This window comes from Triticum aestivum, chromosome 4D (assembly GCF_018294505.1).
Source record: "Triticum aestivum cultivar Chinese Spring chromosome 4D, IWGSC CS RefSeq v2.1, whole genome shotgun sequence".
Classification (NCBI taxonomy): domain Eukaryota; kingdom Viridiplantae; phylum Streptophyta; class Magnoliopsida; order Poales; family Poaceae; genus Triticum; species Triticum aestivum.
Genome location: NC_057805.1, coordinates 441,668,061 through 441,729,786, shown reverse-complemented (window position 1 = coordinate 441,729,786; position 61,726 = coordinate 441,668,061). Strand labels below are relative to the sequence as shown.

At 45.5% G+C, this 61,726-nt stretch overlaps 2 protein-coding genes across 4 annotated transcripts; one reads left to right on the top strand and one right to left on the bottom strand.

Moving 5' to 3' along the window:
* The first annotated feature begins 15,047 nt into the window (after positions 1-15,047).
* On the top strand, positions 15,048-18,867 carry LOC123098458 (uncharacterized). Its single transcript, XM_044520445.1, has 5 exons — positions 15,048-16,081; positions 16,281-16,436; positions 16,525-16,720; positions 17,588-17,622; positions 18,657-18,867. The coding sequence occupies exons 1-5, from the start codon at positions 15,458-15,460 to the stop codon at positions 18,660-18,662; spliced, it is 1,017 nt and encodes a 338-aa protein (XP_044376380.1). The 5' UTR covers positions 15,048-15,457; the 3' UTR covers positions 18,663-18,867.
* A 1,736-nt stretch (positions 18,868-20,603) lies between these two features.
* LOC123098457 (la-related protein 1B) lies at positions 20,604-28,076 on the bottom strand. Of its 3 annotated transcripts, none has more exons than XM_044520444.1 (7): positions 27,532-28,076; positions 27,315-27,386; positions 26,602-27,142; positions 26,364-26,466; positions 26,192-26,282; positions 22,313-22,414; positions 20,604-21,276 (listed from the first exon to the last, which is right to left on the bottom strand). In XM_044520444.1, exons 1-7 carry the CDS (start codon positions 27,778-27,780, stop codon positions 20,989-20,991), a joined length of 1,446 nt encoding a protein of 481 aa, XP_044376379.1. In that variant the 5' UTR covers positions 27,781-28,076; the 3' UTR covers positions 20,604-20,988. The 3 variants fall into 3 exon arrangements, with proteins under 3 accessions (XP_044376379.1, XP_044376377.1, XP_044376378.1); XM_044520442.1 differs by having other exon boundaries at positions 26,364-26,523; positions 27,532-28,075; XM_044520443.1 differs by having other exon boundaries at positions 26,364-26,520; positions 27,532-28,075.
* Between the last annotated feature and the right edge of the window lie 33,650 nt (positions 28,077-61,726).

The following is a 61,726-nucleotide window of genomic DNA, read 5'->3' as shown; positions in this document are numbered from 1 at the left end:
GCAGCAGCTCCCGCCGGCGCCCTGGCAGGCCGGCCAGAACCCCTCGACGGGGGTCGTTCACGCGTACTCTATGCCTATACCGCACGCCCCCCGTCCCCGGCTTCTTTGGCGCCCGCCCGGCATCTCATCAGGCTCTGTACGCGGCTCCTCAGTCGTATCCGCCAGCGCCGCTCTACGGCCCCTCTGCGGCCTATGGGCTGCCTTCGGCCGGTGGGTTCGCGGCGCCGCCGCCACAGCCGCTGCCGTCGGCCCCGGCCCTCCCGCCGGCGCCTTGGGACCCCGCGCTGCTAGCGGTCCACACCGTCCCCATGCCACAGCAGTACACTGGCGGTGGCGACTGGTATATGGACACCGAAGCCACGGCTCACATGGCCGCCAACCCCGGTAACCTTCTTACCGCTCACCCCGTTCACACCGCTTCTCGCATTACCGTGGGCGACGGTTCCTCCATACCTATTACTCATGTCGGCCATGCTGCTTTTCCTTCTAACTCCATGCCATTATATATTTCAAATGTACTTGTCTCACCCGACATCATTAAAAATCTTGTTTCGTTCATTCTCTTACACGTGAAAATCCTGTCACCGTTGAATTTGACATGTTTGGCTTTTCTGTTAAGGATGCCCGTACCCGGATGGTGCTCCACCGATGTGACAGCCCCGACGAGCTCTACCCGGTCCACTCTGTTGGAAATATGCCCTAGAGGCAATAATAAATTGGTTATTATTATATTTCCTTGTTCACGATAATCGTTTATTATCCATGCTAGAATTGTATTGATAGGAAACTCAGATACATGTGTGGATACATAGACAACACCATGTCCCTAGTAAGCCTCTAGGAGACTAGCTCGTTGATCAATAGATGGTTACGGTTTCTTGACCATGGACATTGGATGTCGTTGATAACGGGATCACATCATTAGGAGAATGATGTGATGGACAAGACCCAATCCTAAGCCTAGCACAAGATCGTGTAGTTCGTTTGCTCAGAGCTTTTCTAATGTCAAGTATCAGTTCCTTAGACCATGAGATTGTGCAACTCCCGGATACCGTAGGAATGCTTTGGGTGTACCAAACGTCACAACGTAACTGGGTGGCTATAAAGGTGCACTACAGGTATCTCCGAAAGTGTCTGTTGGATTGGCACGAATCGAGACTGGGATTTGTCACTCCGCGTAAACGGAGAGGTATCTCTGGGCCCACTCGGTAGGACATCATCATAATGTGCACAGTGTGACCAAGGAGTTGATCACGGGATGATGTGAGTTACGGAACGAGTAAAGAGACTTGCCGGTAACGAGATTGAACAAGGTATCGGGATACCGACGATCGAATCTCGGGCAAGTAACATATCGATAGACAAAGGGAATTGCATACGGGATTGATTGAATCCCCGACATCGTGGTTCATCTGATGAGATCATCGTGGAACATGTGGGAGCCAACATGGGTATCCAGATCCCGCTATTGGTTATTGACCGGAGAACGTCTCGGTCATGTCTGCATGGTTCCCGAACCCGTAGGGTCTACACACTTAAGGTTCGGTGACGCTAGGGTTATAGAGATATTAGTATGCGGTAACCCGAAAGTTGTTCGGAGTCCCGGATGAGATCCCGGACGTCACGAGGAGTTCCGGAATGGTCCGGAGGTAAAGATTTATATATGGGAAGTCTTATTTTGGTCGCCGAAAAAGTTTCGCACTTTATCGGTATTGTACCGGGAGTGCCGAAAGGGGTCGGGGGGTCCACCAGCCCCGGGGGGCCACATGGGCTGTAGGGGGTGCGCCTTGGCCTATATGGGCAAAGGGCACCAGCCCCAAGAGGCCCATGCGCCAAGAGATAAGGAAAAGAGAGAGTCCTAAAGGGGGAAGGCACCTCCGAGGTGCCTTGGGGGGGAAGGACTCCTCCCTGGCCGCACCCTTCCTTGGAGGAAGGGCCAAGGCTGCGCCCCCCCCTCTCCCTTGGCCCTATATATAGTGGGGGGAAGGGATGGCAGCAATATCTAAGCCCTGGCGCCTCCCTCTCCCTCCCGTGACACACCTCCCTCCTCCCGCAGCGCTTGGCGAAGCCCTGTTGGAATCCCGCTACTTCCACCACCACGCCGTCGTGCTGCTGGATCTCCATCAACCTCTCCTCCCCCCTTGCTGGATCAAGAAGGAGGAGACGTCGCTGCTCCGTACGTGTGTTGAACGCGGAGGTGCCGTCCGTTCGGCGCTAGGATCATCGGTGATTTGGATCACGACGAGTACGACTCCATCAACCCCGTTCTCTTGAACGCTTCCGCTCGCGATCTACAAGGGTATGTAGATGCACTCCCCTTCCCCTCGTTTCTAGATTACTCCATAGATTGATCTTGGTGATGCGTAGAAAATTTTGAATTTCTGCTACGTTCCCCAACAGTGGCATCATGAGCTAGGTCTATGCGTAGTTTCTATGCACGAGTAGAACACAAAGTAGTTGTGGGCGTAGATGTTGCCAATTCTTCTTGCCGTTACTAGTCTTATCTTGTTTCGGCGGCATTGTGGGATGAAGCGGCCCGGACCGACCTTACACGTACACTTACGTGAGACAGGTTCCACCGACTGACATGCACTAGTTGCATAAGGTGGCTAGCGGGTGTCTGTCTCTCCCACTTTAGTTGGAACGGATTCGATGAAAAGGGTCCTTATGAAGGGTAAATAGAAATTGGCATATCACGTTGTGGTTTTACGTAGGTAAGAAACGTTCTTCTAGAAACCTATACAAGCCACGTAAAAACTTGCAACAACAATTAGAGGACGTCTAACTTGTTTTTGCAGCATGTGCTATGTGATGTGATATGGCCAGAAGATGTGATGAATGATATATGTGATGTATGAGATTGATCATATTCTTGTAATAGGAATCACGACTTGCATGTCGATGAATATGACAACCGGCAGGAGCCATAGGAGTTGTCTTTATTTTTTGTATGACCTGCGTGTCATTGAATAACGCCATGTAAATTACTTTACTTTATTGCTAAGCGCGTTAGCCATAGAAGTAGAAGTAATCGTTGGCGTGACAACTTCATGAAGACACAATGATGGAGATCATGATGATGGAGATCATGGTGTCATGCCGGTGACAAAGATGATCATGGTGCCCCGAAGATGGAGATCAAAGGAGCAAAATGATATTGGCCATATCATGTCACTATTTGATTGCATGTGATGTTTATCATGTTATGCATCTTATTTGCTTAGAACGACGGTAGCATAAATAAGATGATCCCTCACTAAAATTTCAAGAGAAGTGTTCCCCCTAACTGTGCACCGTTGCGAAGGTTCGTTGTTTCGAAGCACCACGTGATGATCGGGTGTGATAGATTCTAACGTTCGAATACAACGGGTGTTGACGAGCCTAGCATGTACAGACATGGCCTCGGAACACATGCGAAACACTTAGGTTGACTTGACGAGCCTAGCATGTACAGACATGGCCTCGGAACACAAGAGACCGAAAGGTCGAACATGAGTTGTATAGTAGATACGATCAACATGGTGATGTTCACCGATGATGACTAGTCCGTCTCACGTGATGATCGGACACGGCCTAGTTTGACTCGGATCATGTATCACTTAGATGACTAGAGGGATGTCTATCTGAGTGGGAGTTCAATAATCAGATGAACTTCATTATCATGAACATAGTCAAAAAATCTTTGCAAATTATGTCATACGCTTTAGTTCTACTGTTTAAGATACGTTCCTAGAGAAAATTTAGTTGAAAGTTGGTAGTAGCAATTATGCGGACTGGGTCCGTAAACTGAGGATTGTCCTCATTGCTGCACAGAAGGCTTATGTGCTTAATGCACCGCTCGGTGTGCTGAACCTCAGCGTCGTCTGTAGATGTTGCGGAACATCTGACATACACGTTTTGATAACTACGTGATAGTTCAGTGCGTAATGCTAACGGTTTAGAATTGTGGCACCAAAGACGGTTTTGAAACGTCGCAGAACATATGAGATGTTCTGAAGACTGAAATTGGGATTTCAGACTAGTGCCCACGTCGAGAGGTATGAGACCTCTGACAAGTTTCTTAAGCCTGCAAACTAAGGGAGAAAAGCTCAATCGTTGAGCATGTGCTCAGATTGTCTGAGTACTACAATCACTTGAATCGAGTGGGAGTTAATCTTCCAGATGAGATAGTGATGGTTCTCCATAATCACTGCCACCAAGCTGTTAGAGCTTCGTGATGAACTATAAACATATCAAGGATAGATGATGATCCTTGAGCAACTCGCGATGTTTGACACCGCGAAAGTAGAAATCAAGAAGGAGCATCAATTGTTGATGGTTAGTAAAACCACTAGTTTCTAGAAGGGCAAGGGCAAGAAGGGATACTTCATGAAACGGCAAATCAGTTGCTGCTCTAGTAAAGAAACCCAAGGTTGAACCCAAACCCGAGACTAAGTGCTTCTGTAATGAGGGGAACGGTCACTGAAGCGGAACTACCCTAGATACTTGGTAGATGAGAAGGCAGGCAAGGTCGACAGAAGTATATTGGATATACATTATGTGAATGTGTACTTTACTAGTACTCCTAACAGCACCAGGGTATTAGATACCGGTTCGGTTGCTAGGTGTTAGTAACTCAAAATAAAAGCTGCGGAATAAATGGAGACTAGCTAAAGGTGAGATGACGATATGTGTTGGAAGTGTTTCCAAGGTTGATGTGATCAAGCATCGCATGCTCCCTCTACCATCGAGATTGGTGTTAAACCTAAATAATTGTTATTTGGTGTTTGCGTTGAGCATAAACATGATTGAATTATGTTTATCGCAATACGGTTATTCATTTAAGGAGAATAATGGTTACTCTGTTTATTTGAATAATACCTTCAATGGTCTTGCACCTAAAATGAATCTCGATCGTAGTGATACACATGTTCATGCCAAAAGATATAAGATAGTAATGATAGTACCACATACTTGTGGCACTGCCACTTGAGTCATATTGGTATAAAACGCATGAAGAAGCTCCATGTAGATGGATCTTTGGACTCACTCATTTTTGAAAGGATTGAGACATGCAAACCATGTCTATTGGTATATATGCATGAAGAAACTCCATGCAGATGGATCGTTTGGACTCACTTGATTTTGAATCACTTGAGACATGCAAATCATACCACATGGGCAAGATGACTGAAAGGCCTCGTTTTCAGTAAGATGGAACAAGAGAGCAACTTGTTGGAAGTAATACATTTGATATGTGCAATCCAATGAGTGCTGAGGCATGCAGTGGATATCGTTATGTTCTTACTTGACAGATGATTTGAGTGGATGCTGAGTGTATTTACTTGATGAAACACAAGTCTGAATTATTGAAAGGTTCAAGTAATTTCAGAGTGAAGTTGAAGATCGTCGTGACAAGAGGATAAAATGTCTATGATATGATCATAGAGATATCTGAGTTACGAGTTTGGCACACAATTAAGACATTGTGGAAAGTGTTTCACAATTAATACCGCCTGGAACACCACAGTGTGATGGTGTGTCCGAACATCATAACTGCACCCTATTGGATATGGTGCATACCATGATGTTTCTTATCGAATTACCACTATCGTTTATGGGTTAGGCATTAGAGATAACCGCATTCACTTTAAAAGGGGCACCACGCAATTCCGTTGAGACAACACTGTTTAGAGAAACCTAAGTTGTCGTTTCTTAAAAGTTTGGGGCTGCGAAGCTTATGTGAAAAAGTTTCAGGCTGATAAGCTCGAACCCAAAGCGGATAAATACATCTTCATAAGAATACCCAAAACAGTTGGGTATACCTCCTATTTCAGATCTGGAAGCAAAAGTAATTGCTTCTAGAAACAGGTCCTTTCTCGAGGAAAAGTTTCTCTCGAAAGAATTGAGTGGGAGGATGGTGGAGACTTGATAAGGTTATTGAGCCGTCACTTCAACTAGTGTGTAGCAGGGCACAGGAAGTTGTTCCTGTGGCACCTACACCAATTGAAGTGGAAGCTTATGATAGTGATCATGAAACTTCGGATCAAGTCACTACCAAACCTCGTAGGACGACGAGGATGCGTGCTACTTCAGAGTGGTACGTGATCCTGTCTGAGATATCATGTTGTTGGACAATACTGAACCTACGAGCTATGGAGAAGCGATGGTGGGCCCATATTCCGACAAATGGTTAGAAGCCATGAAATCCGAGATAAATGGATCTTTGAGAAGAAGACGGACATGGACGGTAATGTTACCGTCTATGAAGCTCGACTTGTGGCAAAGAGTATTTTCACAAGTTCAAGGAGTTGACTACGATGAGATTTTCTCATCGGTAGCGATGCTTAAGTCCGTCGGAATCATGTTAGCATTAGCTGCATTTATGAAATCTGGCAGATGGATGTCAAAACAAGTTTCCTTACCAGTTTTCGTAAGGAAAGGTTGTATGTGATACAATCAGAAAGGGTTTTGTCGATCCTAAGGATGCTAAAAGGTATGCTAGCTCCAGCGATCCTTCCAAGGACTAGAGCAAGCATCTCGGAGTCAAAATATACGCTTTGATGGAGTGATCAAAGTTTTTGGGTTTATACAAAGTTTGTTAGAAACTTGTATTTACAAAGAAGTGAGTGGGAGCACTACAACATTTCTGATAAGTATATGTGAATGACATATTGTTGATCTGAAATGATGTAAAAAATTTCTGGAAAGCATAAAGGGTTGTCCGAAAGGAGTTTTTCAAAGGAAGACCTGGATAAAGCTGCTGACATATTGGGCATCAAGATCCATAGAGATAGATCAGGACGCCCGATGATACTTTCAAAGAACGCACACCTTGACATGATTTTGAAAGAGTTCAAAATAGATCAGCAAAGAAGGAGTTCTTGGCTGTGTTACAAGGTGTGAGTATTGAGTAAGACTCATGACCTGACCACAGCAGAAGAAAGAAAGGACGAAGGTCGTCCCCTATGCTTTAGACGTAGGCTCTATAGTATGCTATGCTGTGTACCGCACATGAAGTGTGCCTTGCCATGAGTTGGTCAAGGGGTACAATAGTGATCCGGGAATGGATCACATGACAGCGGTCGAACTTATCCTTAGTATCTAGTAGACTAAGGAATTTTCTCAATTATGGAGGTGAAAAGGAGTTCGTCGTAAAGGGTTACGTCGATGCGAACTTTGACACTAATCCGGATAACTCTGAGTAGTAAACCGGATTCGTATAGTAGAGCAGTTATTTGAAATGGCTCCAAGTAGCGTGTGGTAGCATCCACAAGATGACATAGATATTCGTAAAGCACACACGGATCTGAAAGGTTCAGACCCGTTGACTAAATAACCTCTCTCACAAGCATAACATGATCAAACCAGAACTCATTGAGTGTTAATCACATAGAAATGTGAATTAGATTGTTGACTCTAGTAAACTCTTTGGATGTTGGTCACATGGTGATGTGACCTGTGAGTGTTAATCACATGGTGATGTGGACTAGATTATTGACTCTAGTGCAAGTGGGAGACTGTTGGAAATATGCCCTAGAGGCAATAATAAATTGGTTATTATTATATTTCCTTGTTCACGATAATCGTTTATTATCCATGCTAGAATTGTATTGATAGGAAACTCAGATACATGTGTGGATACATAGACAACACCATGTCCCTAGTAAGCCTCTAGGAGACTAGCTCGTTGATCAATAGATGGTTACGGTTTCTTGACCATGGACATTGGATGTCGTTGATAACGGGATCACATCATTAGGAGAATGATGTGATGGACAAGACCCAATCCTAAGCCTAGCACAAGATCGTGTAGTTCGTTTGCTCAGAGCTTTTCTAATGTCAAGTATCAGTTCCTTAGACCATGAGATTGTGCAACTCCCGGATACCGTAGGAATGCTTTGGGTGTACCAAACGTCACAACGTAACTGGGTGGCTATAAAGGTGCACTACAGGTATCTCCGAAAGTGTCTGTTGGGTTGGCACGAATCGAGACTGGGATTTGTCACTCCGCGTAAACGGAGAGGTATCTCTGGGCCCACTCGGTAGGACATCATCATAATGTGCACAGTGTGACCAAGGAGTTGATCACGGGATGATGTGAGTTACGGAACGAGTAAAGAGACTTGCCGGTAACGAGATTGAACTAGGTATCGGGATACCGACGATCGAATCTCGGGCAAGTAACATATCGATAGACAAAGGGAATTGCATACGGGATTGATTGAATCCCCGACATCGTGGTTCATCTGATGAGATCATCGTGGAACATGTGGGAGCCAACATGGGTATCCAGATCCCGCTGTTGGTTATTGACCGGAGAACGTCTCGGTCATGTCTGCATGGTTCCCGAACCCGTAGGGTCTACACACTTAAGGTTCGGTGACGTTAGGGTTATAGAGATATTAGTATGCGGTAACCCGAAAGTTGTTCGGAGTCCCGGATGAGATCCCGGACGTCACGAGGAGTTCCGGAATGGTCCGGAGGTAAAGATTTATATATGGGAAGTCTTATTTTGGTCGCCGGAAAAGTTTCGCACTTTATCGGTATTGTACCGGGAGTGCCGAAAGGGGTCGGGGGTCCACCAGCCCCGGGGGGCCACATGGGCTGTAGGGGGTGCGCCTTGGCCTATATGGGCAAAGGGCACCAGCCCCAAGAGGCCCATGCGCCAAGAGATAAGGAAAAGGGAGAGTCCTAAAGGGGGAAAGCACCTCCGAGGTGCCTTGGGGGGGGGAAGGACTCCTCCCTGGCCGCACCCTTCCTTGGAGGAAGGGCCAAGGCTGCGCCCCCCCTCTCCCTTGGCCCTATATATAGTGGGGGGAAGGGAGGGCAGCAATATCTAAGCCCTGGCGCCTCCCTCTCCCTCCCGTGACACACCTCCCTCCTCCCGCAGCGCTTGGCGAAGCCCTGTTGGAATCCCGCTACTTCCACCACCACGCCGTCGTGCTGCTGGATCTCCATCAACCTCTCCTCCCCCCTTGCTGGATCAAGAAGGAGGAGACGTCGCTGCTCCGTACGTGTGTTGAACGCGGAGGTGCCGTCCGTTCGGCGCTAGGATCATCGGTGATTTGGATCACGACGAGTACGACTCCATCAACCCCGTTCTCTTGAACGCTTCCGCTCGCGATCTACAAGGGTATGTAGATGCACTCCCCTTCCCCTCGTTGCTAGATTACTCCATAGATTGATCTTGGTGATGCGTAGAAAATTTTGAATTTCTGCTACGTTCCCCAACACACTCATCCACCTCCTCCGTCGCTGCACCCATGGCGCTTTCCGCCGGAGTGGACCTTTGGCATGCTCGTCTTGGTCATCCCAACACCGCCACCCTTTGTCATATTCTTCGGAGATTTTCATTCACGTGTAATAAGATCGACGATCACACTTGTCATGCTTGTCGTCTCGGCAAACATGTTCGTCTTCCCTTTAGCACTTCCTCGCATGTTGCATCATACCCGTTTGAGTTAATTCATAGTGATGTTTGGACCTCTCCTGTTGCAAGTAACACGGGCTATCTTTATTATCTTGTTATACTTGATGATTTTTCGCACTATGTGTGGACCTTCCCGTTGCAGCGAAAGTCGGATTCTGTTGCCACTCTCACCGCATTCTACTCCTATGTCTCCACGCAGTTTGGTCGACCCATTCATGCGTTGCAAACAGACAACGGGAAGGAGTTCGATAATCTTGCGATCTGCAACCTTCTCGCCACACACGGCATGATTTTTTGTCTCACTTGCCCGTACACTTCGCAACAAAATGGTCGCGCTGAGCACGTGCTTCGCACTCTTAATGACTGCATCCGCACCCTCCTCTTTCACGCCAACGTGCCACCACGTTTTTGGCCCGACGCGCTTGCCACCGCATCACTACTCCTCAACATCCGTCCCTGTCGCACTCGCGGGAATTTTGCACCTCATCACCTTTTGTTCGGCACGCCACCTTCCTACGCCGAGCTCCGCATCTTCGGTTGCCTGTGCTACCCTAGCATCGCTTCCACTACTCCTCATAAGCTCGCACCACGGTCCGTGGCATGTATTTTTCTTGGCTATCCCCCCAACACCAAAGGCTACCGCTGCTATGATCCTATCTCACATCGGGTGATCACTTCCCAACACGTTCACCTTGATGAGATGGTTTTTCCGTTTCAGCAGGTACCTTCGGATGTTGCGGCTTTGCCCGCTCCCGGTGACGGCCGCTCGCGAGCTTCTCTTGGGCCGCCTCCCGGCTTTGAGGGTGCCCCATGCGCCACAGGTCGAGTTCCTCCCCGGCTGGTTGCCTTAGGGGCTGCACCCCTCCCGGTGCCCGCGACGCCCACTACGCCCTCGGCCTCCCCGACGGCCACACCGCCATCAGCCTCCCCGGCTGCCGCGCGGGCCTCCTCGGCGCCCCCCGCGCCCTCGTTTGCGGCCTCGTCCGAGGCGGCCTCGCCCGCGACCACACCCGCGGCGGCTTAGCCCGCGGCCTCGCTCACGGCATCGGAGGTGTCGGGCTCTTCTTCGTCTTCGCCCGTCGCCAACCCGGACTCGCTGCCCCGCCCGATGACTCGCTCTCGGGCTGGCACCTTCCGTCCGAGTACGCGGTACACCAGCGATGAGTATCTTCTCGCTGCTTCCGTCTCCGAGCCGTCCCCTCTCCCATCGTCAGCTCGAGCCGCCCTTTGGGATCCTCATTGGCTCGCTGCGATGCAGGAAGAGTTCGACGCGCTCCAACGGAACCGCACCTGGCAGCTTGTCCCTCGGCCGCCTCGTGCCAACATCATCACGGGCAAGTGGGTTTTTCGGCACAAGACTCATCCGGATGGCACTCTCGAGCGCTACAAAGCTCGCTGGGTGGTTCGAGGCTTTCGACAACGTGCGGGCGTGGACTTCACCGACACTTTTGCCCCAGTTGTTAAACCGGGCACGATCCGCACCGTGCTTCAGCTAGCCGTCTCCCGAGCTTGGCCTGTGCATCAGTTGGATGTCTCCAACGCCTTCTTGCACGGCCACCTCGCTGAGCGGGTGTTCTGTGAGAAGCCTACCGACTTCGTCGACGCCACACATCCAGATCATGTGTGCTTGCTCTCCCGTCCCCTTTACGGGTTGAAGCAGGCACCTCGGGCCTGGTACCAGCGCATCGCTGCATTCCTGCAAACGCTTGGATTTACATCGACTCGCTACGATGCGTCCCTCTTCGTGTACCATCACGGGGTTGACACGACCTACTTGTTGCTCTACGTCGACGACATCATCCTGATGGCATCCACTATCGCGCTCCTCCAGCGGCTCACTGCTCATCTTCGCGATGAGTTTGCCCTGAAGGACTTGGGGCCCCTCCACTACTTCCTTGGCATTGAGGTGGTCCGACGGCCAGATGGGTTTTTTCTGCACCAGCAGTGTTACGCCCATGAGCTTCTCAATCGAGCCGGCATGCTTAAGTGCAAGCCCGCTCCCACGCTTGTCGACACCAAGGCCAAGGTTTCCGCTCTGGAGGGTTCTCCCGCATCCGACGCGGCCTTCTATCGCTCCATTGTGGGTGCTTTGTAGTACCTCACTCTGACACGCCCCGACTTGCAGTATGCCGTTCAGCAGGTCTGCCTTCACATGCATGCTCCGCGTGACTCTCACTGGACCTTGGTGAAGCGCATCCTCCGTTACATACGCGGCACCCCGACCATGGGACTTACACTGACGGCCTCCGCCTCCACCGACCTCGTCGCCTACTCTGATGCGGACTGGGCTGGCTGCCCGGACACACGGCGCTCCACTTCGGGGTACTGTGTCTACCTTGGGCCGTCTCTGATCTCTTGGTCCTCCAAGCGACAGCCCACCGTCTCCCGCTCGAGTGCCGAGGCAGAGTATCGGGCAGTGGCTAACGCCGTTGCCGAATGCTCTTGGCTTCGTCAGCTGCTCCAGGAGTTGCTTTCTGATGTTCACAAGGCCACGCTCGTCTACTGCGACAACGTCTCCGCCGTGTACCTCTCCGCCAACCCGGTCCACCATCGACGGACGAAGCATATTGAGCTCGACATACACTTTGTTCGTGAGCAGGTGGCCCTTGGGCGCATCCGGGTCCTCCACGTCCCGACGGCGCAACATTTTGCCGATGTCATGACAAAAGGACTGCCTACTTCTGTTTTCGAGGAGTTCAGGTCCAGTCTTTGCGTCTCCGGCGACACTTCGACTGCGAGGGGGTGTTGAATATATGGTTTGTGCATGTATATTGTATAGCCCGGCCCACCTCCTAGTCATTGTATAGTTGAGGTTGTGGCCCACCTTGTACTCCATATATACGTGCGCTATGCACCGATCAATACATTGTGAAGCATTGCCAAAACATTCGTTTCCAACAATTTACGACCACGGTCTGATGACACAGGGATGTTGTTTACAAAGAGTACATGTGTAGTTTTACCTCTAACTCGCATCACATTCGCGAACCAACCTGTGGTTAGATGGTTAGAGAGACTATGTTATCTCTAGCCCACCAGGGTTCAAATCCTGGTGCTCGCATTTATTCCTGAATTTATTTTAGTATTTCCGGCGATGCGCATTCAGTGGGAGGAGACGTTCCCGTCGACGACGAGGTGCCAACGGTGACTTCGTAAATTTCAAGATGATATGCCGGCTCGCTCTTTCGGAGGTGTTCATGGGGGTAGGGTGTGCGTGTGTAGTACTTCTGCTGATCTTTTCACTCGAGTTCGTAAATTTCAAGATGATATGCCGGCTCAGTCTTTCGGAGGCGCTCATAGGGGTAGGGTGTGCGTGTGTGCGTTCATAGGGGTAAGTGTATGCGCGTGTATATGAGCGGCTTGCGTCTGTACTGTGTTCAAAAATTCCCCACATCACATTCATGCATTTACTGTGAGTTCTTTGTTTCCAGACAAATATGTAGTACTTCTGCTGATGTTTTCACTCTAGATACATGTCCTCTCTGCAGTACAGGATGAATTGCAATGATGAAATGCGGAATTGTACCATAATGCTTATCTAGAGGATTTGGACGTTACGGTCGGAGATGGCACATGGTAAAGATGTTACAAATCGGGCGCTGACGGACGACTACCTCCAAAGCTATATGCGATCATTACACTTGGCTAGAAGATACTCTACAAAAATCATAAAGGGGAAGATGCCAGTACAGCGTGACGAACCGATTAGGCAGCGCGATGCGGCGGTGCTGTTGCCGTGGCCGCGACCGCCCGCTGGTCAAGCCGCGTTATCGATTGACGGGGCGTTCTTTTATGCGGATGGATCAGCGGCTGCAGGTATGGCACCGAGAAGACATGATGGTAGTGTCATCTTTGCGGTCTACAAGTGCATCTTCAACTATAATGATGCGTTGGAGGCGGAACTACATGCAATATTGCAAGGAATGGCATTAGCAATTCAACATTGTAGCCTTCATATCATCGTTCAGTCCGACTCTTCGGAGGCATTGTCGCCTTTGATGGGAGAAAGTCTTACCGTTCGGCATATGGACATTTGGTTGCTGAAATTCGTCATCTTATGTGTGAAAGAGAGTTTATTCCTTCGAAAGTTAAGCAAGAGCAGAATAGGGTAGCAGATCGTCTGGCAGTATATAGTTATATAGAGAGTACTACTGATGTATGGCTAGCGAGGTCCTCCGTGTGTTGAGGAACTTTTACCACTCAATTGTAACACTATGAATATGGAATAGAACTCTTTTACCAGTGCAAAAAAAAAAACCTTGAGACTTCCGCAAATCTACGAACATCACTTTCTCTGCCTATTAGTTATTCAAATAACCGTTGAGATCCTTTCAACATTATTTTCATGTATCAGTTCCCTTGGCAAGTTGGTTTTCGTCAAGTTTTTTCTGGGCTTGCTGAGGATAGAAGCAGCACTCGGTTTCTAAATTAGAAGCACATATTTGCGCTTTTGTGAATGGAAAATGTTTGTTTTAAGCCGGCTGATCTCTCTTTCTCGAAAACCGTCTTCTGTGATTGACACGTGTTTTTTGTTGGACCCGCCCGCGACCCACCGCATCCACTCCCAGCTACCTTATCCTCTCATACCCCAACCGCTCGTCATCTCTTTTCTCTCGACCCAGCCACAGTGTCTTCTTCCTCTCGTCTCTTCCCCTCTCGCGCTCTCCTTTGACCCATCGCCTATTGAATCCCGTAGCAGCAGCTATTGTTGCTACAAACGAAGCACTCGATGCCAGCCATCCGCATCGCCGCGGGGCTGCGTGATGAAGTTCGTGTACGCGCACCGTCGCGGTGATGCACCCCGTGGATGCAGCACACCATTGTTACAAGTGCGACAGCGTATCCAGCTCGCCACCGGTGCTGGACAAATCGCTGCCAGCCGCAGCCGCCGTTGTAGGAACTTTGGCAGTGCTGCATGGCTGCAATGGCGCGCTCATCGGACACTCCCTACCGGCGCTGCAATGGAGCACTCATCGGCGCTCCCTACCAGCGTTGCAACGGAGCTCGTCGGAGCTGCAACGGAGTGCTCCCTACCGGCGCTGCAATGGTGCGCTTGCCGGCGCTCCCTCCCGGCGCTGCAACGGAGCTCGCCGGAGCTGCAATGGAGCGCTTGTCGGACGCTCCCTACCGGTATTGCAATGGTGCGCTCGTCGCCGCTCCCTCCCGGCGTTGCAATGGAGCACTCGCCGGCGCTGCATTGGAGCTCTGTCCGGTGGTCTCGAAGCTGCGATGCACCTCTCGGCGCAGCAATGGAGCGCTCGCCGGTGTTGCTTTGCAGCATCCAGCGGAGGACGCAGTCTACTGCACCGGCAACCAATGGCACCAGCGCTACCGGCGATGCAATCAGGGCAAGCGGGTGGCCGGCCGCTGATATAGAAGAGAGAGATGATGGGAGGGGGCGTGTGCTACGGGAGCGATGCATGATCCGTGAGAGGGCCAAGCGACGGTCGTGATGGTGCATATCTAACGGTTGTAGAGGCGGCTTATGTTCCCCTATAATCAATCGGATGATTTGTAGCAGCGCCTTTGTGAATTTATACAGGATTGTCCCATTTAATTTCCTTTGTAAAATATCCCGCAAAAAAAATTCCTTTATAAAATACTCCCTTTCTCAGCAGTGCTTATACTCTCGGAAAAAAATAAAATCAGCGCTGCTTTCCTCTCCCTTCTCGTAGCCGTTCTTTTCCTGTGCTCGCCGAGCGGCGGCGCACACCACCTGTTCGACAGAACGCCGCTCCAGAACGGGAAGCTTCGTCCATGGCGAGCGGGGTGGACCGCATCAGCGCCCTCCCGGAGGACGTCCTCCACAGCGTGCTCCGCTTCCTGCCGGCTCAAGAGGTGTTGCGGACGTGCGTACTCGCCCGGCGCTGGCGCGCCGTCTGGAGGTCCGTGCCCACCCTCCTCTTCACCGGCCCCGAGGGATGGGGCAGCGCCGAAAGGTTTGCCTAGTTCGTGGACAACCTGCTCCACCTCAGGTGTGGGGGCGATGGCGGCGCAGGCGCGCCTCTGGATTCCTGCGAATTCAACTTCGTTGACGACGATTTCATGCTATCGCCCGCGAACCAGCGGCGCGCCACCAATTGGATCTGGAAAGCGGTGCACCGTGTCAGGGTGCTCCGGCTTCATGTCGTCCATGAGCAGGAACCCTCGCCACTATCTGATCTGCATCTCGTTTCCCAGCACCTCACCAAGTTACATCTTGATGGTGTCTCTGTCAACGACAGCATTCTTGATTTTTCAGGCTGTCCGGCATTGGTCGAGCTGACTATGGAGTATTGCGATGTTTTTGTTAAACACCTGCTGTCTCCATCCTTGAAACGTCTGCGCTTTGCCAGCTGCGATAGTTCAGAGTATACTCGCATTCTTATTTCTCTACCAAGTCTCGTTTCACTCGATTTGATTGAATGGCAACGAGGAAGGGCCCCATTGCTTGGAAGCTTGCCGTGGTTAGCAAGAGCCGTTGTTGAACTTGGTGATGATGCTGCTGATCGATGCTCTAAAGGTCGATTCGATGATTGTGGTGCTTATATCTGCCATGGTTGTCGTTATTATTATCATCATCATCATGGGGATCCTGAATATGGGCCTGGTTATGACCGCAACGACAGCATCTTTCTCAAAGGTTTGTCGGAAGCCACGGACTTGGAGTTGTCAGCTGAATCTGACGTGGTATGCTTGCAACTATTTCTCTCTCAATTCCTAATAATATACTGTTTTTGTTTCATTACTCTCGTGCAGCAACCACGTCAATGATTAGAAATCACAGTTACATTCCATATGACATACTGCACCCATCAACAGATTGCACTTTGTACTTGAAAGGTCAAAATAATCCTAATTTGATCCAGTTCTTTTGCACTTCCCCTAGATTGTTTTCAACAGGGATTTGAAGTGGTGCCCTACATTTACAAAGTTAAAGACTTTGTTACTCAATGACTGGTGTTTGGCTGCTGACCACAATGCACTGATTTATTTTCTCCAGCACTCACCAGTTTTGGAGAAGCTTACTTTTCAACTTTCTAAGGTATAGATTCTTGAGATGGGTAGCTGGGTGTTATTAAAGTGGCCATCTATGATTACCTGATTTGATCTTCTTCTTTTTTACATGCTAGGCACCTCCAAATGTGATGAAAACAGAAGGAATATACAAACCATTGGGACAGTCAGTTGCATCCAACTGTCTTAAACTTGTTGAAATCAGATGTGCAGAAATCGATAGCCGTGTTTACAAAATTTTGAAGACACTGACTACCTATGGAATAAGCCTTGAGAAAATTAATATCACTAGCAGAATTTCTAGATCTGGATGTGAGTTGGCACTCTTCATGCTACTATTTCTTTTATTTGTTGATATGTTTATGCATTATAAACGACAAGTAAAGAAAATCCCAAACTAAATGGAAGAATGTGATTGTTAAATAATTGCATGTTTCTGGATAAAGAATGTACTGCATGTTTCTAGCTGACTTTCATTATCCTATCAGTTTGGCTTTTGGATTGAACTACGTTGTATGCACAAACTACTCCCTCCGTCTCAAAATTCTTGTCTTAGTTTAGTCTAGATACGGATGTATCTAATATTAAAACATGACTTGATACATCCGTATTTAGACAAATTCAAGACAAGAATTTTGGGACGGAGGGAGTATTTAGTAACTGTTATGTCTCAAGCAGTACCAAGTTGACAATGTATCGGAATTATATAGCGGTCACAGTTTGTTACATACTGCAAATAAATGGTCCCCAATACTATTGGTAGATAGTAGCCATCTAGATCATGTACAAACTAGCATGTGACTATCTTGCTCTTGTTATAAGCTATTCCCCTTGTGGATGTTGCATATTCTTTTGTCCCTTCTTTTTAGCTGACATCTCATAACAAATAATATATCAAAGTTTTGTCAATTTTAAACTCCATAATGTTGCCCTCTGTAAATGTTTGTGGATCCTGTTATTTGCAATGTTATATGCCAGATAACCAGAAAAGAATCCAAAATATTTATCATCTTATTTTGGTAAATTTAGCCACACCTCACGATATTTGGATATAAGGAAGTGTGTTACAAGTGAGGCTCTCACTAAAATAAAATATACAGATTTCCATATAACTTACAAAGTGTTGAACCCATTTGACTATATTTCTGTATTGATTCTATGTTTCTCTTACCTTCGCAGGTTTCAGTTTTGTTTGCACCAGTTTGAAATTAGAGGTATGAAGATCTCAACTATTTTCAGATTTAGGTCTCTTTGTTTTTTCTTTCTTTCAGAAATGCATGACTGGGGCTGTAATTCACCTTGTGGTTATTCAACTTACCATACTATATTCCCCTGCAAAGAAGAAGAAGAAACTATCATATTATATTTTTTAACAAGTGATTCTTTGTCTGCGCTTGCACTTTTTAAATGTCTTGGTTAAGTTAGATTAACTATTACAATCTTCTACGACATCTTACAATCTCTGTTGTTGATGTTCACGCTTTCTGCTTCTTGCATTGACACAGTAAGTGCATATACGATTAAAGGAAAAGATAGAAAAATCTACATGTTGGTTGACTTTTAGATTTATAGCAGTTGAAAATTAATATGTCGTTATTCCTAGATCCAACGATGAAAAGAGGGGGGAAATTGAAATACGCCAGTACAAGACTCTCCCTCAACCGCAAACCTAATTGCCCTCTTTTTTGCAATTATGCTACAATGTGGCAGCATAAATTTTCATTCTGTCGATCTAGTTACACAATGCGAATAATACAATGGAAGGGTCAGGTCGCCTGATGCGCTGAAAATAAGCAGCATTGCCCACCATGTTCTTATGGTTTTCTTGGAATTAACTCAACAAGCTACCAAACAGCTGTTGGATATCACGGTACGATTCCCATTCCAAAAGCACAACCACAAACTGACCAAACGCATGTAGCAACCAGCGAGTCGACAAATCATGCACAGGTGATTGTTGGATTCAGCAGCACTACAAACAGGTGATTGCTACCTTTCTGTCCATTTTAAGCTTATTATCCAACTCACTATTCCCCAAAACAGGCCAAGGAACACGTTACCAGCAGTCAAAATGTGTACATGGTTGCAAATTTAAGTTTCTAGAGCTAGATAAGAGGGATGTACTGGAAGCACACACTTTAGATCCTAACGCTAACTTAGCACATCCTTTTATCACTGTTCTGCCGTTCATTAGAGCTATTTGTCTTCTGATGGATCTCTCGCATGACTTCTATATATGTTTGTCTAGGTATGACATCGTGCTGGGGCCCTACGAGAAGAGGTCAACCACGTTAAGGGGTACTGCAGGACTGCAGCTCATCATCGTTCCCAAGCCCTCGTCGTCACCGTGGCTGCTCGTTATCGTTCCAAAGCCCTATCCCACTGTGGTTATGTACTTCAGACAAGATCATTGTATACTGTATGTCTGCTAAACAATCTTGGTTTGTTTAAACTTTGCATTGAAAGAGTTGTTCTGAATTTCGAATCGATTGGTAAGATAATTATATTGTTCTCATGTGAAAGGATGCATCAGTCTCAACGAAGGTCCGGTGGCATCAGCTTTGTTGCTAAGAACCACATGGCTAAGGGCAACTCCGACGCGGATCACTAAATCACCCCTAAATGTCCGGATCGGACAGTTCGGTCGTTTTTGACATCCAACGTCGGTCACCAAATTTATTCGGACTGGTCTGGATGTCCAAAATTCCACAAACCAGAACTAAACGTAGGGAAGGTTTGTGGGCGTCTGGACCTCCGCCACATATGCATCCGACAGCATGGGCCCATGTTGAAAACCGTCGTGTCGCTCCGTCTAGAACCCTCACTCCGCTCTTCGCGCCACATTCATGCCGGTCAAAGCAGACGATGGGATGTTATCCTATACACATTCATGCCCGCCGACCAGCCAATCGCCTGCCCAGTATTCGCACCGGTACACTGCCGCCTCTCCTCTCCCCAAATTTGCTCCAATGGGAAAGTCGAACGGCTTGAAGTGGTTCTCCGCGACCCCCACTGGCTCCGCGTTCTCCGGGCTTATCTGCATCGACCGCTCCCTCACACGTGAAGCCGAATTCTATCTCCTCGAATGACGAAGAGCAGCAGCAGTCGTCCCTCCTCGTCGAGGCCGTCGCAACGAACAAGGAGTTCGTGCGGCAAATGGAGTTGTTGTTGGAGCGGTCGTGCTACAATCATGATCCAGCGTCACTATCCCCGTCGCTTCCACGCAATAGCGGCGTACAAATAGGATACTGCGTGAAGGAGTCGTCGTCGTCCCTGGTGCGAAGCAGTCTCCACCGCGACAAGGAGGTGATGCCGATGTCCCTGCCCCATTGGCAGTCTGGGAACCAGTGACGCCCGACTGCCGTGAAGAAGGGTTCGTGGTCCTCACTCCATCCGCAGTCCGGGAGCCAGTGGGGCCCGACCGACATGCAGGAGTCGTCGCCCTCCCGGCGATCTCCAAGGCGCGCAGCCGCGTCACCTACTACCTCGGTGGTGATGGCGGCGGCTCCTCCACATTGAAGATGGCCACCCTAGCACCCTTAGAGGCGGAGCGCCTTGAGCGGCGCACTGCACAACGTCGGGCGTTGTTCAAGCGGTTGGACGTCGCACCATCCTGGATCCTGGAGGAACGCCCGCTCGTTGAGGCCTGGGCCATCAAACGGTCCAGGACCACCACGGAGACCTCCATGTGAAACTTTGTTAAGTTCCATCACCATCAGTACCACACATAATTTTTAGTTTTTAAAAGTTTTTTTAGGGGAAATTTTAGAGTTCTAGATTTCATTGTGAAATGAAACTTTGTTAAATTTTGTCCCTTTTGGTTGTAATATATCAAAGTTTAACAAATGTCATCCAGTCTAGCATGAATTTCATCCAATTTTTTTTTTTTGAAAAAATCCGTTAAAAATAGGTCGCCTGCCCTGATTGCTGTCCTCAGACATTTGGTGATGTCCACACACAATTGTTGTCCTCGGACATTTGGTTATGTCGAGACGTGTAAGAGAAGATTTGGTGATCAGCCTTTGAGTTGTCCTAAGTTGCTCCCAAACAAAGGTAGAAATAGGTGGCACGTTGGCTTTAGCAACATGCTGAGACAACTGTGGAGAATTGTCACCGAAACATAATATAATCAACCATCAAATCAGCATAAACACTACACAAGAGGAATAAATTTGCAGAACAAAACATAAAGCACTATTAGAAATGTCTTTTTTTATATATATAATTGTCTGGTCTCAACAGGCCTGAACGGTACCAGTCATGACGTCTGAGATAACAGAGTATACACAGAGAACAAACTGTCCATTAAAGCAGAAACCCGACATAATAACACACATATCCGAAAAAGCAAAAGCTCACCCATGAAATATTCATAAGTCACACATAGCACTAGCTATTCTTTTTTATATATAGTTTTCTGTTTTTTTGGTTTTTTTTGTGTATGTCCCATCTACATTTTTTATTTTTTTGGTGTTTTTATGCTCCCTTTTTCCGAACAAACTGGATCTTCATTCCTCATCCGAAATAGAAGAGTTGAGCATGCCGTAACCAGTGAAAACTCGGCATCTCTTTGTTGTGTATCAAAAGGTATCGCTTCTGAGCAAACTTCTCTCTGTCTGCTGCCCAAAAATGGGTCCACTGCCATTGCTGTGTAGTCCTCTGAAGGTAGGTGCTTGATAGCCTATACTAACTGAAGTTGCTGATCTAGTAAGGAGAGCTTCACGAGGATAGTATGTCCCCTCAAGTCCAACAGATTGATCAAACTGAGACGCCAATGAATCAATGTTGGATGTCACGGGGGCATCAGAATAATTTGGTCTGGGAAGCAACCAAATCTCCCATCTTGCACGCCTCCGTATTTTGTCACCCTAACAAAGCAGAAAAAAGTTAAGCCTTTCAATGGGAACTGTGGTGTGACTGGTAGTACGTCACCTAAGGAATATTTTGATAAAGAGTGGTCATATTCAGGGTTCTTTGTCACCAATGTTAAATACAGAGCAAAATGGAGCATGCGGCATTATACGTGTACGGCTAAGGAAAGCAGCGAGTGACCTAGAATGTGACTGGTTCAAGTGACCTTCATTGCAAGTTTACATAAGAACTGTAGCAATAAGCTGCCAATTGTAGTAGTGTTTAAAAATGCAATCTGACATGACAAATGGCGGCCTAGACTTGTAATTAACATAATTTTTTTGTTAATGAAAGGAACTTTGCAAGTGAAGATGTGGTGTTCTATTCATGTGTGGTGAAATATGAGATCGTGTACTTCCTCCGTTCCTAAATATAAGTCTTTTTAGAGATTCCACTATGGACTACATCCGGATGTTTTAGAGTGTAGATTCACTCATTTTACTCCGTATGTAGTCCGTAGAGGAATCTCTAAAAAGACATATATTTAGGAATGGAGGTAGTAGTAGAATCATAAAAATGCTCTAAGCAATCGCTTCTGACCATCAAGGATACTAATGGAACTCTTCAAATAAACAAGAAGGATAATCTGGACATAAACAGGGCATGCACTCTATAATATTCTTACCTAGTTGTCTGTAACCAGAGGTGGACATACAAGCTATGCCCCACTGGTATTGCATAAAGAGTGACATAGTAGGCCATAATTGAAGGAGGAGATACAAACTTTTTTAAATGGATCTAATACATGGTATCTATATTTGTGATTATAGACCAAACTTAGCATTGTTGAGTTCAGAAAGAGAAGCCATTTTCTTTGGAACACTCCTACAAACGCATACATCTTCAGCATGGCAAGATATGTTAGAATATCATGTTCAACCCTTCTAAAGTTGTGCTTAATCGGTTGTTTATAAGTTATTTATAGCATCAACCAATTAAGTTTAATTTTAGATTAAGTCAAATAATGGCAAATGACGTCAGAAAATTGATTACCTGTACTTCCACCACAGTAGACTGCCTGACTGTATCCAAGATAAACTGCAAACTATTAGTCAAGTTTTTGACTTGTCCAATACGATATAGGAGCCTTTGGACCTGTGCAAAATAATTTAGTTGAGCAATCTGTCCTTTTTTTGTAAAAGAGAAAGCAAAATATATTTTTTGAATATTCCGGATAGAGTTGTCTCATCTCATTATGCTCAGAAAAGGACACCGCATTTACTAGGCAATGACCCTTTGATATAGCAACAGATGTAGCTTTCGAAAAAAAAGGGTATAGCAACTGATGCACAAGCACAATTTTTCACAGCTATAAATGCTCAATGAAGTATAGTGTAGAGTAAGAGCAAACCGCCGTCCGCACAATACACCTGGCAGCTACAAAACAAAATAGAGTAGCAGAAAAGAGAAATGGCTCCCTTTCGAACTAGAAATCTCCAAAACTTTTAACAAACCCTTTGTTAGCTCTAAAATGAACATTTGTGCAAGCCACTTTCAGAGTAGTTTGTGTATGGTAAGTGCCACATGCTAGGGCTGATAAGGATCTCAGGACCAAGGAGTGTAGCAATGAGGGTATGGCTTCAAGGAGTGAGGCTAGAGCCATGGCTCCGTGGATGAGAGGGAGGAAAGGTTGGGGACAGGGATTATAACTTTAATAGTAGTTGATAATTCTCATTGATTGCATAATACTCCCTCCGTCCCGAATTACTTGTCGCAGAAATGGATGTATCTAGAACTAAAAAATGTCTAGATACATCCATTTCTACGACAAGTAATTCCGAACGGAGGGAGTACACATGGATAGAAAAGTCTGACTTGGTGCTGGAAAAGAGGATCTCTAGTTTCCTAACAAATCGTATTTGTACATTCCTAACTAGATCGATCTCCTGCCTTGCAAAACAATAACAAGTGAAAAGAAAAACAAGAGCATTCACTTGGCAATCTTATGGGCCATACCACTGTCTTGTTTACCTCAACTATTAAAAATAATGCACATCCAGGACAGAATGACGCAAAAATCCACAACACTTAAACAAGCAAATGACTAATCCAGAAGACAAGCATAACAAACAATCAGAAGTTTTCAGGTCAACATGACAAGAAGATGGAGTCATGGAGATGGTATTCTGGATACACAAGAGGAAAAGGCAATCATTCTCAACCTTGGGAATAAAACTGGGGATCTACACAGACAAAAATCTACTGATGTCTGCACCAGTTTTTGCCAGCATCATGCGACCTTAAGTTTGTTGATTACAATATGAGAAAGCTTAATCACATCAAATAATCATGCTGACAAGAGAAAATAAAAGAATAATACTCCCTCCGATACCCTAATAATCTTCATGTTAGGTCTCTATGTTGACAACTAATCTCCCATGTACTTTATTTAGATAACACACAAAGTTATATATCATGGAAGTACTTTTTGGGACAAATGTACACATAATTTTCAAGTATCCAATCTAAATATATTCAAAAATTACTAGTCAAAGTTTTGAGGTTTGACATTGCTAATGTCCAAAACGGCAGCTTTTAGGGATCGCAAAATTCTAGCAAATATATGAGCAAGACGAAAACTGTTGAAGACAAGAAAAAATGGAAAAAAAATGTTCTAAAATATAACTTGCTTTTCTAAGTCAACGCTTTAAAGTTTACAAGTGAGTTAAACTAATTATAGGTTCTTTTAAAGTGACGACCATTGACTATATATATAGCAGCGACATTCTTCCAAACCTTGCATAAATACGAGTGACAGTCTTCAACTATTTCCATCCAGAAAAAAACCTTTTAACCGCAGACAGTTCATGACAGAGTGGGCAGGAATTGCCCAAAACAGAACTTGATTGCAGGTGCTACCAATAAAGAGTTGATACATATGCACTCTACAATAAACAATAATATAAAGATATATTGAAAAACAATGGATGGCTTGTGGAGTGGTGGGCCAGCATAGATGTTACAGATGGAGCTACAAGGAACACAAACCGTCAGTCATGCAATTTCATATAAATCTGTGGTAGCAGAAGCTAAGGTGAATTCAAGTGCAACATTACCAGATCATACATATTCATAGCAGACCCCAGGAATTTAGATATTATTTTCCAACTAAAAGTAAGGAATTTAGATATTATTTCATGGAGAAGGGTATTTCCTATATTCATGTTATCGCAATGGTGGCGCACGCGACCACGAGCAGTAGTCCTTGAGAGACGGTGAATTTTAACATGTTCCACCCAAAAACATGACCACCAGTCTGTAAATAGTATGTAAATAGTATGTAAATACTATATTCCTTTCTTAATGAGAAGGCAGCGCTCCTCTATTCATAGCAGACCCCAGGAATTTAGATACTCCCTCCGTCCCGAATTATAAGATGTTCCAACTTCTTTTTATGTGTATAGACATGTTTTTTCGCTCATTTCAGTCCGTATGTAGTCCATATTGAGATATCCAAAACATCATATATTTCGGAACAGAGGGAGTATTATTTTCCAACTCAAAAAAAGGAATTTATATATTATTTCAGAGACACTGTACTTCCTATATTCATGTAACCAGATCATAGATATTCATAGCAGACCCCAGGAATTTAGATATTATTTTCCAACTAAAAAAAAAAGAATTCAGATCTTATTTCAGGGACTGTGTACTTCCTAAATTCATGTTATCGCACCAGTGGTAGTCCTTAGTGCGAAGGCAGCGCTCCTGCTGGTTGCTCGAAAAAAATGCAAGTTAGACATTTTTGTTTCGCTATATTGTCATGTTAGTAACATTACAACGCCAATTGTTTTTTATAAGATGTTGCTATCGATGTCCAGAGAGTCATGTCCAAGTCCGTCCAATACAAACCACTACGTACAACTTCAATTTTCCATTTCCTCTATACTGATCATTCATCCAAACATTGCTACTACAGAACAACTATGGGCTATCAAGTACAGAAGCATGTGATAAATTTCTTTATTTTGAAGGAACAAGTGTCAATTCATGTTCAAGTTGCATCCAAACCGGAATTTAAATTATCTTGGTGTAAACTTCCATGTTCTGATTTCATTTGCAAGCAATGAATGCACACATCCTAAGACGACCTATATTTTTGAATGCAGGGAGCTCAGATAACAGAACACAAGTGCCAATGTTAGGAAGTGATTTGCCAAAAGCAGAAGAAAGAATCACAAGGTTCAGTGTTTGCATTTGGACAGAAGAACTAGGACTTATAGAGCACCATAAACGTCAATGCTACTATTTGTGTATGGCCAATGCAACCATGAACATCAAAGTTACACAGAATATAAGTTCACAGGATATAAGTTCTCAGCTTTCATTTTATTGAAATCCACAACAAACGGCTACATTTAAAGAGTATTTGAGTATGTCTCTTCTTGTAACCCAAGAACTTACACCGATCAGGTAACAGGGGAAGAAATAATCATAAAAAATTAACTTGGAACAGATTTATCTAATTTAAGATGTGCAGGATCCAAATTCCGATGCAACTGTAGCTTCATGTGGCAGTGTCTAAATTTTCTAGGCATGATGTAAAGCTCTTTACCCAAGTTATATCAACCACACCATAACTATACATCCAATGTCCAACTGATAACAAATCAACCACACCATTACTAAACATCCAATGTTAACTGATACCAAAATAGCAAACCTGCAAACTCGGTTTGAATGGATAAAAAATGCTTAATGCCAACTCTCCATCTCCCACTCAATCAGCAAGTACACAACTATAGAAGGTGACCAGAACATTACTAGACTATTGATGAGTTTCCGAATAGACTGCTGGATTATAGTAGCAAAGCAAGAAAGAACTGGGGATTTTTCTAAACTAAAACCACCATGTAAAACCAGCAAACTAACCTGGTTAAAGCCAGCAATCAAGGATAATGGCACCCAACCATGGTCATCCATATGTCTCCTCAAGAATATGTCCTTGCACAAATTTTCATCACTGCAAAAAATGAGCAAGCGGCTCAATAAAGTGAGCTCAGTGGTGGCAAAGTGTTTTCTATAAATATAGACGGAGAAGTACCTAAAGTAGTAGTCTATCTGCACCAGTAGGTCCCTTTGAAGTTGTTCCAGTGGAGAAATTAGCATGGCTGGAGGGGTTGGTGGAGGAGGCGCAAAAGGAAGGGCTTGAAGACCATCCGAAGGGGGCACGGCAAAATAGTAAACGTGAGGTGCCATCTCTGCTGTTTAAAATAAAGCAAATTAAGGTGACATAACAATTGCACAAAGTCATGTTCTCACAAAGAGCATGAATAACATACCAGGGAATCCCATAGGCGCCCCATAAGGTGGTGTCTGTGGAGCAGCAGTTCCATAAGGTGGTGTCTGTGGAGTAGCAGGGCCAGCAAATTGTGGCGCGGGAGGTCCCGCCGCTAAAACAGCCAGAGGAGGAGGAGCCCTAATGTACGGTGGCTGGTGAACACGATGCTGGTGCCCTGGCCCATGTCCATCTCTACGGCCACCACCACGCCGTTGCCCATCAAACCCACCATGGTGCTCATGACCATGGCGACTACCACCTCCACCATTACCCCTTCTCCCCCCACCGTAACTGCCACCTCGGCCATGAGGATGGGAACCAAAACGGCCATTCTGATGATGAACGCCGGTACCATTGCTCCGGGCATTAGGAGAGTATCCTAGAGATGGCTCTGGAATAAGAGCATGCATCTCTGGCCCGTCATCCCCTGCAGGCATCATCAACACACGCCGGACCGGTGGACTACTGGTCCCAGCGTCCTTAACAGTGGTAGCATCCGGAGCGCCAGAGATGTCCAAAGACACCGGTAAAATCACTGTCTCCTGAGACCATTCCCACAAGCAAGCAAAACACAATCTGGTCAGACCATACAAAATATAACTCCAACAATCCTAAATAGATCAAACACTGAGACGGGATCCAACTCCTATAATACTAAGTAAAACGAACACTGAAATAAACTAACAGCTCACAGTGGAAGGGGGAAGAACGTACCAGTGCGTCCTGATCAGGGGTAGCATCCGGAGCGTCGGAGATGTCCAAGGACACGGGCAAGATAGCTGCCACCTGAGACCATTCCAACAATAGCAAAAGCAATATCATCAGACGGTACGAAATCTAACCGCAATAAATCGTAAATGAATCAAGCACTGATACGAAATCCAACTCCGACAGTAAGTAAATCAGAAACTGAGATGAACTGACAACTCACAGTGGAAGGGGGAGGAGCGGCCTTAGGCGACGCCTTGGGCGGTGTGGGCGGCTGGGGAGAGGCCAGCCCAGGAAGCGCCGGCCAGGAGTTGGCGTCCATGATGGGGCTCCCGGGCGCCACCAGCACCGGCCCGTTCTCCGGGCGCTTCCACGCGGTGGCGGCCGCCCTCTTCCCCGCGACGGGGCTACCGTGGGGCGGCGTCCCCGCGCCAGCGAGGGCAGCGTGCGGGTCGGCGGCAACGGAAGCCATCCTCCACACCTCCTCTTTCCGATCGGGCGGTGCTGGTTCCACGGGGCGATGAATCAAACGCGGAGGCGGTCGGCGGGGATGACGATGGCGGATGGCGGCGGGATCGGTTCTCAGTGGTACGGCATGGGTCGATCGGCGCCGAGGGTTCCAAATATTGCCGCGCCGGCGGCGATCGGATCGGGGAGGGGGAGCAGCGGGAGGACGAGGAGGAGGCGGTGGTGCGGCGCGGCGGCTCGCTGCTCTTCCCTACCCTTCCCTTCCCACGGGCGGAATGGACGCGGAGGGGATCGCCCCCTTGCCGGTGGGGCACAAAAGGGTAGCCACACGCAGCCAGCCAGGTCCATTCACACCGTCCCGGGCCGTCCGATCCGGATCGATCGACGGCCGTGGTGCCTCGTGGGCCCCGGCGCCGCTCTAAAGTTGCTCGCGCTGGCGTCTGCTTGGCTGACGAGCGCGCTGGCGCCGCACCACCTGGCCCACCTGGCTGCGGCGCTGGTGGTTGCTGTGGGTGTGACACCTCGGGGGAGTGGGACGGCCGTCCGATGGCACATCGACGCCTGCGAGGTTGCGGAGGATCCACGTCCGGGCAAAGCGTCGTCCGGATTCGCAAATCCACCGGCTGCGGACCGCACACGCCGCCCCCGCTGCGGCTGTCGCTGGATTTCAATAAGTGCGCGTCTCTTCGTTAAACAGACGGAATTAGCGGACGAGAAATGTTACTCTGGTTGCGTATATCTTCGATTCAGATTCGCTGACTTGCAGTGGCAAAGTTAGCGAAGCTACAGTACCGCTACCTTTGCCTGGTCTCGTCCGTTGGATTAAAAAGCGGCGGTTTAGATCGGATGCTACAGTGTGGTCAACATTGATGTGCTTAACAGTGATTCCTATGAACAGTGTTTGGGAAATCTCAGACTATGATTCTTTTTTCGAGGGTACGCAAATTGCGTACCTTAGCTTTATAGAAAGAGAGAAATAAGACATACAACAACGTCTACCACTCGCTACGAACAATGAAGGCGATCAACTCCACACCCGGTTCGTACAAGGACAACCAAACACAACAACACAGCTACGACACAAAAAGCCTACCCAACACCGAGCCCCTCGCCGCGTCTCGGCCGACACTGAAGACCTCCGAATAACAGCAACTCCAGCTTCCTTGGATTAGCCAGCGACGACCGTACATGGAGCCGGAGGAGAAAGATCCGGGCAGCGGTGAACACCGGAGGAGCGCATCATGGAACCTCGAGTCTCCTAGCACAATGCTCCCAACAGAGTAACAACCTCAAAGACGTTGCCATCATGCCGATCCTACGAATCAAGGCTTTCGCCCCGGAGACAGCTGCCGATACGAGGTCGCGAGGAAGATGGCGTTGCACTCGACGAAGCCTCCAGGAAGGTGAATGACACCCGCAGGTGCCATCAACGCCGGTCCGGCCACAGCCGAACAGGATTTTCATCCGTAGCGCTGCACATCTCCACGTCTCCAAGATCCCGGCCAGTCTCGATCAGATGCCTCGTACCGCCGTCACCGCAACAACTTGCCATCGAAGCCCCCCTCACTGTCGAGGGAACATGCCTAAAGCCATCACCTTCAACATCGACTAGAGCCGCGGCAACCACCGAGCGGTGCAAAGCCAGTTCCGCCACGGCGGCCTTCACCCGCGCCAGGGGACTGCCACCAGAATGGATCCGACCCGCACCTCCGACCACACTCCGGCACCCACACCGCCGAGGCATTGCCGCACGCCTCACACGACAGCAACCGAACGCCCGTTGCCTGCCAAGACCCTTCCTGGCAAGGCCTCGCAGCGCCGCCGCCATGGCTGCGCTCGCCCGCGCCAGTGCCGGTGCACCACCTACACCCTCCATCCTGCTACGCTCCACGCAAGGATCCAGAGACAAACCGCCGCACTCCCTGCCGTGAGCACCCCAAGGACGCTGGCCAGCGCCGAAGACACACCAGATCCGGACCGAGATCCCCGGATCCGTGCTCCGGGCGCCGCCAGCCAGCACCACCGACCCGCCGCTAGCCAACCACCGCCGGGAGCGAGTCGCAGCAGAGCCACGGGAACACCACGCCACGCCTAATAGAGGTCACAGCCCCGAACCCCGCCGCCCAGATCCAGCCAAGGTGGATCCCAGGTCCCGGGCTGCACCAGCCGTCGAGGCAGCACCACCGGCAGCAGGCGCCCCACCACCTCTGGCGCCGAGCAGGGACGCCACCGTGCCTCCGCCGCGCCACGTCGCCAAGGCACCAGCGGCCAGATCCGAGCCATCGTTGGGGAAGGGAGGGGAGCTGCGCCGGGGAGATGCCCCGTGTAAGTGCATCTAGTGCCACCCCTAGTTGGTTTTGGAGTATTGACGACAAACCTGGTTGAGGGACTAATGTGTTTGTGAGAATTGCAGAATAACACAGGTAGTAGTCCCTCATTGATTCGGTTTACCTACCGGTGATGACCCCTAAAAATGTATGAAGACATTAAAGACAATGGTGGTATGTGAAGATATTCACATTGAAGACTATGACTAGAGAAGACATCGCGTGAAGACTATGGAGCGCGGAGACTTAGTTGTTTCGTTGTTTCCTTTTCTTCTTTGTTGAGTCATAAGAACCACCGCACTATTAAGTGGGGTCTCAGTGAACAAAGTCAGAGTGACTGAAGTGATGCTCAACCAAATCCTATGTCTTCGAGCGAAGACAATGAGAGCGAATCTTATCCAGAGCTGGATGAGTCAGCTTTACTTGTAGCCCAAGTCAAGCTGACGCGTGTGTTTGAAATCTGACCATTGGAACACGTGTCAGTTCCTTAGTAACCCAGGGTCATTTTGGACAAATCAGGTCGGGTTGCCTAGTGGCTATAAATAGCCCACCCCCTACACCATAAATTGGTGGCTGCTCAGATTTAGTGCACGGCTTTTGTCGTTTGAGAGCAACCCACCTCCGGAGCCTTTGAGAGAGAGAAATCCTTGCGAGGACAAAGCCCAAACACCCAGAGCCAAAGAGTGTTAGGCATCACTAAAGTCTTTCTGTCCGCGTGACCTGAAGACTTGTTACACTTGAGGACTGTGAATCCTCCAGCCGGTTAGGCGTCGCGTTTAGAGCATCCAAGAGTCATTGTGGATAGCCGGTGAACGAAGTATGTGAAGGTTTGGAAGTCTACCTTGAAGACTTACCAGAGTGATTGGGCGAGGACTGGGTGTCCTTAGCTCAAGGGGAATAAAGTGAAGACACGGTCTTCTGAGTTGAATCTCAGCCTCCCTAACCAGACGTATAGTTGTCACAACAACTGGAACTGGTTCAACAAATCCTTGTCCTCACCAAGTGTCTAGTTCTATTCTCTCCCTCTCTTTACTTACAGTTTGTCTTCGTGAAGTCATTGCCTGTTTGCACTACCTGTTTGACTTCACTGTGTGACTACTATTGTTGTTTGGCTTCATACTATCTTCCATCCTGATCTTTACTACCTAGCTGCTATTAGTCTTCGTGCTTTCACTTCATTGAATACTTGACTATGGCTTGCTTAGTGTAGTCTACCTTTCGCTGCATATCAATAGGTTCATTTCTATTGTTTGTCTTTGAAACTCTCATGTTTTGAAGACTTTCATAAAAATCGCCTATTCACCCCCCTCTAGTCGATAACTAGCACTTTCAATTGGTATCAGAGCAAGGTACTCCCTTGTTCTGTGTGATTCGGTTTAACCACCTAGAGTTTTAGCTATGTCGACTGCAGGGATAATCAAAGTCTCCGTTGCGTGCCCCGTCTTCGATGGAACTGAATATCCCTACTGGAAGAATAAGATGTGCATGCATCTTGAAGCCATTGATGTCGACCTCTGGTATGTCGTCAAGAATGGTGTTCCCAAGACTGGTGAAGGTGCCACCCCTGCTGATGTCAAGAAGTTCATTCAACTGGATTCTACTGCCAAGAACATCATCTGTGGTCATCTGACCAAAGGGCAGTATGGCCGTGTGAGTGCTCTGGAAACGTCGAAGCTAGTCTGGGACTGGCTCTCCAAGGTCAACGAAGGCGTCTCAACCCAGAGAGATCAAAGGATCAGTGTTCTTCGCAACCGCTTCAAGAGAAACGACAATGAGAATGTCCAGCTCACGTTTGATCGCCTCACTGACATCACAAATGAGCTTCATGCTCTCGGCGACACTGAGATCACCAAGCATGAAATCGTCAAGACACTACTGAGATCACTTGATAGCTCGTTCGACACCCTTGCCCTGATGATACAAGAACGCCCTGACTTCAAGACACTCGATCCGTCTGACATACTTGAGAGGCTCAACACACATGAGTTTCAGCTATCTGAGAAAAGAGATATCTATGGTCCCAACTATGGCCGAACTCGCGCTTTGAAGGCAAAAGCTGTTTCCTCATCTGAAGAAGAATCTGACTGCAGTTCTGGTGATCCTGAAGACATTGGAAAGGAACTTGCTATGCTTGTGAAGAAGTTCCAGAAGTTCACTAAGAAGAAGGGCTTCAGAAAGTCTTCACGATCCAGCTCAAGAAATGATGAAGCTTCCACTCATGATTACAAGAGAACATGTCACAAGTGCAAGAAACCTGGACACTACATCTCTGAGTGTCCACAGTGGGACAATGAGAACAACAACAAGAAGAAGAGCAAGGAATATGATTCTGATGACAAGATGAAGAAGAAATCCTCAATGTCTTCTTCCAAGTCTTCGTCCAAGTCTTCATCACATAAGAAGAGCTCATCTGGCAAGGCTCGTGCTTTTGCTGGCAAGGAGATGGATTCAGAGGAGGAGTCTGCTTCTGAGGAGGGGGAGGTGGAGTCTGAGGAGGAGCCCGACCCTGGCGTTGCAAGTCTGGCTCTAGCTACAGCCTACGTTGCCAAGTCCATCTTCAACACTGAAGACAATGGCCCCGTCACCAACGCTGATGCTAATGACAAGGACAACTCTGCTCCCACCTACTGCTTCATGGAACATGGTGCCAAGGTAAAATCACGCGATGCTTACTTTCAAACATCAAGTGAAGATGACTCTGATTGTGAATCCAAACCCAGCTACAAAACACTTGCTAAAATTGCAACTGAACAACAGAAAGCTATGGAACATACTCAAAAACTGTTAGACAAAAGCGATGACCTGTTGGACGCGGAAATGACCCGTTCTCAGTCCTCAATTGAAGATATAAAAAATCTTCATGTTAAGTACCAGGAACTTGAAAGTCGTCATGAAACGCTCTCAACTACTCATGAAAAGCTTTCCTATGATTATCTTCAAAGGAATCAAGAGCTTGAGAAATTGAGAGCGGCTCATGAAGATCTTCAAAAAGAGAATGAGTCACTTCGCGCTCAACAGATCAGTCCCGCTCAGGAAGGATTTGAACCACCATGTCTAAAATGCCTTGAGCGTGATAACGCTACTTCTGTTGCTGAATGTTCTACTGCTGCTACTGTTGCAATATCTTCAACTGTTGATGTGGTAACTAACCCCTTTGCTGAGGATACCACTACCATTGCTGATGAAAATGCTAGGTTGAAGACATTGCTTGAAACAGGGATGTACAAAAGTCTCAAAGGGCATCAGACACTGTGCGATGTCCTCAAAAAGCAGATTCTGAACCGAAACCCTAGGAAAGAGGGTGTTGGGTTCGAGAGGAAAATGAATGTTGATGGCTCCTACTGGAAGCCTGAGCAGTACCCCAAAATCACATGGGTTGCTGCAAAGGGGCCTTCAGTGGATCCATCCACCTTATCTGGCTTCACTTGTGCTAACCCTATTATCATTGATGAATCCTTTGATGCAAACTATAAACTGTTTAAGAATCAGAATGGTGAAGTGTTTGCCAGGTATATTAGTACTAACTGCAGGAATGGACCACCTATGAAGAAGATCTGGGTTCCCAAAAGTTGTCTTGAGAATATTCCTGTGAATGTCATCATGACACCGCCTAGGAAGAAGACAAATCCCAGACCAAAGACTTCATATGACCCAAAGGCTTCATACAGACAGAGGACTCACCTGAGTCACCCTAACGCCAATGTTTTGCAGGGAAATCATACTCAGACTTATGAATATGAGCGTGTTTCTTCAAACCGCTATGTTCATAAAACTAAGAACTTTTCTACTTATTCATATGAGTACTATTCACCTCCTGCAAGGCTATTTGCTAGGGCTTCAAAGCCGAAGTTCTTAGATGCTGCACTTAAACTCATTGCTTCTAAGCCACCCCTGAAGATGTGGGTGGTTAAGAAGAATTAACTTTCTTTTGCAGGGAAAGGTCTCTAGCCGGAAATCAAAGGCGTCTGATGCTAATGCTGGGGACCTAAAACATCTTATAGGGCGCAAGATCAAATGCCCAAATGGTCTCACTATGTATTTTGTTCCTGAATCGCTTGCCAATCATCCTATCAGTCCTAATCTTGATCTGAGCTTTGATAATCCTCTTGTGCGTCAAATGTTTATGCTTCACAATACTCTTGGTGAGGCCTATCCCCCTAACTGTAATGTAGGGTATGAAACCTCATGCTTCAGAATGGATTATGGATAGCGGATGCACTAATCATATGACTGGTGATCGAAGTCTTCTCATGGACTCAACCTTACGTCCATCTGACAAAAGTCACATCACATTTGCTGACACTGGTAAAAGCAAGGTATTGGTTCTAGGTAGAGTTGCAATCTCAAAGGATCAGCACGTGGATAAAGTGATGCTTGTTGAATCCCTTGGTTTCAACTTAATGTCTGTCTCAACGCTTTGTGACTTGAACATGATTGTGATATTTGGAAAATATCGTTGCCTTGTACTAATGGAATCTGACAAGTCTCTAGTCTTTGAAGGGTATCGGAAAGATGATATGTACATGGTAGATTTCTCAGTAGGTCTACAGCTTGCCGTATGTCTTCTAGCAAAAGCTTCAGAGTGCTGGCTCTAGCATCGAAGGCTAGGGCATGCCGGCATGAGGAACTTGCACACTCTCGCAAAGAAGAAGCACGTCATAGGCATCGAGGGCGTCAAGTTCAAGAAAGATCATCTGTGCGGTGCCTGCGAAGCTGGAAAGATGACAAGGGCCAAGCATCCCTCGAAGACAATCATGACGACATCTCAACCCTTCGAGCTGCTACACATGGACTTATTTGGCCCTACTCACTACTCTACTCTCACTACTACTGCTTGTCTCTATGGCTTCGTCATTGTTGATGATTATTCAAGATATACGTGGGTGCATATAATTCTCTACAAGACTGAAGTGCGGGATGTCTTCAGACACTTCGCCAACCGTGCCCTGAACAACTATGGCGTCAAGATCAAGCATATCAGGAGTGAAAACGGCACAGAGTTCAAGAACACCGGCCTCGACCTTTACCTGGATACATTGGGCATCACTCATGAGTTCTCAGCTCCGTACACGCCTCAGCAGAATGGCATCGTGGAGCGCAAGAACAGAACACTCATTGAGATGGCACGGACGATGCTCGATGAATACAAAACTCCAAGAAAGTTCTGGCCTGAAGCTATTGATACTGCATGCCATGCCATCAACCGTGTTTATCTTCACAAGCTTCTGGAGAAGACATCCTATGAACTCCTCACTTGTAAGAAGCCAAATGTCAGTTACTTCAGAGTATTTGGTGCTAGGTGCTGGATCAAGGATCCACATCACACTTCAAAATTTGCACCGAAAGCACATGAAGGTTTTATGCTTGGTTACGGAAAGGATTCTCACTCCTACAGAGTCTTCAACCTCTTTCACTATAAAGTGGTTGAAACTGTGGATGTGCGGTTCGATGAGACTAACGGCTCGCAAAGAGAGCACCTGCCAAATGTGCTAGATGAAGTTCCACCTAGTGAATCCATCAAGCTAATGGGAACTGGAGAAATCATACCGTCTGAAGCACAACCTGAAGAGGAACTTATCATTTCTGCACCTAATCAACCTGAAGACAATACTCAGCCCGAAGACAATCCTTCTAACGATGACAATGATCAGCAAGAGCAAAATCTTCGTCCAGTTCATCCTTGTGTTGCAAATGAAGTACAGATTGAGAAGATAATTGATAGCATCAATGCACCTGGTCCACTCACTCGTTCAAGAGCAACACAGCTAGCAAATTTCTGTGGGCACTTTGCATTTGTCTCAATATCTGAACCCAAGAAAGTTGCTGAAGCCTTCATGGAACCTGAATGGATTCAAGCTATGCAAGAAGAGCTTCAACAGTTCAAGCTAAACAATGTCTGGGAACTTGTCAAGCGTCCTGACCCTCGCAAGCACAACATAATAGGCACAAAATGGATATATCGCAACAAGCAAGATGAGCATGGCCAAGTCGTCAGAAACAAGGCCCGTCTTGTTGCTCAAGGATACACTCAAGTTGAAGGGATTGACTTCGATGAAACATTTGCTCCTGTGGCGAGGCTGGAAGCCATTCGCATACTGATAGCCTATGCAAATCATCACAACATCCTTCTGTATCAAATGGATGTAAAGAGTGCATTTCTCAACGGCAATATTGAAGAAGTGTATGTTGCACAACCTCCTGGCTTTGAAGATCCAAAACATCCTGACATGGTATACAAGCTTAACAAGGCACTGTATGGCCTCAAACAAGCCCCTCGCGCTTGGTATGACACACTCAAAGACTTCCTGAAGAGCAAAGGCTTCAAACCTGGTTCCCTGGATCCTACACTCTTCACGAAGACATATGATGGTGAACTATTTGTGTGCCAAATATATGTGGATGACATTATCTTCGGCTGCACCAACCAGAATTACAGTGATGAGTTTGGACACATGATGCAAGATTAATATCAGATGTCCATGATGGGTGAGCTGAAGTTCTTCCTTGGTCTTCAAATTCGTCAACAAAGCAATGTCATCTTCATATCTCAAGAGAAATATCTCAAAGATTGCCTGAAGAAGTTTGGAATGCAAGACTGTAAAGGTTACACGACGCCAATGCCAACCAAGAGTCATCTGGGTCCTGACGCCAATGGTAAAGATTTCGATCAAAAGGTATACCGCCCCATGATTGGTTCTTTAATTTATTTATGTGCATCTAGGCCAGATATCATGCTTAGTATTTGCATGTGTGCTCGATTCCAAGCGGCACCAAAGGAATCGCATCACTTAGTTGTGAAGCAAATTCTTCGATATTTGGCTTACACCCCAACATTAGGATTATGGTATCCAAAGGGCTCAGAGTTTGATCTAGTTGGATTCTCGGATGCTGATTATGCTGGTGACAAGGTGGATCACAAGTCTACATTAGGCACATGTCACTTTCTGGGACGATCACTTGTCTGTTGGTCTTCAAAGAAGCAGAACTGTGTATCACTCTCCACTGCTGAATCTGAATACATTGCTGCTGGATCTTGCTGCGCTCAGCTTCTATGGATGAAGCAAACACTCAAGGACTATGGCATCCATCTGAAACAAGTACCACTCTACTGCGACAGCGAAAGCGCCATCAAGATTGCCAACAACCTAGTTCAGCACTCGAAGATAAAGCACATTGAAATTCGTCATCACTTTCTCAGAGATCATGTCATGAAGGAAGATATTGATATCATACACGTCAACACTGAAGAGCAATTGGCAGATATCTTCACAAAGCCCTTGGATGAGAAAAGGTTTTGCAAGTTGCGGTGTGAGCTAAATATCTTGGAATCCTCGAATGTCCTGTGATCAGGCACACATCCTAACACTTATGCATGTTGATGACTTTGATGTGCAACACACGAAGTAATGTATGTCTTCAATCAATGAAGACTTACACTCTGGGTGTGAATACATTAATGCGGAATTTGACTTCGGAGTGCCACGATAATTGTGCGCCGTGGCTGGGTCTAATACTTCCTATACGGTGGGTAACGCCACCACCAAATTCTTCTTTTGAAGTGTTTTTCTCATGGCGTTACATTTGCTAAGTCTTCGCATTTAGTTTGTCTTCAATATTACCATGACTTCATGTTTATCTTCACAATGTTGATTTGGTCTTATTCTGATATATATATTAGTGTCCTGTCCTCTACATCATTCACTTATAGCTATGTCTTCTCATTTGAATCTTTTGAACTAAGTGAATGTGATCGGACCCTAACCTCTCTATGCTTCAACCTCAAACTCTATCTATCCAAATCATATGCATTCTGTTGAAAACCGTCGAATGTCTTCTCTGCGTCCTTGTCAGCAGAAGATACAGAGACAAACGTTAAATCTGTTTTAAATGCTCAATTCTTATTGCCTGAATCCCGGAGAAGCCGGAATGACCACCCGATAGTCCAGGCGTGCGTGGGAACATGGAACAACTCCCAATGTGTTGCATGTTCTCCACGTGTCCTCAGATGTGAACTGCCAGGGGCACCTGCGTAATTGCGTTGTGCCGTCCCTCTCCCTATAAATGCACCTCCCATCGCGCTCAAAAATCCTTCTTCCACCTCTCCACCTCGACAAACCCTAGCGCCACTGCTAGCTCTCGACGACGCCGTCGATGAAGCGTTTAGCTGCCGCGACCTCACCGACGCCGTCCTCACGCCGGCCGCGGACATCGTCTTCTCCGCCGCCGCCGTAGGTGTCCTCCGTCACCAAGTTAGGGCACGGAAGATCGAGCTGCTCGGCCTCTTCTTCTACTCCGTCTAGCAGTTCATCGTGTGGTAAATTAAAACTCTCTTTTTACTGTCTTTTTGATCCGATAGATTCAATCTTCCTACCAAAAATGGTTTCTGCCTCCACAAATTTGGATCTATCCTGTTTTGCATCTCATATGATGCCTAGTATATTCACTTATGCTTCACACGTAGTTAGATTCCTCACTTGTACCTATTCTTGGATTCGTACAAATCTGGAACCAACTCTCAACATATAAGTGAATGTCTTCGCGCTATGAGGTCAATGTCTTCTAAACTCATTTATCTTCAAAATCTTCTGAGAATGCATATGACCTCTTCCCCTTCCCTCGCATCTCTAATGCTGTCACAGGTACATGTCCATGGGAGAATCCCTTGGTTCTCATAGTCTGCATTCATTTGCAGAATTCTTACAGCATCATATCAACTCTCCCGAAGCCAGTTCCTGTCTGACCAGCAGACGGAAGCCTTTGACAGTGTTGAAGCCATTCAGTCTGAACTACATGGCCACAGATAAGTCAGTAAGGAAGGGAGGCAGACAACACCGTGGGGGAACATCAAGAGATTTGCCACCTGATCTCTATGAGCTATACAAGATAGATCCGGAGGAGGATTACAATCAGCGCAAAACTCGAATCCAATGGATTCGAAGATATTGGGCAGAACAATGGTACAAGTACAGGTTCGTGACCCAGGAATATGCTGAAAAGAATGCCATCAAGCGACCCCGGGGAGACATCTTGTACAAAAATCTTCCACCCAGGTCCAGAACTGAAGCCATTGATCAAGGCTTCTACCCTTGCATGGTCCGTGGACCACAACCTGCTGATGCCGACCCATCTTCGCTGCTATGGTGTCGTGACGACAATCTGTTCAAGCGCAACTTTCAGTTTGCCAAGAACTCGGCAAAAGAGAACAAGAAGTCACGGGGATTAGACTTCAACCCCGGTCCCTCTGCTCCTCGTGCCGATGGCACACGCAACGCTGAACCCAATATTGTTGGGCCCTTCTACAACCTCGAGGGGCTCATCACTCACATCATGGTTCAAGGGACAGCCGTGGATCACTCTGCAGATGACGCTGATTCTGACGAAGCGCCTGCACCACCGAAGCCTAAGAAGCGGAAGAAACCCAAGGCTTCGAAGCCTTCCACTGCACCAAAAGCTTCGCGAGCGAAGCCTCTGGCCACTGCTCCTCCTGCACCAAGTGTGCAGTCTGAAGATCTCTCACGCATCTCCAAGTCTGAGAAGATGAAGAAAAAGCCCATGCACACCACTGGTCAAGCACTGACCCCTGCTGCTGTTCTAAGAAATGAGAACGATGCCATTGATCTGTCGAGTGACGACGATCTTGCTGATGATGCTCTTGAACTGCTGATAAAGAGCAAGCAAGAGGCGGAAATCTTCAATGATTTGCCTCTCTTTGACGTGGATGTGTTGAACAATTTCATTGATGAGTGGTTTGACACCCCCAATCTCAGCTTTGATGATCTGCAACTCCCCATTGGCCTCAGCGTCTCCTTCCATGGAGCCATTGCTCCTGAGCTGGCTCTAGCTCAGAAAATTGTTGAACTGAAGCACAAGATCGACTATGAAAAGGCTCAGTTCAAGAAGCATATGGCCAAGCTCAGTGTGACAGACGTCCAAAACTTCAGGACAATGCTGCATGAGCTCAAGGAGGCGTTTCACAAGAAATGTGACAAAGCCAAAGGCTCTTGAGAGCGAATGAAGCATCTGGCTGCAAAGTGTGTTCAAGCTTACAATGAAGCTGAGAAGCGCAAGGCACTTGGGTGTCCTGGCATCGACCCCAAGATGTCTACCAAGCAGAAGAAGCCTGTTGTGGACCAAGCTGATACATCCAGGCGGGAAGAACCTTGCATTGTCTTCCCCGCTAGTATGACAGGCGTGAAGCCTAAGGTCCCCATAGTGGCTTTAGAGCTTCATAAAACTAGGGCAGCTGAAGCCAAAGCCAGAAAGCGCAAGACCAAGAACACCACTGACGATTCTCCACCTACCAAGAAGCGTAAAACCAAGAAGAAAGATCGGGATGCTCCCACAGAGCCCCTTGTCGTCGAGCCAATTTCTGTTGCCCGTCCTGCATCTGCACAACAAGAGCGTCATTTAATAGTTCATGAGCCTGCTTCCCCAGAGGCTCCTGAAGCTGAAGACATTCCAGCTGTCAACCCTGCCGCAGCTGAAGACATTGGTCACCAAGACAATATAGAAGATGATGAAGTCCTTCCTCAGATCGAGCACAATGTGGTATCATCGCCTGTTCTCACGAACAGCGAACTCATCAGCATTGGTTGTCCATTGACGCCAATCGCTCAGGATGATTCATGGGCTGATCACCCTCAAGACTCCCCCCGTCAAGCAGAAACACCAGCTACTCCCCCAACTCGAGTCACCACTCCGGTGCTTGAAGATGATGACTTTGTGGCCCAACCTACTCCATCTCCACAAGCGTCACCAGCGTTCCGCGGGCTTCGTAAAGGACCAAGGCCACAAGTCACTCTGTCAAGCGTTCCAGAAGGAGAAGAGCACCAATCAGTATCACGCCAAGTATTTCCTGAAGCCTCTCCAACTGTGAACATCTCCGAGTTTGAAGCCAAAGCTGCTGAAGATATTCCGGCTGCATCAGCCGATGAACAAGAAGAGCCAAGAGATGAAGAAGAACGTGTTGCTACACCCCCAACCAACCCTGAAGTTCTTCTCGAGGAGAACGTGACCGACCCTCCAACTACTCGAGTGGAGGTTGATAACATTGAGGCGACCACCAACACCAACACCGAAGCCAATGACGTTGTCATGGCTGACGCTAATGTGGCGCCTGAAGTTAATGTGGTGCCCAAAGTGATTGCACCTGAAGTCAATGCTGCACCTGATGCAAATCTGCAGCCTGAAGTCACTACCACCACCACTGCCACTGCTCCTGTACCGCCTCCAAGGTCACACACCATCGAGCAAGCATTTGATCATGGTCAGTTGGTTACTGTCAGATGACCCATTCTGGTTCCTCCACCTGCTGCTGGTCCACAATTCGACTATCATGTCGAGCACAGGCCTCAGGTCCAGAAGCCTAAGCCAAGACTGCCAAGGTTTCCAGGTACTGCAACTTCACTAGGGTCGTTCAATGCAAATGGCTTCATTGCGCACAACACTTTCTTTGATAGTGCCAAGAACCCCTATTCCAAGCCAAGGATTTCTTCTGATCGGTTCTGGAGCTATCTGCAGCGCATCTACTATTCCTGTGTTCTCTATGATCAAGGGCGCATCTTCCCACATATGCGTCTAGACTGTGAAGCCATTGCTGGACTGCCCTGCCTTGAAGAAGCCCTTGACTGCTTCCGTGATGCTGATCTTCTGAACTTTGTGACTGATAAGGAGCATTGGAATGAAGAGCTTCTGCTACAATTTTATGCTACCCTCCACATTTGCGGCTACAACAGGGATCCGAAGACTTGGGTCCTTGAGTGGATGACAGACAATGTCCATCATGAAGCCAAAGCTTTTGATATCATTGAGCTAACTGGCCTGCCCACTCCAGGTGAACTCTTCGAGCCTGGTTGTCAGCTTCACCGCAATGCATTGGAGAGCATTTTTCAGAAGCCCGAGCCCAACATGAGCCAAATGCTAAGCATGATGAAGCCTCTGCCACGCAACGCTGAATACCCAAGAGAGTTCTTCGTTGAAGACCTAGAGTATCTGCCCTGAACAATCTATCATATCATTAGGCAAACTCTATGGCCCATCAAGGGACATTCTTCTGCAGCAAAGCTTGAAGGAGCGATGAAGACTTTGATCTTTTATATCTTCAATGGCATCAGATTCAATGCTCAAGACTTCTTTATTAGGCAATTGGCTGCATCAGGCTCTGATCTCTTTGGTTTGAAGTTCTACGCTCCATGGGTTATGCGTCTTATCAAGCTTCACTCTGCCGTCAAATATCACCCTTCTGCTCGCAACCATCTGATCTTTTTGCCAGAGGTTGATATGTCAGTTGAAGCCATATACCCAGAGCCTGCCAAGGAGCCCATTTATCTTCACAATGCTGATCACCAAAGCTTCACACAGCCCATTGCAGGAGTCCAGGCAGTCACTCGTGTTTATCCTTTGCCTGGCAATACACGTGGCCCTCATCGTGCCAATACTGAAGCCACTGAGAGCACAATTGCGCAAAGGCCTTGAAAGCGATCTCGTGTCCTCAATGACCGAGAGCTTCTCGTCGCCCTTCATCAGAAACAGGATAAGCATCACTACTGGCTGAAGCGAGAGATGCAAAGCCTCTTGGTGGATGTCAATCGCATTCACAACCTTGCCACCAAGAATGCCTTTGTCACTCATGAAACCTGTCGGACGTCATGGAAGAGTTTGACATTGCTGAGTGCTGAAGTAGATCTTCAAGACGATGGCTTCGCTGAAAGATTCAAGTTTGACTCCACTCCTCCAAGGAATGTTGTCTTGCGTCGCACTCCCTCTCTTGAAGACTCTGACTATTCCTCCTCATCTGCAACTGTGAATGCCAAAGTCATTGATGACCAAGATGATGCTACTTCACCACCTCCAACCTCAGCGCGTGTCGACACTGCACCAAGTTCTTCTGCACCGCCAAACCCCAACGACGACCCTGCAGCTTCACCTACTCCTTCTGGGAACGAGTAGCGGCTCTATGTCTTCAAACCTTTTTGGTCCTTACTGACAAAAGGGGGAGAAGCATATGAGTTGATAGTCTTCAAGCGGGTCCATATGGGCGGTTGCTTTATATTTTGCCTAGTGTTTACAACTCTCGCTTTTGATACATTTGGTTCTTTGAGTTGTAACACTTAAACTTGATGGTCGTCTGCTACGTTTTCTGCTATTCTGTGATGCGATGATAAATTCCGCATGTGCGATATAAATCCCGCACTAAGTCATATTGCAGACGTCCATTTTTCATTATGCATGTCATTATCTTCGTTATATCAAATCATGCATGATGAATTGTCTTCATAAGTTGAAGAGGATCTCCATAAGTACAACCTGCCATGTGCATTTGCATTCCAAAAGCAAATTACTTATACGCACATCTTCAGGGGGAGCCTTTTGCTACCTATGAAGACAATACCTTTATACTTTACAATTTCACATATTTTTATTCCCGTTGAAAACTTCAACCAGTTTGTCATCAATCACCAAAAAGGGGGAGATTGTAAGTGCATCTAGTGCCACCCCTAGTTGGTTTTGGAGTATTGACGACAAACCTGGTTGAGGACCTAATGTGTTTGTGAGAATTGCAGGATAACACAGGTAGTAGTCCCTCATTGATTCGGTTTACCTACCGGTGATGACCTCTAAAAATGTATGAAGACATTGAAGACAATGGTGGTATGTGAAGATATTCACATTGAAGACTATGACTAGAGAAGGCATCGTGTGAAGACTATGGAGCGCGAAGACTTAGTTGTTTCGTTGTTTCCTTTTCTTCTTTGTTGAGTCATAGGAACCACCGCACTGTTAAGTGGGGTCTCAGTGAACAAAGTCAGAGTGACTGAAGTGATGCTCAACCAAATCCTATGCCTTCGAGCGAAGACAATGAGAACGAATCTTATCCAGAGCTAGATGAGTTAGCTTTACTTGTAGCCCAAGTCAAGCTGCCGCGTGTGTTTGAAATCTGACCGTTGGAACACATGTCAGTTCCTTAGTGACCCAGGGTCATTTCAGAAAAATCAGGTCGGGTTTCCTAGTGGCTATAAATAGCCCACCCCTACACCATAAATTGGTGGCTGCTCAGAGTTAGTGCACGGCTTTTGTCGTTTGAGAGCAAGCCACCTCCAGAGCCTTTGAGAGAGAGAAATCCTTGCGAGGACAAAGCCCAAACACCCAGAGCCAAAGAGTGTTAGGCATCACTGAAGTCTTTCTGTCCGCGTGACCTGAAGACTTGTTACACTTGAGGACTGTGAATCCTCCAGCCGGTTAGGCGCCGCGTTCTGAGCATCCAAGAGTCATTGTGGATCACCGGTGAACGAAGTCTGTGAAGGTTTGGAAGTCTACCTTGAAGACTTACCAGAGTGACTGGGCGAGGACTGGGTGTCCTTAGCTCAAGGGGAATATTGTGAAGACACGGTCTTCTGAGTTGAATCTCAGCCTCCCTAACCAGACATACAGTTGTCACAGCAACTGGAATTGGTCCAACAAATCTTTGTCCTCACCAAGTGTCTGGTTCTATCCCCTCCCTCTCTTTACTTATAGTTTGTCTTCGTGAAGTCATTGCCTGTTTGCACTACCTGTTTGACTTCACTGTGTGACTACTATTGTTGTTTGGCTTCATACTATCTTCCATCCTGATCTTTACTACCTAGCTGCTATTAGTCTTCGTGCTTTCACTTCATTGAATACTTGACTATGGCTTGCTTAGTGTAGTCTACCTTCCGCTGCATATCAATACGTTCATTTCTATTGTTTGTCTTCGAAACTCTCATGTTTTGAAGACTTTCATAAAAATCGCCTATTCACCCCCCTCTAGTCGATAACTAGCACTTTCACCCCGCCGCCGTCGGCACTGTCAGGGCTTTGCCCCGCAGCGGACCACGACAGCAGCGAGGGAGGGAGGCGGGGAAGGGGGCGCCGGCGGCGGGGCGGATAGGGTTCCCCCCCGTGTCGCCTCAGAGAGGGACGCGGGGGTCGGGGGTTGCTGCGCTGCCGTTTCGCCTTTGGTATGGCTATCTGTCGACTTGCCCGTTGGCAACAAAGAGTGATTGGTTGGGTAGGTCTGGGGAGGGAGTCAGCCTACGATTCCTGTGACAAAGGCAACGGGGACTTGCTGTGGTTAAGTCAGCGAATCCGGTCACAACATGTATACTTTCTATTTCGACGGTAAACACATAGTGCCTGTTTGGTTACTTGAATGGATTTTTGCATCTGTCATTTGTGGTCGCGTTGGGACATGAGCGTCCAAAACCATGTTTCGCACATAGTTTGGTTGTGTGCATTGCACCACTCTGCAGTTTAATGACTGGCGTTTGGTTGGTGGGTTTAAGGTTCTGAACATGTAAAACATGCCGTTTGGTTGTGCACTGCGTGTGATTTAGTCAGCTCTCTCATTGTTGGTGACCTTACCACATATTACACACGGCATTAGAACATCACACCACATGCATATGCAGTATGAATTAAACATACTTGTAATTAAATGGCAGTTCATCCTCCTTGAAACAGGCTTTCGCCCCGCTTTATAAATAAAGCAACACCCGAAGAAGTATAGGGCCGAACAATACAAGATGGTGAGATAGCCTTCTTACAAAGTCGATCCTGAGATACCGGCGCATGCCAAAATGACAGTTCATCCTAGATACTAACAAATAACGGTACAAATTAACAGTCATATGGCTCAATAGGGGAAAGTTCATCGATAGGGGGGAGTCCATCCTCGACTGCTTCTTCTTCCTATTCTGTTGTTGTTGCTATTGCTTCTTTCTCTCCTGCTGCTGTTGTTTGCTTCTTTCTCTCGTGCTGCTGCTTCTTCTTCAAATCCTTATGCTACCTCTATTTGCCCACATTGTCTTAGCTCATTCCAATCTTTTGCTCTTCTAAACTTCATTGTCATGTGCCTTCACACCATGACCGGAGTCAATATCACTGGTTGTCACATGTTCCTCCTCCAGCACAAACTCATCTCAACCCCATTATAGGATCTAGTTAAGCAAAGTGCAATATGCAAGAACAAGACTAACTTGAGCGGGGAAAGGGTGGAATGGCTTCTAATGCAAGATCATCGATTCTTCAGAACTACATATAGTCTCTAAACCGTAACACTAAGGATGGAGTGTCTGAAATTGAACAATTCTTGCACAGTCATAGGATAGTTCCTAGAAGAGAAATTAGTTAGATGGTACCCGGTTTCCTAAAGGGTGGTAGAACACCAGGCCGACATGCATATTCAGCGCCGGTCCTAAGATTTTATGGGCCCGGGGCAAAACTAAAACCCGGGGCCCCTTAACATAAACATCATGACAATGAAATTATACTTTTGCTAAACATCAATGACATCAACTGATTTTCCTAGACAAAAAGGCGAGGTGGCACCGTCTATGGCACCCCCGCAAGACCTTCAGAATCACTAGTGGCGGGGAGTCAAAGGTTGATAGTTGCGGGTGTCATGCGGTCACTGACGCCGGAGAAGGGGTCACTAGAGTGATGGTTGCAGAGGTGGCGTTCCGACAGTGGAGGAAGAGGCTCGGGTAGACGTGATAGTGCAACATTGATCCAGGGTAGTGGCGGATGGCAGTTCACTCATTAAGAGAGGCCATATCTGACTTGGCGGGATGACAGAAAGGTCGACCCATGCCAAAAAAGAAGAGGACAGCTGAATAATAGCAGGCCAAGAAAATTGCATCAAAGGTTGAACAATGCAAGCCATGCATCATGCACGTACAGATAAATTACTTAATTCGTAAAATAGGTATAGAGAATGATAAATTTATTGGTAATACCTGGTATTACCCGATACTCTCCGAAACCCTTCCGGTCACTACTGCAGGATGCTGCTAACGCGACACTACAATCAGAGACCCTTCGACGAAACTATGTGCGATGCATTAATCGCAAACAGTGATGTAAAAAACCGTCAAAAAAGATGCAAAACGTTTGCGATGGCGGATACATCAAACATGGTTCAGATTATAGTTGCATGTGTGATGCGGGGCATACGATTCAATTCAATGAACTGTTTGCGATGCGGAAAAAGAACAGAAACGGGCAGCCAAATGAAGGCGTGTGCGATATACAACATACAGTTCAGTCGGATTAACTGTTTGTGATGAGGCGGACGAATAGAAACAGGCAGCCAGATGAACGTGTGTGCAATATATGGCATACAATTCAGACGGATGAACTTTTTGCGATTAGGCAATACAACAGAAACGGTCAGCCAGATCAACGTGTCTGCGATTGAAGGCATACACTTCACACGGATGAACTATTTGTGATTAGCCACAACAAACAGAAATAGTTAGATAGATCAACGTGTGTGCGCTAGACAGACATACATTCTAATTAAAAGAAGCATGCGCGTTGGTAATAACGAGCACGCACGGTTGTTGGAACAAGACGTGTGCTGACATCGCCTATTGCGGTGCACCCTACGGTGCAAACGCCACGTACGCGGCCGAGAAAGCGTGCCCATGTTACGCCGTCTGGGAATAGTGTCGCACTTAGAAATTATAGAACCGTCAATAAATTTTGAGCCTGCGTCTCGTCACATTTCAAATTACTACCACACTATATTAATTGCAAACCTGTTCACACCGATCAAAACCTAAACTGTTTCCCACTTAGGAGCGTATTAGTACTCGGTTATAAATACTACTACTCGAAGATGGTTGCACATTCCTCCTCAACTCCTCATCCACAAAAACAAACAAGTCATTCATCATCGTTCCCTTGCGTCCGCCGTGGCCAGCGTGAGTTCTGGTTCGAGAGATTACTATCAGGGAGAGGCGAGCATGGAAGCGGAAGCACGGGAGATGTCCTGCTTCGCCGCAAAAGCAGCCGACATGTCTCGCCGCGCGGCCATAGCAGCACAGAGGTCCCGCCGCGCCGTCGATGCAGCAGACTGGTCCGGCCGCGCCGCATAAGCAGCAGAGATGTTCTGCCGCGCCACGAATGCAGTAGAGATGTCCTCCCGCGTCGCGGCGACCTGGGAAAATGTTTCACGGGCAGGCGAGGACTCTCACAGGTGCATGCGTGCTATGCTCGATGACCTGATGGGTCGGATCTCCGACTAGATGAAGCAGCAGGACGAGATGAATGCCTCATTTGAAAATGCTACCAGCGTCATCCGAGGACTAGGGGAGGACATTGCGAAGCTCTGCACCGAGCGCGACCTGCTGAGGGCGAAGATCGCCGGAATGATGAAGCAACACGAGGAGACCACTGCCTTGTTGCAGGGGACCGGCATCATCGTCAAGAAACTTATGGACGAGAATGCCATGCTTCGCATCGAGCACCAAGGGCTGGTGGAGGAATTCATGGATGCTCTCAAGCAGCGTCTTGAGGACAGGAAAGAGCTCATCGACTCTCGCCGTGGGAACTAGTCTCCACGGCCTGTAGCAACACATCAAGAAAGTAGAGATCAGCGAGCCAGATCGTTGTCTTCCTTCTTCTTTTGCCCTTGTGTATTTCGGGCGTTGCCGCATGTGGTTTTTTAATCCTCTTCCTAAATATGTAAGACAATTATTATCCATTGTCATCGTCCTTATATTCATTAGTCTTGCTATAAGTCACAATCGATGCTATATAGGTCCGTCGGATCTTACATCAAGATCCGTGCAAAACTTTCTTTCCAGATTTTCTTTTTTCTATCTTAATCTCAGTCGAGTGAGACACAGCCACGCCATGAAACAGGGGCTCGGGCGCCATTAATGGAGACGTTGGGAGGGAGGTGGGCAGCGGATAGAGGTCAAAGGGTTCTCCTCTCGATGAGCATGCGCAGGAGTCTGATCGCGTGCCTCCCGTACTCAAATAGCTACCCCACACGACACCTCCTAGCCAATAAAAAGGGGACAACACTTGTTCCATAATACTTGTGTTTCCGATTTGTAACATGACAGCACTTGTTCCAAAATGACTTTGTTGATTGTTAATGTGTGCGCCTTCATAAATCAGACAAAAAATTTACCACATCATGTTGGTCTCATGTCATGACACCATGCCAAGTTTCATGATTTTAAGGCGAGTTTTTGATTTACGGGAATTTTAAAACCAAGTTTCTTGATGTTTCCGGCCGAGCCAAGACGCCCAGATGTTTGAATTCCATTCCCACTTCTTGCATGGGACCTAGAAATTCGCCCAAGTACACATAAATGATTTTTCAACTAACTTTGGCGCATTGGAGCATGCGCTTGTAGTTCAAATTTGAATTACGTGCATTAAATGCCTGGAAATTCAATTAATGTATAAAAAAGGCCAAACGAACCCGGAATAATTCCAAAATTTAGCACGAAACTCCTATTTGGTCTAAGCTGCCTGTGTCAAAAAATCAAGGCGGGAGAAGGCAGTGTATGTCGTTTCGCACACAGAGGTGACACGTTCCCTCTCAGAACCACGAGCCTTCTTGAGAGAAGCTCCGGTTTGCAAGAAGCTTATAACAAAGCTTGTCCCAATTCGGCCAAAAAATTTACCACCGCATGTTGGTGCCATGTCATGACACCATGCCAAGTTTCATGATTTTCATGCGTGTTTTGGATTTACAGGAATTAAAAAACCAAGTTTCTCAATATTTTCGTCCGAGTCACGACGCCCAGATGTTTGAATTTCATTCCCATTTCTTGCATGGGACCTAGAAATTCACCCAAGGACACCCATGTGAGTTTTCAACCAACTTTGGTGCACTGGAGCATGTGCTTGTAGTTCAAAATTGAATTATGCACACTAAATGCCCAGAAAGTCAATTAATGTATAAAAAAGGCCAAACGAACCCGGAATAATTCCAAATTTTAACACGGCACTCATATGGTGCTATGTTGCCTCTATAAAAAATCAAGGGGGGAGGCAGCATATATCGTTTCGCACACAAAGGTGACATGTTCCCCCTCGGGAACCACGAGTCTTCTTCAGAGAAGCTCCGGTTTGCAAGAAGCTTATACCAAAACTTGTCCAAATTCGGCCAATTTTTTTACCACAACATGTTGGTGCCATGAAATGACACCATGCCAAGTTTCATGACTTTCAGGCGAGTTTTGAATTTACAGGAATTTAAAAAACCAAGTTTCTCAATGTTATTGGCCGAGCCACGACGCCTAGATATTTGAATTTCATTCCCATTTCTTGCATGGGACCTAGAAATTCACCCAAGGACACACATGTGATTTTTCAACCAACCTTGGTGCACTGGAGCATGTGCTTGTAGTTCAAATTTGAATTATTCACATTAAATGCCCAGAAACTCAATTAATGCATAAAAAGGGCCAAACGAACCTGGAATAATTCCAAATTTAAACACGACACTCATATAGTTCTATGTTTGCTTTGTAAAAAAAATCAAGAGGGGGGCAGCGTATATCGTTTCGCACACAAAGGTGACACGTTCCCTCTCGAAACCACACACCTTCTTGAGAGAAGCTACAATTTGCAAGAAGCTTATGCCAAAACTTGTCCTAATTCGGCCAAATTTTTTACCACAACATGTTGGTGCCATGAATTGACACCATGCCAATTTTCATGATTTTCAGGCGAGTTTGGGAGTTAGAAGAATTTAAAAACCAAGTTTCTCAATGTTTCCGGCCGAGCCACGACGCCCAGATGTTTGAATTTCATTCCCATTCTTGCATGGGACCTATAAATTCACCCAAAGACACACATGTGATTTTTCAACAAACATTGGTGCACTGGAGCATGTGCTTGTAGTTCAAATTTGAATTATGCACATTAAATGCCTAGAAACTCAATTAATGCATAAAAATGGCAAACGGACCTGGAATAATTCCAAATTTTAACACGACACTCATGTAGTTGCATGTTCACTATAGATAAATGTTCTAGCAATTCAAACACCATCCTTTCCCTCGGTAACACCATTTGTCTTTCAAAACATAATGAAAAAACCAGGTATACCACAAACAGTTTACTAGTTTACAAACAATTTACCGCCAGATCTTGGAGGAGCACCTCATCTTCGAGGCCACCGTCGACACCGCCATGCGGTTGTCTACTTTAAAATACAGTTCATGCTATTTTCTCGAGGCCACCGCCAGTGCCTCCTAGTGATTTGTCCTCTGTAATGTTAATGTGCAATCTGATGTTCAGTTAATAGTTTGGTCCTCTGAAATGTAATGTTCAGTTAACAGTTTGGTCCTCTGAAATGTAATGTTCAGTTAACAGTTTGGTCCAACAATTGCTACATTTCGTAGTACTGTTCTCAAGCATTCTTTGTTTCGTTAACTGTCTTATCTTCTAGTACATGTTTCTATTCTGCAATGTCGTGCTTAGTTAACTGTTTTGGTTCATTTGGTCTGCTGTCCATTTAACTGTTTGGTTCAATTCTGTAATTTGATTTTCATTTGTTGTGGGTACAATTTTGTATTATTATGCATGTGAGAAATAAATCAAATTTGGCTGTACTCAATACATACTCTACTGATAGTATGGCAACTCTCAGTCAAGATCTTCCTTATATGTGTTGCAGGGAAACAATGGGAGACACTACGGTTTACCATCGAGGTGTGCTCATGCATGGTCGTTTCGCTAATAGCACATTATTGTGCAGTTGTAGGAATCATTCTAATATTTAGGTTTCTTACAATTTGGTCTTGCACATGTAGGTCCTGCTGTCAGAGGCTTAGACCCACTATTCGACCCATTTTGCATATGGGGAAATGAGATGTCCATGAATATCAGTCAAGTCAAGAAACTCAGAAAGATTGTTAGGATGAAGAAACTTGCGACGAATAATAGCAAGATCTTTGTTTGCACAATGAAGAAGACACCAGTCAACTATAGGATGGTACTAACTATTTTACCTTATTTTTACCCCTTGCGCCATTTCAAAATTTATAACAACGATTTATGCATATCTTTGTTTTCAGTACTTTTCAAAGCAGTTCACCTATCATTACCTCTCAAGCCACCTACATGGTTAAGAGGCGAGGAAGGTATTCATTCAACACCCACGGTACAATATTGAAGTCTTCCTGAAGAGGACGAAGGTTGGGCGGGCAATTATCCATAGCCACTGGCCTAAAGTTGCAAGGACGTTCAACATCACTGAAGGCTCAATATTCGCCTTCCGCTTCTGCAGTTTCCTAGATGAGATTCATCTGTTTTTTTACTGTGTATGATGCTACTTTTCCAAAGGTTTTCGATGTTGCATGTGAAACTTGGTGCTGTTGTGTAATGGCGTAGCTAGCTATATCCCTCTTTGGTGTAACTGAGTGCTGAAGCTATCTGATGTAATTCGATCATAAAATCCTTGTTGCCGTTATACGGATATGAAATATCTGGTGTGTTTTATAAGAAATGTCAATTTGATTACTACATGGATTACCAATAATAGGCTAATTACCCTGCCTATTGGGGTTTTCTATTGCAGACGGTTACTCAGACAACACCGTGGGCGATGAACTCAAATAACCCACACGGTTTCTAGAAAGTAGGCGTGTTGGATCAACTAACAATCACAAACGGCTTCCGGTAAAGAATTGTTTGCGTTAGGCCACCTTGCACAAACGTTTCCACACACAAAACTGTATGCGATATACATACAAACGGAAATTTTTTTTGGGATTCACTGTGTGGGATATACATACGAACGGAACGATTGGGCTTCGATGCCTCGCCCGATCACACACGAGCTCATTTTGCCCCTGCCTGTGTGGCCGGAGGGCCTATCCCCGATGATTTCTGGGTCGTGTGGGAAGGACCCCCCTATCGCACACACTCACTAGGCAATGGTTTAAAACTCCGTCGAGGAAAGGGGGTAAAAACCGTTTGTATAGCATGTCTCTGCACCAGTGGGTGACCCCGAAACGCTTTCGGATCCTCTCGAAACTATTCTGAATATTAATGAAACAATTCTACAAATATGTTCTCATCACTGCCGTCCTACTAACACTTAGCAGATTGTGATTGCCTTAACCTTGTGACCCCGTAGGTTCGGTAAATCATAGACATGAACAAAACCGTTCGTTGAATGACCGATAGCGGAACTGTGGACGTCCATATCGATCCCTATGAGCACACGAATGATATTCGAGTGAACCTTTGGTTATCATGTGATGTTCCCTTTGCTTCATGATACTTCACAAAACCCAGGATGCATCGGTATCCTCCTGAATCATCACATGCTCACTATACCATTATCCTCGTTACCGGTTTTGTTCTCGTTTCTCATTATCGTGTTCCCGGCATCCCCATGACAAAGTCACCTTTGTCTGGACAGACGATGATGGATGCCTTCATACCAAGAGGGCCCTAATAATATCTCTCCATCGTTAGAGGAGCAAATCACACTCTCGAGCTATCTAGTCCCTTGTCAAACTTTCCGATGAACATGTAAGTTGTCATTATGATCACCATGTTATAGGTGATGTTTGAGAAACCTAGAGCCCAACGTATAGTAAGAAGTGACTACAATACTCTCATGGTCTAAGGAGCAAAATCACACGTTAACACTCCGTGTTATTATAATTGATTACAAACGATATTAACTCGATTCATAGCAGACAAGATCGGGCCGATTCAATATGATCATTCTTCCAACGTCATAGTCTCAATGTTCTTTTAGTACTATCATTACACTTAACGATATCCTAAGATCCGAAGAACGTGATCACCAACAACACTTGAGCTAGTCCTAGAGGCAAGACAAGGAACCTTTTATTTAACCGTTTGTCATTCCACACGTGCATATGAGTTTTCCACCGAATCAAATATTCCAGGATCATAGCAGTTATAGCATAGAATATAAACTCTTTAATTATGAATACGAAAATATAATAATACAAATATTATTGCCTCTGGTCATATTTCCAACATGTATGCTATGTTCTTGAGAGAGATGCCTCTAGTGAAAACTACGGTCTCCGGGTCTATTCACCATATTTACTAAAACCCTAAAAGGCCCACTGCAATTTACTTTCTTTTATTTTCTTTTGCAATTTATATATCTATCACTATCAAAATTAATCCTTGCAATTAACGAGTACAAGGGGATCGACAACCCTCTTGCCCGCGTTGGGTGCAAGTATTTTGTTTGTGTGTGTATAAGCACTATCGACCTTTGTGTGCGTGAATCTCCTACTTGTTCGATAAACCTTGGTTCTCTACTGAGGGAAATATTATCTGCTACTATATTGCTTCTCCCTTCCTCTTTGGGAAAAACCCAATGCAGCTCACAAGTAGCAGAAAGAATTTCTAACCCCGTTGCCGAGGAGATTTCATCGAACAAAGTAAGTTCCCTTCACACACATTATCATTTACTTGTTCTACTTTTATTTGCCTTTATTTACTTTTATTAGTCTCATTAAAAAAATCAAAACCATAAAAATATTTTTTTGCTTGCTTGCTTTAATTGTCACTATGTCTCAAGAAAACACCGCTAGAGATCCTATTGATGATGAACTTTATGTTTTAAATGATGACCTTTATGGGGATGATTCAGATTTTGAAATTGTGAATGTTAAAATCACCATACAAAGCCCTTTTAATTACTTGAGCTCACCTACCAGAAAAATTGAGTATGAGAATAGAGAACTTTTGAGGAAAGTTTTTGAAGACTTGGTTCAAAAGGATTTGGAATCCAAAGATGACAACACTTGAAACTATGCATTATGCCTAGCTAGGGGGCATAAAACAATAGTGCTTGTTGGGAGGCAACCCAATAGTTATCTTATTTGCAATTTTTAATTTCTATTTTGGTGTGATGACAGGATTATTGCTACTATAATGATTGTGTTTTTATCTTTTAATTACTGTTTGTGCCAAGTAAAGCCTTTGGGATGATTTGGATGATAGTTGGATTGATTCTATGAAAAAATAGAAACTTTTGAGCCCAGTGCAGGAATTTATTATTTTTACTGGAATGTGATATTGGCCTGAAATTTTTACACAGTATTAAGATACAAATTTTCTTCCTAAATTTTTTCAGAATTTTTGTAGTTACATAAGTATGGTTTTAGTTCAGATCATTAGAAACTGTTCTGCTTTAGACATATTCTGTTTTTATTGCATAGTGTGCTTATTTTAATGATGCGATGGATTATATTGGGGGTATAAGTCATGTAGAAGTTTGAATATAGTAGGTATTATGCAAGAACAACTATTAATCAATATATAACAGTACCTAAGTCTATGGTTTACCGATTGTACTAACGGATCTCATGACGTTTCTGTTGAGTCTTGTGGGCTGGAGTTTTCAAGTTTTGGGTGAGATCACGATGAATGAAGGAATAAGTGTTAGGACCGAGAGTATATCAACCAGAGGGGGGTGATTGGGAGATTCAAATTTTCTTTTGAGGGATTTGAATCTTAACCCAATTCCAGCAGCGGAATGGAGTATCGGAGGAAATATGCTAAATCAATCTTCTTCGTCAGAAGCATATTCTTTGAGAAAAGTATTGACAATAGTATGAGCTTGATAGATCACAGGTTTAACAATAATGAGGGTTATGCAACAAGCAAATAGATGTAACAGGACAAGACACAACATAACAGAGACTGAATAAAATGCTACTTACAGATTTCACAAGCAAAACAAAGGTACATGATGGTAACGAATGAATATAGGTGATGACAAAGAATAGGGAAGAGCACAGTCACATGGTATGAAGAACACAGTATAGACTGATCAAGTAATCTATCGACACAGAGCACGAATAATAACTACTGAAGGTAATGCAGTAGAATAGATATAACTAGTGGTGCTCGATGGCGACAGAGAGATTAGGTAGACTAGTTCACCCTTCTGCCAAAGGGCTACGTCTGGTTGGAGGGGTTGTGACTTAACACGGAAGATAAACTCTCTTTGCCCTATTCTCCTTCAACACAGAGCTGATCAAAATCAGGTTGATTTCACTCGTGGTAGATCCTTGTCGACGATCTCCAAACCTTCGGTGGACCTTCGCGAACCACAATCACTCTTCGTTGCTGAAGATCAGGCTCAGTGAAGACAACAACTCTTCATCACTCGAAGCCGAAACCTATCCTTCTAGAGAGCACGCAACTCTCAAGAGTAATAGGTACAAGAACTCTCACTCGGAACTACTGTGATGCTAAACCACTGTCTAAGCTTGGGCTCTTGGTTTTTCTCTCGGTGGATCTTAATTCAAATCACTCGAAGAGGGGTTGCTCAAATCAATCTTCTCAGAAATCTCAACCGGAGCAGCCAACAGACAACGTTGGAGCGGGGTGGCTATTTATAGCCACAACCTTCGTGAAGGGAAATGACCAAATTAGACATTGGGCTCAGCCAATGGCCGAACGACACGATTCCAATGGTCGGATTCGAGCACAACAGTAACATTTCTTGCGGAGCAAGAAATGCTAACTCCTCGGTCCGAGGCAAGTCTCTCAAAGCAAAGAAGATCACAGTCTCTTGCTGGCAAGTATTTGCTCGGAGCACAAAGAGATTCTCTCGCAACTTTCATAGGTTTTGGCTAAGCATCACAGCGGATCTAAGCATCGAGAACCTATACCCCTCTTAATAGTACGGAGGCCCTATGACTCAAATGAATGAAAGAAGAAAACTAAATGAATGCTACATGTTCACTTAATCTTCGACTTTCATCGCTGCAACCAATTTCTTCGGACGCCAGTACCGAAACAAAAGTTTCGCTTCAGCAGTAAACCTTCGAGGGGTCGATTCTTATCACTTCAAAAAATATAGCTCGTTCTTCTCTGCAACGCAGATGTACTTCGGTGAAGTTCCTCAAACTCAGCAGCGGAGATAGCATATTCTTCGGTTGTGTATGGACTTTTTCTCTGTGTATGCACTAGCAAACAAATTAGTCCATACCTGTTTCTGTCAACAATCTCCAAAACACAAGGTAGGCAGATATTGCACCAACAATAAGGGACAGGAAGACCCTAAGCTTGGGGATGCCCAAGGCACCCAAGGTAATATTCAAGGAATACCCAAGAGTCTAAGCTTGGGGATGCTTGATACGTCTCAACGTATCTATAATTTTTGATTATTCCATGCTGTTATATTATCATTCTTGGATGTTTTACAATCATTTTATAGCAACTTTATATCATTTTTTAGGACTAACCTATTGACATAGTGCCCAGTGCCAGCTGCTGTTTTTTGCTTGTTTATTACTTCACAGAAAATCAATGCCAAACGAAGTCCAAATGCAGCGAAACTTTTTGGAGATTTTTCTGGACCAGAAGACACACGATGGGACAAAGAAGTACTAGAGGGGGGCTCTGAGGGGAGCACAACCCACCTGGGCACGTCTGGGGGCCCAGGCGCCCCCTGGTTGGTTGTGCCCACCTCGGCCGCCTCCCGCACCGCCTCTTTGCTCTATAAATACCCCGAAAATCCAAAAACCTCAGGGGAGTCGACAAAACACAATTCCAGCTGTCGCAAGTTCCAAAAACACCAGATCCAATCTAGACACCATCACGGTGGGGTTCATCATCCTCATTGGTGCCTCTCCGATGATGCGTGAGTAGTTCATTGTAGACCTTCGGTGTTTGTAGTTAGTAGCTAGATGGCTTCCTCTCTCTCTTAATTCTCAATACAAGGGTCTCTTGGAGATCTATTAGATGTAACTCTTTTTGCGGTGTGTTTGTTGGGATCCGATGAACTTTGAGTTTATGATCAGATCTATTTTATCCATGAAAGTTATTTGAGTTTTGATATCTTATATGCATGGTTGCTTATAGCCTCGTATTTCTTCTTCAAATCTTTGGTTTAGTTAGGCCAACTAGATCGATTTTCTTGCCATGAGAAGAGGTGCTTTGTGATGGGTTCGATCTTACGGTGCTCAATCGCAGTGACAGAAGGGGACATGACATGTATGTATCATTGCTATTAAGGATAACAAGATGGGGTCTATTCCTACATGAATAGATCTTGTCTACATCATGCTATCGTTCTTATTGCATTACTCCGTTTCTCCATGAACTTAATACACTAGATGCACGCTGGATAGCGGTCGATGTGTGGAGTAATAGTAGTAGATGCAGGCAGGAGTTAGTCTACTAATCTTGGACGTGATGCCTATATAATGATCATTGCCTGGATATTGTCATAATTATTTGAAGTTCTATCAATTGCCCAGCAGTAATTTGTTTACCCACCGTATGCTATTTTTCTCGAGAGAAGCCACCAGTGAAATCTACGGCCCCAGATCTATTCTTTATCATATTTGCCTTCGAGATCTATTTTTATTTGCTTTTATTTTCAGATCTATTATTCCAAAAAGCCAAAATACCTTGCTGCACTTTTTATCTTCATCTTTTATTTCGCATTTTATCGAGATCTATTTATCCAATCTATCACAATTTTATCCCATCAACTTGCCAATTTCCTACGCCGTTACCCGTAAGAGGGATTGACAACCCCTCGTAACCGTCCGGTTGCAAGTATTTGTTCTTTGTGTGCAGGTATCATTTACATGGTGTTGCTTGGTTTTCCTACTAGATTGATACCTTGGTTTCATAACTGAGGGAAATACCTACCGTAGCTGTGCTGCATCATCCCTTCCTCTTTGGGGAAATACGAACATAGTTCAAGCCGCATCAAAAGGAATTTCTGGCATCGTTGCCTGGGAGACATCATCAACATCTATCAGGTTCCTAATCACAAATCTCATCTCCTTGCAATTTACATTATTTGCCATTTGCCTCTCGTTTTCATCTCCCTCTGTTCACAAAATTTGCTATTTTATTCGCTCTCTTTTTCATTCGCCGTTTTCTCGTCAGATCTCTTATTTGCTTGAACGTGTCATCATGAGTAACTTTGGTATGGCAGAAACAGATGATGGCCTAACTCCTAAAATTGGACGATCTGGCAATCTGGATGCCAAAACTTTTGTTTTGGGGCAAGGGAACGTTATGGGAAAAGAACATATACAAGAATTTTCCAATTTTGTTGGAATTTGACTCTTGATGATGCTCCTATACTTAAAAGCACTAAAACTTATGCGGAAGCTATTTTAGCACTAGTTCTGAAACTTGAAAATAGATTTATCCGTACCCATCCTGCCTTGCAAAGTTTGCTTTATGAGCTACCCGTTATAAAGGATCCTAAGGCTAAAATGCTAGCTACCCTTGTTCTTATGAATGAATTTGACTACATAGTATGGGAAGCTAGGGATTTGTTTTTGAATTTTATGGGATGATCCATGAAAAACTGGTGATAAACGAGATCCTTTATAATAGTGATTATATGTTGAGACATTTGTTTGGAAATAATCAAAAAAAATATGACAATCTTAAAAAGGAAATCCCCGTTTTAGATATAATCCAAGAAGTTTTTAATGATGTTAATCAACACTATTCTTGGATTGTTGCCGGAAATCAAAGGGGATACATAGACGGGCAACTTGATTATGCTAAAATTTCTATGGATAATGTGTTTCAAGTTATTTTCGCAAAACCTACTGATAAGAACACATATATGGAGAATAAGAAGAAAGATAATACTTAGATCTTTGCATTATGCCTAGCTAGGGGCATAAAACGATAGCGCTTGTTGGGAGGCAACCCAGTGAATAAAATTTATTTTTGTCTTTTTCTTTCTGTTCTTGAGTGTTTGCACAATTATGCTACTGTTATTATTGTGTTTTTATGTTTTAATTAGTGTTTGTGCCCAGCAAAGCCTTTGGGATCATCTTGGGTGATAGTTGCGCTTGTTGAAAAATAGGAACTTTGTGCGCCAGTTACAGAATTATTACAAATCACAGAAGCGCGATAAAGTCCTGATTTGTGTACACAAGATTGATATACAAATTGCCACGTTTTCCTAATTTTTCAGAATTTTTGGAGTTACAGAAGTATTCGAAGTTTTCAGATTGCTACAGACTGTTCTGTTTTTTGACAGATTCTGTTTTCTTTGCATTGTGTGCTTATTTTGATGAATCTATGGTTTGTATTGGAGGGTATAAGCCATGGTAAAGTTGGAATATAGTCGATATAATGCAAAAATAAAATATGAATGGGTTTGCAACAATACTTAGAGTAGTAACTTGCTTTGTTGTACTAACGGATCTCACAAAGGTTTTGTTGAGTTTTGTGTGACTGAAGTTTTCAATTTTTGGGTGAGATCACGATGGATGAAGGAATTAGGAGTAAGAAGAGCCTAAGCTTGGGGATGCCCCATGGCACCCCAAGTTATTATCCAAAGAGGAAGAAGCAACTAAGCTTGGGGATGCCCCGAGTGGCATCCCCTCTTTGTTCTAACGACCATCGGTATTTACCCGGAGCTATATTTTATTCGTCACATATCATGAGTTTTGCTTGGAGCGTCTTGTATTATATGAGTCTTTGCTTGTTTTGGTTTTTAGTTGTGTCATCTATCCTTGCTGAACACACCTATTGAGAGAGCCAAATTATACTCTGATTTGTTAGAATTGCTCTATGTGCTTCACTTAATTTTTTTGAGCTATGGAATTGCTCTAGTGCTTCACTTATATCTTTTTGAGCACGGTGTGCTTTATTATTTTTGAAGAAATGCTCTCATGCTTCACTTAAATTTATTTGAGAGTAAGTAAATTTTGAAGAAATTCTCTCATGCTTCACTTATATTATTTTGAGAAGAAAAAATTTATGCTCATATTCTTCCCTTAGATTTGTTTGAGCTATTAAAAGCAACATATGAAACTAGTCCCAAAGTGATAGATATTCAAGAGGGATATAATAAAAACTTTCATGAAGATCATTGGACAAAATAAACTTGATTCTTTGTAATAGTTTTGCGATATGATGATAATAATATGTGAGTCATGTTGATGAGTAATTATAGTTTAGTAAGAATATTGATGTTAAGGTTTGTGATTCCCTATGCAAGCACGAAAGTGAATAGTTATGCAATGAAATTACATCCTACTTATGGTGCATTATTCGGTGTTAGTTATGCTTAATGCTTGCTTATGTGATTTTTCTTTTCTTGGTTGGATGCTTCTCAATCTTTTGCCAGCCTTCACTTGTACCAAGTGGGATTACTACTTGTGCATCCAAAATACTTAAACCCAATTTTGCCATATGAGTCCACTATACCTACCTATATGTGGTTTTTTCGTGCCGTTCTAAGCAAATTTGTATTTGCCATCTCTAATTTTAAAAATAAATTTCCCTTTTGTGTGCTCGTACCGCTCATGAAACATTAGGGGGTGGCTGATATTTTTCCATGCAAGATATGTTATTCTCACGATGAGTGTTTATTCACTTGTAATTGCATGAGAGTACGACAAAGGTATTAGGGATGCCCAGTGCTACCTCTTGAGCACTGCGTTGGTTTTCCCTTGAAGAGGAAGGGTGATGCAGCAAAGTAGCGTAAGTATTTCCCTCAGTTTTTGAGAACCAACGTATCAATCCAGTAGGAGGCCACGCACGAGTCCCTCGCACCTACACAAACAAATAAATCCTCGCAACCAACGCGATAAGGGGTTGTCAATCCGTACACGGTCACTTATGAGAGTGAGATCTGGTAGATATGATAAGATAATATTTTTGGTATTTTTATGATAAAGATGCAAAGTAAAGAAAGTAAAATAAAAACGGCGTCATAAATAGCTTGTTGTCGGGAGATTAATATGATGGAAAATAGACCCAGGGACCATAGGTTTCACTAGTGGCTTCTCTCAAGAGCATAAGTATTACGGTGGGTGAACAAATTACTGTTGAGCAATTGATAAAATT

Coding starts and splice junctions, on each gene's coding strand:
- LOC123098458 (XM_044520445.1), top strand. CDS start 15,458: ATGCTATCGCCCGCGAACCAGCGGCGCGCCACCAATTGGATCTGGAAA. Junction 16,437..16,524: donor TTACTTTTCAACTTTCTAAG/GTATAGATTCTT, acceptor TTTACATGCTAG/GCACCTCCAAATGTGATGAA. Junction 16,721..17,587: donor CAGAATTTCTAGATCTGGAT/GTGAGTTGGCAC, acceptor TTACCTTCGCAG/GTTTCAGTTTTGTTTGCACC.
- LOC123098457 (XM_044520442.1), bottom strand. CDS start 27,780: ATGGCTTCCGTTGCCGCCGACCCGCACGCTGCCCTCGCTGGCGCGGGG. Junction 27,387..27,531: donor CCGCTCCTCCCCCTTCCACT/GTGAGTTGTCAG, acceptor GAATGGTCTCAG/GTGGCAGCTATCTTGCCCGT. Junction 26,283..26,363: donor CAGATAGACTACTACTTTAG/GTACTTCTCCGT, acceptor CATTTTTTGCAG/TGATGAAAATTTGTGCAAGG.